This window comes from Populus alba, chromosome 1 (assembly GCF_005239225.2).
Source record: "Populus alba chromosome 1, ASM523922v2, whole genome shotgun sequence".
NCBI classification, from domain to species: Eukaryota; Viridiplantae; Streptophyta; class Magnoliopsida; order Malpighiales; family Salicaceae; genus Populus; species Populus alba.
Window position 1 is genome coordinate 17,779,795 of NC_133284.1, and position 63,016 is coordinate 17,842,810.

The 63,016-nt window shown below is 32.8% G+C and overlaps 1 protein-coding gene and 1 pseudogene across 1 annotated transcript; both read left to right on the forward strand.

The window, feature by feature from the left end:
• Positions 1–232: 232 nt before the first annotated feature.
• LOC118050684 (protein MLN51 homolog) lies at positions 233–18,620 on the forward strand (annotated as a pseudogene).
• Positions 18,621–55,048: 36,428 nt separating this feature from the next.
• On the forward strand, positions 55,049–62,637 carry LOC118050689 (uncharacterized). Its single transcript, XM_035061113.2, has 8 exons — positions 55,049–55,125; positions 55,389–56,113; positions 57,350–57,465; positions 57,587–57,734; positions 57,812–58,248; positions 58,535–58,631; positions 59,466–59,521; positions 62,500–62,637. The coding sequence occupies exons 1-8, from the start codon at positions 55,049–55,051 to the stop codon at positions 62,635–62,637; spliced, it is 1,794 nt and encodes a 597-aa protein (XP_034917004.2).
• Positions 62,638–63,016: the final 379 nt, after the last annotated feature.

Below are 63,016 nucleotides of genomic sequence, written 5' to 3' on the forward strand. Positions count from 1 at the left end.
CATTGATTGTTAACAAATTTGCTTTTGGTTCGCTTTATCGCCAGTTCTGGTTGACTTCTAATTTCTTTACTCGGCCTTTTGGTTTGTGAGGAAGTTTTTGATTGCGTGGAAGGATTATGTGTTTGCTTTGCGGCGTTTAGAAATTCGACTCGACTGGGAGTTTCTTATTGTTGTTGTCCTTTTGATTGACGGACTGCAACGTGAAAATTTGAAATTTTAGGGTTTTGTAATAATGGCTAGGGTTGGTGAAGCGGAGATTGAATATGAGAGTGATCCTGCGGAAAAGAAGTGGTTGCTTGGAAGGAGAAGGAGAGAAGTTGCGAATGACAACGAGGAGGGTGAAGGAGAAGCGAAGCCCATAATTGTTCAGAGGGCTCCAATTCACTCTGATGAATCTGACGACCAGGGTGGGGCTGCAGACTATGATGATGACAAAGTCGAAGAAGAAGACTCATTAAATGGAGAGGAAGATGAAGATGATGATGAAGAGGAAGAAGAAGAGGTTTATGAGGAAGAGGAGGGGGGAAAAGGAAATGAAAAGACTCATTAAATGGAGAGGAAGATGAAGATGATGATGAAGAGGAAGAAGAAGAGGTTTATGAGGAAGAGGAGGGGGGAAAAGGAAATGAAAAGGGAGTAGGAGGCAACGACAATGTTTGTGTTGAGGTTAGGGAAAAGGAGATTGAGGGGAGGAAAGCCGAGGAGATGGGAGAGGAGAAAGTGGAGGAAGGGGAAGAGGGGAAGAAGGAGAATGAGCCATTTGCCGTGCCTACTACTGGGGCATTTTACATCCATGATGATAGGTTTAGGGACAGTGCTGGTGGTCAGCACACACTACTAAAAAGAAGGGTAATTAGCAACGGATTTTAGCATCAAAATAATTTAGTTGTAATTTTAGTAACAGATTAGCAACGGATTAAATATATATTAATTTTTTAATATTAGCAACGGATTCAGCAACGAAAAATCAGATACTGAAAAATAAATTAATATATTAAGAATTAGCAACGAATTTGCCGTTGCTAATATGGTTGCTGATATAAAAAATTAAATTTTGACTTTTATAAAATAATAATAATTACGTGTCGCTTTTTTATTGGTATACACACACACACACACACACACCTTGAAAACAACAAAAGAAGAACCCCACAGCTGCAAACTTTATTCATTCTCCGAAAGAACCCAATCTTCTGTCCCTTTCTATAATTCTTCAAAAACCTAATTAACCCATATCTCTTCCTTTCTATTTCTTTTCCAGGAGCCAATCCCATGTCCCTTTCAATTCTACATATCCTTGTCATGCGTCCACAAACATAACTTGTTGTTTTGTTAACTTTTTCTCCAGTTACTTTACAGTTACTTTACGCTTCCAAAATTTCAATCTTGCAGGGAGCAAACATGGTGTGATAGCAAGTATAATAAAAAACCCATATTTAAAAAATTATGTTTGTAATTTAGAGAGAATATATATTTTTTATATTAACTAATTTTACAGAATAATTTTGTAGATCTATTGCAAATTATTTGTTAAATATGGAAGTAGTGAGACTTTTTATAGGGTTCTGGGTTTTTTGGTTTTACTGGGTGTATGTGTGTTGTTTTTTAAGGGAGAAATATGGAAAATGTGTCTTAGAAAGGATGATAGAGTTTGTGCAAAATTTATGGTAAAAACTATATATGACAGCAGGGAATATGTGTTAGCCGGCTTTCTAGCAAAGCTTCCCAACTTCTCCATACAAAGTTTGGGTAATGTGTCTTAGAAGGTTGGCTAGGCAGCAAAAATGTAAAAGAGGGCTGATTGGGGAAACGTGGGTTTGATTAATTTTGGGTTAATAAAAATATTAATATTTTTTTTATTTTACATTTAATTTTGGCTGAATCAATTTCAAGTTTTTGAAATTAAAAATGAACTGGATAATAGTTTTTTTGGATTTTATAATCAGTTAATTTGATTTTTTTATTTAATTAATTTTTGAAGGCTTTTTTGTATTATAATTATTTATACTGCATGCACACTTAATGAACTCAAACGTCTAAACATGCCGAGAGAGGAGAAATTTTAAAGTCTTTGGTTCAGGGAGAAGATTAATGACTCAAATATGTTAAAAAATTTACCTTCCGGCCGATATACTTTCCTGCTTTCTTCGATTTTGCAGAGGCAGCCCATCGCAATATAGAGTTCCTTCATTCTCCATATGGCTTTGGCTTTGTCTCCTTTAACCTCTGTTTTCTCCAACGTGCTACATTTTTCATTTATGTTGGCAGAGGACGACAACGTGCTACATTTTGTTTTTAACTAGTACGTAGTTATATTGATTTTCATTATTTGAAACCAATGGAGACTCATTATCTGAAACAAATGGAGACAAGAACGATGGATTTTAATTTTTTGTTTCTTCATGGTGCCATTATCTTAAGAAGTTAAAAACAAAACATGACCTGCAGGATGAATCCAGAATTATAAGTATGGATCCAGAATTCATGAATTAGTCTTTGAATATATTAGCTACTATGCAATTTCTTCATGTGTTGAAAGAGTCTGCTATGTTCAATTCAATTTGAATATTTTAACTAGAAAAAATTTTCATCCAGATGTCTTGTTTTCTGTCAGGATGCTCAATATAATATGGGTCAGCTGTCATCAATATCAGGTTATTTAGCCTGAGGTTGAGCGGAAAGGTGAGTTGAAATCTACTCCAATTTCGTTCCCCATATTGCCCGGATCTCCAACACAGATTCCTTAATCTTGCACAACTTTTTCCACCAACTAGGGCTACTACCGTTTGGGGCTCTAGTCTTCAATAAGGTGCCTCGTCTGTTATCTCATTTTTTTTTTTCTCGAAAGCTAATTATGATTTGTTGTTGGCTTTTAAGAGAGTTTGAAGAAAAAGCGCTGAAGATGTTAAAAAGGAAGCTTGAAATCATGGGCTGTCCAAGGATGGCCAGTGATTGTCAATTCTCTTTCCAGCCTTTTAAATGATTATTTTCTGACTTTATTTTTGGGTGGGCAAGGATATGGTAGTGTTGGGATTCTCTTTCCAGCCTGTTCAATGACTTTTATTTTATAAAGTCCTGATAAATCATAAATAAAATGGTTGGAAACATTATTCAATGCTATTCTTGCTCATTACATGCTAATTTACTTTTTTAATTTTCTAACACTATTATTCTTATTCTTATTTATTTTTATTTTTTTAATTTCAGATTGTATCATCATCATATTACTTATTTGCATTTGGAGTTGCCAAGTTTCTGGGTTGTGCATATTGGTCCTCCAGGTTTGTTAATGTAGCTTAAAACTTTTTATTAATTTTGGAAGATAACTTGATTTGTAGAAAAATTGCATTGTAATTAAATCTTAGCCTCTGTTTGCTAATAATGGTATAATTTGTCTCCAAAGTGTTTTTAGTTTGTTAGTATTTCTTTGTTTAATGTGACGATCTTAAGTAATAAATTATTGATGAAATAAATATTTAATAGTTGGTTAAAAAATAATAATTATGGCATATGTTTGCATGCAAACTTTATTTCTACAATATTACTTGACAATGAAAATGATTATATTTTTTTATAGAATAGTCTATATTACTAAAGTTGAAGAAAAAAAATGATGGTGATAAATAATAAACTGAGCAATTACTTGGTGTATCCTATTTAGCTAGCTATTTTGCCTATATCATTTTACTAATCCAATGGACAATCAAAACAACGTATTATATTTCCCTTTGATAATTTATAAGCTAGTTAGCAATGAAGTTATTTTGATAATTTATTATATAAAGTTTTAAATATAGATTAAGAAATATATAAATAATATTTTAATTCTTTTTTGGTTTAATTATGTTAATTAGATTAATATGGACGATCGATCATGGATGTATCGCCGCCGTAGGGATGGTCATATTTGTTCGTAATTTATTGCGGGTGTACGGAGATTTATCAATTTTGCATTTTCAATTGATGAAAATGTGTCTGGAGGTAAAATTAGATGTCCTTGTGTTAGGTGCAAAAATCAAAAGTTTGTAATGGAAGAAGATGTTTATAAGCACCTGTTTTCAAGAGGATTTTTACCTGAATATGAAAATTGGACTGTACATGGAGAGCCTTATGTTTCAGAACTGATAATAGCTGGACCTTCATCAGTTGGGTGTAGTCATGTTGTGAATGATGTTTTTAAAGAAAATTCATATAGGAATATGGTTCTGCATGCAATGGGGGTTGGTGATGCATTCTTTAATGATATGGTTTCTAGTCCTATGGTAGCAGAGGAACTTCCGAATCCAGAGGCAGATAAATTTTATAAATTACTTAAAGCTATAGAGGAGTCCTTATGGGATAGGTGTACCAAGCAATCTAAACTATCTGCTTGTGTACAATTGCTTAATATAAAGTCAACTCTAAATTTGACTCAAACTGCCTTCAACAAATTTACTGAATTTACAAAAAGTTGCATGCCTGATAATGAAAATTTGGTTTCAAATTTCTATGACGCCAAGAAATTTATGCGGCCACTTAGACTTGGTTATGATAAATATGATGTGTGTCCTAATTATTGCATGATGTACTATAGGGTAGATGCAATGAAAACAAGTTGTGATTTTTGTGGAAGTTTATGATACAAACCTAGAAATCCCACTAGTAAAGGTTCTAATAAGTTAGAGAAATAACTCCGATACTTTCCCTTGACACCAAGACTTCAGAGGCTAATCATATCTATATATCATGCCAAAGATATGACATGGCATCATTTTCATAGGTCAGATGATGGAGTTATGGTGCATCCATCTGACGGGGAAGCATGAAAGAAGTTTAATGAAGATCATCAAGACTTTGCATCCGATCCATAAAATATTCGATTAGGATTATGCATTGATGGTTTTAGTCCATTTGACATGTCTTCAAATGTCTACTCTTATTGGCCAGTAATTGTGACTGTTTATAATTTGCCTCCTTGGAAGTGTATGACCCGACCATTCATGTTTTTGTCAATGATTATTCCTAGGCTGAAGAATCCGGGGAAAAAGCTTGATGTTTTCCTACGACCGTTAATTGATGAGTTGAAAAAGTTATGGCTTGATGGTTTTAATACCTATGATATATATAGGAAGGAAAATTTTCAATTAAGGGCAGTTTTGATGTGGACCATTAGTGATTTTCCAGCTTATGGTATGTTATCGAGTTGGAGTACTCATGGGAAGTTGTCTTGTCCTTATTATATGAAGCATAGCAAAGCCTTTAGATTAAAGCATGGGGGAAAAATAACCTTTTTTGACTGTCATCAACGATTCCTACCTATGGATCACCCATATAGATATCAATCAGATAAGTTTTTGAAAGGAGTAACAGAATGGCTCCCTCCTTTACCCCGTCGATCTGGTTCAGAAATGTTATTTGAAGTGTCTAATTTGACGATGAGACATATTAGAAGTTCATCTCATAATGACAAAATTCCAGGCTTTGGTGTTAAGCATAATTGGGTGAAGAAAAACATTTTTTGGGAGCTTCCATATTGGCATACAAATCTAATTCGTTATAATCTTGATGTCATGCACATTGAAAAAAATTTATTTGACAATATTTTTTATACAGTAATGGATTGTCCTGATAGAAGCAAGGACAATTTGAAGGCTAGTTTGGATATTCAGTTGTATTGTAAAAAGCCAAACTTACATTTGCAATATGATACAAGTGGTCGGGTTTACAAACCTAAAGGCACTTATTATCTCTTCAAGAAACAACAACAAAAAGTGTTGTCATGGATGAAAGAATTGTCCTTTCCTGATGGTTATGCTTCAAACATCTCATGGTGTGTAAAAGAGGCACGGTGTAAGGTTTCAGGCATGAAAAGTCATGATTGTCATGTTTTTATGCAAAGACTTCTTCCAATTGCTTTTCGACCTTACCTGCCTAAGCCACTGTGGGAGTCATTAACTGAATTGTCAGTATTTTTTCGAGACATTAGTGCTACAAGTTTAAATGTCCAACACATGGAGTTGCTGCAAATGAATATCATTGAAATTATTTGCAAACTTGAAAGGATTTTTCCGCCATCTTTCTTTGACTCTATGGAACACTTGGCAATACATTTACCTTATGAGGCAAAAGTCGGAGGACCCGTTCAATATCGATGGATGTATCCATTTGAACGGTATGTTTTCATGTCATATTATTTTTTACTCTTTTTCATTTTTTTTCCTAAACTAATTGATATCAATGATATAAGTATATATTTTATTTGAAGAAAAAAGTGACAAATAAAGCTAAAGTTGAGGGTTCCATATGTGAAGCATATTTGATTGATGAAATTACCAATTTTGCATCTTATTATTTTGGAGATGACGTGCAAACAATATAAAATCGAGTTCCAAGAAATGATGATGGTGGCCTTAAAAGTCTTGACGGACAACTTTCAATTTTTTCTTACCCGGGGAAAAAATTGTCTAAAAGATCGTATAGAAGACATTTGTCACATGTTGAAATGAAAATTGCACATAACTATATTTGTTTCAACTGTGAAGAATTGAAGCCCTATTTAGAGTAAGTATGAAATATTTTTTTTTTATACTTTATTCTTAATAATTTAATTTTAAAAATAAACTAATTATAATTTAGGCAATGTCATCAAGAGCTAAAGTCACAACAACCACATGCGAGTGATGCTGAAATAGAAAAATTATGTGAGGAGATCTTTCCAATTTGGTTAAAAAATAATGTAAGTAGTTTTATATTATGGGTTTTTTAATGCAATTTTATTATTTTGACAAATTATTTTTTTTGGAAAAAAATATTTATGATGGTATTAAATGTTATGATAGGTTGAATATCAATCAAATAGAACTGGGAATCAAATCTTTGCACTTGCTATGGGCCCTTCAAATTTAGTTAAATGTTATAATGGGTATTATGTGAATGGTTTCAAATTTCACACTCAAAGTTATGGTCGATTTAAAAAGACGATGAATAGTGGGGTTTGTGTGAAAGGAAGTTGTTATGATGCCAATGAATGTGACTATTATGGAATGCTTGAAGAAGTTGTTCGGCTAAGTTATTTGGGGAGTAAGTGCAAAGTGTTCATGTTTAAATGTCATTGGTATGATACAAGAAGAGGAATTAGAATGCATCGTTTAAATGGTTTGGTAGAAATCAAGCATACTTCTCGACTATATGGAAATGAAGATTTTGTGCTAGCGTAACAATGTCAACAAGTCTACTATACATGTCCACCTGACAATAAATCTTCTGAATGGTGGCCAGTAGTTAAGACAATTGCTAGAAGTCGCTATAGCATTAACATGGGTGAATTTATTGAAGATGATAACAATACAAGATCATTTGATGTCGCTCAGTCAGATGAGATTTCTCAACCATGTCGTGTCCTTCCTACTCAAACACTTGATGATCCAAATATATTTGTTGAAGCATCATATTATACAGAAATCAACCATTGTGAATTGCTTCAATTACAGGCAAATTTAGTAGAAGTTGAAAGGGTTTCAGATGAAGAATTTGATGATGATGTTAATGGTGATTACAATGACGATGATGATGATGATGATGTGGTTATGAGTGATGATAATGATGAGCAGCATGATGATGATATACTGTAAAATTTATTTTTTATGTATTGGATTTGGACTTATTTTTAAGTGATGTAAGTTATGTTTGTATTAATGGTATTAATTAAAAATAATTATTTTGTTCATTTTATTTTCTTATTGTATTAATTAGTTCATATTCAATAATTACAAATAATTCAGTTATATTTATTCTATAATGTTGTTTATTGATGCTAATTTTTTATTCTATTTCAGGTATCTAGCATGCCTCGACGTGGTTCTATATTAGGTTCCAGGAGTAATAGGGCCACTTCATCTAGATCAAATGGCCCTTCATCTGGGCCGAATAGCCAAACATCCATTTCTCATCAACCTATCCATCATGAGTTGCATGATTGCTATAATCCTACTTGGAATGCACATCATACATAGCAAGATTATAGGAAGAGGGATGATTATCAATCGTACGAGGGTTTTTGCTTTCAAGATTTACTTCAAACTCAAGAAGGTTTCCCTCAAGATCACCCATATACTTTTGAAGGATATAATGCTGATGGGGGTTATTATGATTGGAGGGGCAAGGATGTTAGGAGAGGTGAGAGAGTTGAGGAAGATAGAGGAGAACAATATGAGAGAGTAGATAGTGATAATGATGAAGATGAAGATGAGGGAGATGATGTTAATGCAAGAGGATTAGGTGATGAGGGAGATGATTGTAATGTTAGAGATTCAGAGGATCGAGATGACATCCCATCAATCCATGGTTCAACATCTTCTCCATTGCATCATGAGCAACGGGTTCAAAAGCAGGGTTTTGACACACATAAAGATCCAATTACAAAAAAAAAAAGAGCTTCATTTATATGGAACAATAGAGTAAGTTGAAATTTATAAGGTTATTGAGTTTTATAATTATTTTTTTTAAGCTTTATTATTTTAATGAATCTTTGTTATTTTTTTAAAGCTTTAATAACTCATCGTGTGGGCGTGAGATCGGACTTATTTTGAGGTCAAATTTTAAAGGACCATGGCACAATTGGGAAAAAGTTGATTCAACTTATAAGGATGAACTCTTTAAGGAGTTTAATGTATGACATTATACAGTTTTAAATTGATGAACTTATAGTGATGAAATTGATTATCTTTCAAATTGTTTTAGTAATACTTTTATGTTGACTTATTAATTGACATTGTGAGACTTGAATATATTGATAAGTATAATTTAGTGTTCAGAGATTGTTTGATGAATGAGATGTGATCCAGGATGATTGGATCAAGATGGAAGTTGTAATGACATATAATATAAGTATTGTCGATAACTTGGTACCAACAAAAATAGAGGAAACTCTGCTGAATTTTTTTTTTTAAAATCCATAATCTTAGATATATTATTCAATACTTGACATTAGTAATGATATTTGAGATTTCATGACATTATATTTGAGGGTGTTACATTCTTTTTTTCTATGCACACCATATCTTAGATGCAAGGAATATTAATATAGTAAAAATAGTCTTTTATGGAAGTGAAGACCAAAATGAAGTCCGAACCTCTTAGATACAATTAAAAGAATTTCTAGCGAAGGCATTAAGTTTGTTTGACCATTTCATTGATTGAAAGTATAAATTAATATATAATTGTTTTTGCATCTCTAACGACATTAATTAGGTTAGAACATGTAAATTAATTATATTTTAGGAATATATTAAGAAATGGTAAGGTATATACCAAAAAAATATGTTCATCTTTTTTACTACTGATTGTGTGATTGTAATTATATAGGCTAGTTAACAACTATGTTGAGCTTTGTTTTTGTTTTTTTTTTTAATAGAAAAAATATATATTTTCTGAGGATGATGAACCAATTGTTCGAAATATTTGGGAGGATAAGACAAGAATTGCTTTGAATCAACAGTTGACACGAGCTCGTAAGAGAGCTATGTCGGACAGAAATACCACAAATATTATGGATTACATTAATAAAGGTCCGATTTGGATAAACAATGATGATTGGAATCAAATGATTAAAGAAATTTGGTCCACCCCTGAATTTCAAAGGAGATCAAAATCTGCAAGAAATAATCGGCTAATTGAAACAGATGGTAAATTAAGCACTCATTCTGGAGGTACGGTATCATTTGCATCATATCGAGTTAGCATGGTGAGGATTGTTTATATTTGTTATGTTGGACTTCAAATTTTCATATTTATATTGTCTAATATTTTTTATTTGTTAATAGCAAGAAAAAGCAAGTGGAAAAGAACCTCTATGAGATGATGTGTTTTCAGTGTTGCATCAGAGTGCCAAGAAGCCTGAAACCTTCATAGATAACAAGTCTAAAAAAGTTGTAAGTATTTTTTTATGTAATTTAATTATTATTTAAAATTAAAATGAATTTATTATTATATTTAATTTTATTGTAGGAGAATTACAAAAAAGAGATGATTTCAAGATATGGAACTGATCGGGAAAATCATCCTTCATTTGATGGAGCAGCTTGGTGTGCGGCTATAGGAGGAGTTACAAAGGGTAGAATATATGGTGCAACTGGTATGCCAAAATCCATGGTTAGTACGAGTGCTTTATCACAATCCTATATGATGGAGTCAACACCTCCTAGCTCATCAATTCAGGCATTGAAAGAGCAAATAAAGGAAAGAGATAGTCATATTTTATCACTACAACAGGAGATGACTTCAATCAAAAACTTTCTTAGTAATATGGGATACCAAGCTTAGGCATCAAATATGGACCAAGGTATGTCGACACCTATGGCTTCATCTATGCCGTCACATATGGCTCCACAGATGTATCCCTTGTCTAATCCAGTATATCGACCGAGGCCTCGACCACAGTATACCGGTCCCAACTCATGATGGTCAGCATTGTTTTGGTTCGTTTCCACCACCACCTTTATGATAAAACATATTTATTAAATTGTGACTTATCTATTTTGATGTAAGTTTGACGAGATTTAAAAATTTATTGTGAAATTTATTTTATTTGACTTATTATTTTTGATAAAATAATTTCTAGTATTAATTTATGTTCTTTGTATATTTATCTATAATTTTTGAAATAGCCACAAATAATTAAAAAAAATTCAATAAATGAAAAAAATAATTTAAAAAATTCATGTTAAATCAGCAACAGATTAGCAACAAAATTTTCGATTGCTAATCAGATAACAACGGATATCAGCAACGGAATATCTGTTGCTGATTTACATATTCAACAACTGATAATCCGTTGCTAAAAAATTAGCATATATTATTTGCATCTAAAGTTTTCTGTTGCTAATTTCGTTGTTGAATTTTATCAGCAACGAATTTTAATGTTATCTGCAATGGAATGGTTAGTTGCTAATAGGCTCATTTTTTAGTAGTGACATGTATGATTGTGCCATCGGTGTGGTTTTAGGATAGAAGAAATTTGTTTTAGTGTAGAGTTTGTTCATAGTATATTATATACTGAAGTTTAGTAGTACACTTAAATGCAAAAGCCTATAAACTTTAATAGTCATTTTTAATTTTTGTGGTTTTTTATTTTATGCATAAACACATATGTTTATATTTCCTTTAACCAGGGATCCATGGTTCTGATATCTTGGTGTACTACTCCCTTAGCTTTACGATTCTAGACTTAACTATTGTTCGAGTAGATAATTTGTCTTACCTGGGCTTATATAGAAAAACCTGGACTTTCTGTTTTACCTTTTACTTTTTTCGCTTTTGATATTCATAGTCAGAACTTCCTATACATATTGTTACCATGTAGTTCTGAATGATGTGTACCATCTCCTTTCACTTGTTATAGCTTAAATAAGTGATTCTAAGTTTAACTTGTACTTGGTTTAGGCGAACCTTAGGTCGAAGGAAGTTGTGGAGTCCAAAGACAATAAGAAATAGGGGCATGACAAGTTTGAAGAGATGACTTTGCAGGAAAGGCATTATGAACAGGTGATAATTTCATACAAAACTTTATTTGATGTGAGAGTCCATTTTCTTTGTTTTCCTTTCTGTTGTTTCTTACTGAAACTTTCCTCATAATAATTCAGGGAAGAAGGAATGCTAAAGGTAATTTTCATGCCCGTAGGGGTAAAAATCGAGGTCCAGAACAAGGATATGCCAGACGGAACAGGTCTCAATTTTTTAGTGATGGTAACAATCAGAACCAGGCACCAAAAGCTGTGAGAGGTAGAGGACCCAGAAAGGGTGAATCTACTTTCAAGAGCCATAGAGAGACACCTCCAGTGCAAAGCAAACAGCCTGGGAAGCCCCTTGAAAAAAAATTGCTTGGCAGTTCAGGGAAAGTTTTGATATCAACATCAAATACAGAATCTGATCAAGTGCCCACCGCTCAAAAAAACTCAAACTTGAGTTCTGCTTCTCCTCCTTTTTATCCTACTGGATCTTCAAGTAAAGACATCACCTTAGGTCAGAAAAGGGATGTACACGGTGCAAGCACAAGCAAGAATCATCGCACTCCTGTTATAGATGAGAATTTTCCTATGCAGCAAACCAGTGCATTGGTGAGGGGGAAGAATATAGCTGACTCTGTTACAATTGACAAGCTTTATATTGATGATTCCATCACTCCAGCAGGGAAGCCTTCTGTGGTCAGCACTATCAAATCTTCGCAATCCAGGGCTCAAGGAAGGGGTGTAGCTATGTCAAGCCAGATGAGTTATCAGGGGACTCCACAGAACAACCAAATCAACAGAACCTCGCCCACCGCACCGCTGCACTCTCGTCAGCGAAGTCCTGCTCAAAACCGCATTCAACCAACCCCTGCTCAGCCGTTAGTCCAACATCATGGTAGTGGCTCTCAAGCCTCTTCTCCACCAAAAACTGCTTTGTCACTAAATTCTTATGAAGCTGGTGAAGCAGAGACTGCAGTGGAAGCAAGTAAATCCAGAACTGCATTGGTTGGAAAGGGAAAAGGCATTATTCAAGGAAATGGAAGGGGATCTTTTCTCTATGGTGGGGCAGAGGTTGTGGGAGCCACAAGGAATATGGGTGTTGGGCATGGTGATCAGAACCTCCCCGGAACACCAACGTTTTTGCCAGGTATAGTTTTTTATTTTTTTGGACTGCATTGTTTATCATCTAAAAGGAAAAAGAAGAAGAAGAAGAATTGCAATATTAGGAGCCTTCATTATGCAAGTGTGATAGGCGCTCATGCTAATGCTTTATCCTTATTATTATTATTTTCAAATGATGGACATGGTCTTCATATTGTTCTCTTTTCTGTGTGTTTGGTATCTTCAAGGTATCCTTTGTAGCAATAGCTTTCTTATCATGAGCTGTTTTAGTGGTCTTGTCCGTGCATTTCCTGGATACGTTGCTTAGCCTCAACTTGGTTTAGGGAATTCTGAAATGACATGGTATACTTAATCTGTCACAGAACTGCAATATAACTGACAGGGTTTTGGTTTTACCTCGGGTCTTGTATGGTCAAGGGAGGTGCTGTCTATGTCCCATCAATTGGCAAATTGCACTGGTGGATTCAGATTATTATGATTCAGCTATAAAAAAACAGAACAAAAGTAAAGAAAATAAACTGATTGCCAACTGTGTTCTGTTAGAAACACAATGGTGTTTTTTCTGTCATGCAATGGTTTTCTATATATCTTGAAGCAAATCTGTGTCAGATGATGTTTATAGTAGGAATTACTGCCCTGTTCATTCCATTATGTGGTCTTTCTCTTTTGGTTTCTTTTCTTTATATCGTAAAAGGTGAATAATAAATTTTTATAATGATGTTCAGGTTACCAGTTCTGACTGGTGCTGCAGGAGCTTTAGGGGCTACTTATTGTTCGCCTTATCTTACAGTTGATGGTGCTTATTATGCTACTTATTGTTTAGGCAAGCATCTTGCTTGGGTTCTTCAAGGTTTGTTAGCAAATTATCATTGTCTTGGATGTCCAAATGTTTTGTTGAATTTCTTCATTGGGTCCTTTTATCCATGTTTTTTAATTTTTGCATAAAAATCTCTGCTAAACAACAGCTTTTTATTCCATGTGCTATTTGTAATTAAAAAAAAAAAAAGAAGAAGACATGAACAGAAGACCCCATTGAGAAATGGGCAAAACATTGGGGACCTAATTGATAAATTTGTTTTATGTTGGGACTCAATTGATAATGGCTATACAGGTTATGGATTAAACTTAGGAGTGACCTATATTCTAGTTGGCAACGCCAAACCTTTTCCGAGTTAGGCATTGTGATCTGGATGTAAATTTTTTTGGGTGTTTTTTTTTTTCATTTAAAAAACATCTTTTTACCTGGAAAGAGAATTAGTAGATTGCTTAAGTTTAAGAACTTTAGTCATGCCTGCATGCTTCTTTTACTTCTGTTTGTCAAAACAGTGATTGAAGATGCTAGAGCTTAGGCTATGTATTTTTTCCTAGAAAGGTTTCTAAAAAACCACTTTCCAAACTTTCTTTGTTTGCCATTTTGGTCAACGTAAAACACTTTCCCAATCAAAGAAAAATTTAGTTTGGTTTCCAAAGTTTTCAAAATGGAAAATTTGGACGGAAAACACTTTCCTGAAGTTTTGAAAAATTTATAAATGTCATATTATTTGCTGATTATATCAAATTTGATCTTCAAACTTTTGATTCCTATATATTATATATATATATATATATATATATATATATATTTTGTTTTGAATATTTATTTTTCAATTTCATCTTTTAAAATTTAATTTTTATATTAACTTTGGTCCTCATTTTTATTTGTTTTTCCCTTATCATTTTTTATTGAAATTTTTTATCTATCAAATTTGATCCTCATTCTTTTGATTGTTACTTATTTTATTTGAAATAATTTATGAAATGTTAATTATTATTATTTTAATTTCTTCATCTTTTTTTTTTTTAGATTTGATCTCTATTATTTTGATTATTATTATTTTTTTAGATAATTTATGGAATTATATTTTTTTTCATTTTCATTCAACTTTTTAATTTGTAAGATTTGTTCCTTATTATTGTAATAAACTTGAGAAAAATAAAACATTAATAAGTAGGGGTGAGCAAAAAAAACCGATAAACCAAGAAAACCGGAAAAAAAATAACCAAAAAAACCGAACCGAAAAAAAAAAACCAAATTAACCGATTAAAAAATCACGAAAAAATTCCGGTTCGGTTCGGTTTCAGTTTCTAAAGTCTGAAACCGATTGAACCGAACCGAACTGGTTCAATCAACCAACACTTAAAAAAAAAAAAATATAAATAGAAACATTTCCTAACCCTAGCCACCCCCCTTGTCCATTGTCTCTCACTTTACTGCACCCTCTCCCTTCTCTGTCTCTCACTTTACCCTCTGCCTCCCTGCCCCCTACCCTCTCCCTCCTCTCTCACTTTACCCCCCCACGCTCTCCTCTCTGCATCTCTCTCACTTTACCCTCTGCCTTTGATTTTCCTCCCCTCCCTTATGGATTTGGTTCCTTTGGGTTTTAATTTTCTTGTTGAGTTTGTGCCACAAATGGAATTGGAATAGTAGATCCATTCATTTTCTTTTGTTTTTCATATCTGTGGATTTTGTTGCGATGTCGTGGTTGCACAAATTAATTACCCTAGCAAGATATACAGAGCAAGCAAGGGGTCGATCCACGAGGAAGATTTATTTCAGATTTTTATGCTATACGTTATGCAATTTGGGGGGGGGGTTTGGATGTTATATAGGCTAAAGAAAAATAAAACAGAAAACTATCAAACAAAATTAATAAAATCAGAAAATTATCAAGAGAAACAAACCTTGGTCGCCAATCACACATCCACCTATAGAAATCAGAATTGATCCTTGAAACAAAATTCCAGTTTATATTCTGAATTTTTATCTTTTCTTAACGTTGGTTAATTAACGGATCCGCCATATAACTAACCCTAACCAACAAATAATCATAGTGTCCGCACTAATGATTTAATCCAATGGCAGCCTTAAGATCTAGATAAATTCATTATCTTAACAACTAAGTTGTCTGCTTATGTTGTTTTGATCGAATGTTCTCCCTAAGATTAATAACGTAGATCGCTACAATTATTAAAACTCAGTTGCTTCACAAGTCAATATACCACAATTCCGGTCTTGATATCAAATTTAGCAATAAATTGTCTATAATAATAACTTAGAATCCGCTCTAGCAATTAAAATAAACAATCATAGGAAAAATAAGCATAGGAGAACAAACATATTCATCATATAAACTGAAAAGAAAAGGTAAAATAGATCTCACAGTTCTTGAAATCCGAAGGTTTCCGTGTCCTTGCAACCAAGAAAATGAGTTTAGCCTTGCATGTTTGTTGAACAACTAATCAAAAAGATGGAAGAATGCATGATTTAGGGTTTCTTAGAGTAGGGGGGCGTTTTTCTCCTCTTGGGTGGCTGCCTCCCTTCTCTTCTCTTATTCTTTTTATATGCTAGGAAACCCTAATCTCTATTTTACAAAATAGTCCTCCCTTAAGTAGACAATTTACATTTAAGTAGTTTAATAACTATTTTCCTAAAAAAGAAGAAATAGCTTTACATGAAATCTTCAAGCTTTGACTTAGAGGAGCTACATTGCTGAAATAAAAACTTGGATGTCGGTTTAGATGCTTCGGAACGTAATCTGGACTCGTTTCTTCACGAAACCTGTTTGCTGGCAGAATTCAGTTGTCATATTTGAAAAATCATAACTCCCTCATATGACATCTTTTTTAGCTGAAATTTGGAGAGTTTATAGGCCTTTGAGTCAGGAATCCAAAACAATTGAGTTTGCATCAATTGGACTTTTGTAGCTCTAGATATTCAAGTCGGAATGACCGAAGGTCAACATTGGCAGATTGCGAGATTTGACTTTGAAAGCTGCGATTTCCATGCTCTTCCTTATTTTATTGTCTTGCCTTAGATGTCCAGAAAGGTATGGATGTTAGCTTTTTAATGCCACTGGAATCACTTCATTTCGACCTTTAGAGCTCACGTTCTGCACAAAACATCGACTGAACGTCAAATCTGCCAATTACCTTCAATTTACTCTTTTTTGCATCTTTCATCCAAAAGTGCCTTCAAAACATAAAACAAAGAATATCAAGGCATTTTATATATAAAACATAGGCAAAACACTAGTTAAATGTGGGTGAAACTATCGAATAATATGGTTGCATCAGATTTCTACAACCCCCCTGCCATTTGATTAATTACAATGTTTGGGTCTTGGGTTTTTTGCCCGATTTGTAGGGTTGAGTTTTGTTTAGATCACCTCAATCAACGCTATGTGTAGATGGACGTTGTTGCGGTCAAGGTTGTAGGAGAAGTAGAGAGGAACATTTGGTTTGAACTGGTTTGGAAGAGAAAAAACCGAACCGAACCGAAATTAATCGGTTTGAACCGGTTTTCGGTTCGGTTCGGTTCAAAAAATTAAAAAAATAATTCGGTTTGGTTGTTTATTTTGGTTTAAAACCGGACCGAACCGGAAATGCTCAGCCCTATTAATAAGTTATTTTCCAACTTATTTTCTATGACATAACAAAACACTGGAAAATGTTTTCCAGCTTATTTTCTATTACACTACCAAACATAAGAAAATAATTCACTTTCTCGAAATTCACTTTCCAAAAAGAAACTACTTTTCAGCAAACAAACAGGGTCTTAGTTTTGTTTTGTCTTGTCAATTTATTTGGAACTTTTTTTATATAGATCATTCACTTTTGCAATTTTGAAATCTAATTGGAAATCGGTAGTTTGCTGGTTGATTTATAATTTTTGCTACTATTTAAAGTATTTGACTGGATAGTTACTGTTTTTAATGTTAGATGATAACAATATTTCTCGTTGTATTTTCAATTATATGTTGCACTTCGCTTTAGAACTTTTGTTTTTTTTTTTTCCTTGTGCTGAGTTGCTCCATCTTCATTGACTTAAATGGCATTATTCTGTTGACACGTAGTCAGAGCAGTTTTGATGGTTTGTTTTCCTTTGCAGTGAAGAAAGTAGTTCCAATGTACCCGATAATGAATGGAAGCCTACTCAGAGACCTGGTAAGGAACAATCTTAATCTTTCAGTTGCTATGCTTAGATTCTGTTGACTTGATTTTGAGCAGACCTTGTCATTGATTGTCATTGTTATGTTTCTATGAAACTAACTGTCCCGCAGAACTTACATTGCCTTCTGTTACCCCACTGCTACCCTCTAGGTTCCTTAATAAGGTAGCTGACTTATTTCTGTCTTTGTAGATACTCGGAGATGGATTTTAAGCAGCCAAGTACAAGCACTTCAGATGAAATGGAGCGTGTTTTAATAAGCAGATAAAGGTCTGTTCAGTCAACTTTGTATTTTGTTTACGTTATGAAATTCAAGCGTGTTTAAGAGTGTGGTTGCTTTGTTTTTTTCACTCAGAAAAGTATGTTAATAATATTTTTTTATTTTTTAAAAATTATTTTTGAAATTAGTACTTCAAAATAATTTGAAAAAATAAAAAACATATTAATTTAAAATAAAAAAAATTATGAATTTTTTTGAAAAGCATTTTTCCACCACAATGCCAAACACTTTTTTAGATGCGATTATGTGTTGATGCAGGTCTTCATTCAAGCCCTTTGTGATCTCCAGCTTTTATTCTGGAGGGCTTTGGGCCACAGTATGTCCCAGGATATTTTAGGTAACTACATTTTTAGCCTCTGGTTATTTTTTCTGTTTCATGCTTTCATCTTCTGAACAAAAGCACAAGCACCTTACAATTATGCAAGTTAAATCATTTTTCTCTACTGAAAATGCTTTTTATTTACTCTTGATTCTTATTACCTCACAATTGCAGTTATGTAACCAACGCCTGCTCATGCTGCAGTCAATTGGAGAACATAATTGTGGCTTGACGGGTGGCATTTTCTTGTTTAAACTTGCAGTATGAATGCATTAGAGAAGATCCTGTTGGTATGTTGGTTTCTTAATGTTTGGTGGACAAGACTTTTGTTTATTGTGTTTTTTGGTGTTTTCAGGTTTTCTTGTGGCTTGGTTTCTTAATGAAGCTCGTGAGAATTGCATGCGGGCTTCTCAAAAAACTATATACTAAAAAAGTGCAAAAAAAAAAAAAAAAGATAAGAATTATTGTGCTGAAGGTACGCTTGCTCGGTGGTGACGTGAGTTTTCCTTTTACACAGTAGCTGGTATATGAGTTTTTTTTATACCTGACTTGCATGACCCTCGTCGGTCGGTCAAGTCTGGTTTTGAGGGTACCTTTTTCCATCTGAAATAGTGCAGGTAGACATTTACTTGTTCAGTGGACTCGTACTGTGAGAACAAGTGCTTCTCTCAGCTGTGGAATGTGGCGTGTTTTTTTTTTTTTTTTTTTTAATTTATTTTTTAAAACCTGCTATGATTTAAAATATTCTGTCCTTTTATCATGACAATAAAATTTATGTGCTATATCTTTCATTTATTTAATCAAGTTGTGTCTCTATGCCATGTTTGGGTTTGGATAGAAGGCTAAAATAGTAAAACTCATTCGTTAGGGCCTCCTGGTCTCAAGAAAGGTTGATGCTAACAGAACACAAGATCGGATCCAATACCGTGAGTGAGTTGGAGCTGCCGAGTGCAACAAGCACTTGAGAATCTTTGAAATATCATGTCCGACTAGATGCACGGAGGAAGAGAACGAACTTGTGTTCAATTTGCCTAGGAGAAGAGAAGGAACCTAGACCGGAACCTTCTTTAGATTCTAGAAAGTTGAAGACAGGGACAGGCTGGCCCTCTTCATCGTCTACAAGGCTAGTATAGATAGAAGATAGGATAGTGATCTTCAATTTGAGGGTCTAGTCAGTGGAACCGATGAACCATGCGAGGTGGTTAGATGTTCGGGGGCAGACGGCTCATATATATATAGTACAGGGGAAAGAACTAGAAAGAAAGAAAAAACATTGTGAGTAAGCTAAACGCAACTTCCAACGAAGACCATACCTGGAGTTTCAAACATGAAAACGTACTATCCTGGTCGGGGAGGGATTTTCTCTAACTCCACTCCTTGTTATGCTTAAAACACAAGCCATGAAAGTGATTTTTTGGATTATAAAACATCGCTCGGGGACCATTCCGAGGTCGGGTGAGGTCGAGATAGATTCACATGGATAGAAAGCCCAGAGACATGAGTTTGGAAGAAAATATCCTTTTTTTTTCGGAGAAGACAATGAAAAATGAACCACTGTTTTAAAAGTACCAATACCACAAGCAGATTAAACTTCTACTTATTATAGATTCTATATGTTTTAAAAGTACTCTATGGAAGTCCTCTCTCACTTGAAGCTAAATGAAGATAAGAAGTGCCTAAAATCAATGCATTCCTTTCTTAGCGAAGGTTCCTTCCATCTAATACCTCGAAGTCGCTCACCTACCTTCAAAGAGTGATTGGTATATTTGACGAAGCGTAGGCGTAAGGCCCCCTACACACTGTGTTACATGTTGTAGTTTGAGATCTTTTCATGGGTTAATGAATGTTTGTAGGATACTTTGAGGAACTCTAGGCCTCCTTAGATTGGTTTGGTTTGAGATAATCATGTGATACTTTTATTCATGACCTCAAGCTATTTAAATAGTCGAACCTCTTGATGTAATTTAGATTTTGGGGGTAACTCCAATTTATATGCCACAATGCCAATCTTAAATGGGATTTTAAATGGTAAAAAAAAATCAGGGAGTAAGTTTTAGGTGACTTATTGTACCTAAGATTGAAAAATAATGCAAATTCAAGATTAAATTAAATAATTATCAGACATTCACATAAAAATTAATTTGAGGACTTAAATAGGTTTTCAATATGTCAATTTGATTTAATCATGGATCCAATTATATATTTAATTAAATTCTAGAGTTAATTTGGGTCAAATTAAAAGAATTAATTCAGTGCAAGCACTTAATTAAGCTTTTAATGGGTCAAATTAATTTTATTAGGGATTTAATTGGTGAAAAATTAGTTCAAAAGTTTCATTTTGACTTAATTAAGAAGTTTGGAATCTTAAATGATCATATTTAATTTTTTTCAAACTCAATTGGATGAAATTGCAAGAAAATCAAAGTTTTAAAGTTAATTATGGGCCATATTGAAGAAATTCAAGACCAATTACCTTTTTACAAAAAGAGTGTTAATTCAAAGACCTGATTAGGTGTAATTAGGGATAAAATTAAAGAAATTAGAAGATTGAGAGTTAACCAGGGATGAAATTGAAAATATTCAAGACCATGGACCAAGTTGAAAAAAGCGCGAAACTCTGAGGGTGATTTTAAAAATTGATAGGGATGAAATTGAATTGATTCTTATAATCAAAATTCAATTGAGGACTTAATTAAATAAATCAGAAGGTTGAGGGATGAAATGGAAACATGAGTTTTAAACCTAAATTAACCTTAAACACCAAAATGATGTATCATTTAAATGAAACAATGTGTTTTTGTATTGTTTTGAAAAAAAAAAAAAAAAAAACATATGTATTTTGAATCAAAATAACTTTGTTTTGGTCAACAAAGGTAAAAAAAAAAAAAAACAAAAATAGTGCAGGTGATGCATTGTCTAGAAAGGTGCCCAAATGACTACTTTTTAAAGACATTTAATGCCTCATCTTTCCATCAAACAGGACAAACAAGGAATCACTATCATGGACCAACATTGTGCTACACCCTAAAGTGATTTTCGTAGGGTGGTAACCTCTGCAATCGCTACATTGTTGCCGCAAAGATACCAACCCAGTTAGCCTATAAAACCCAATTTCACAGCTTATGATAGTGATTTTTAGCAAACGATTGGGATCCTTCATATTTGAATCAAATATCAAGATTCATGTCAGATAAACATTTCATACCCCTCTTTCAACACTTATAAATAATGGTGAAATACATTAAAAAAAAAAAAAAAAAAGGAGGGAGAGAACCCAAAAGTAAACCCTTGCACTATTTTTCCTATAAAAAAAAAAAAAAAAAGAAAGAAGGAACAAACCCACCTTCCCTATTTTAGCTTCAAATCGTGACCCTTTCCTTTCCTTCCCTACAATGGAAGCCAAACAACACCATTTTTAACCTCCAGCAGTTTCACCACAAAAAACCAACCTCTCATTTCCCTCTCATCTACTATAAAAAATATATTCACACAACACCCCAGCATAACAACTTCTACTCCCTTGGCGACACCACCCCAACTCATCACTACCATCAACCTCATTTGTACCACCACCAACCTCAATTAGGACCACCACGCCATGACAAACTCCATTGTTCAAAGTAGCTTTTAGCAACACCCATAGTAGCTTAGCTTCCTCAACAAGAAGACCATTATATTCTCCACTATTCAGCAATTCTAGCAAGTTGCACCTCCAGTAAGCGACCTTCTCTCCTCACCGTGACCAGCCTTGCACCAGCCTCTACTCAAGACCAACCCCACTAGCAAAACCTTTAACCTAAGAAACACAATAAGCCTCCATCTTGTTCCTTCAGTCATGCCAACATTTATAGTTGTAGCTCCTTCCTCCAGCGCCACCAGCAGTGACAACACACTTGACCATGTAACTTTATCTTCTTCTTCTTTTTAGCAAGCTTTTGTTGCATGTAGGAAATGAATTAATTCACGTTCAACAATTACTATTTTTTTTACCAGCAAAGGATAAGATAAGTTGGACCCTCAACCCATTCTATATTGCTGGGCTGGGTCCAACTCATCTTTATATATATATATATATATATATATATATATAAAGGAAGAAATGTTTGGGCCTTCATTCAGCCCAACTTAGATGGGTTAGGCTTGGACCTCAAGCCCAAACAACCTAGGCCCCAGGTCTAAGGATGTGTTTGCCAAACATAGCCTAATGCATTTCCCTTAGTTTTTAGCTTGTTTTTATTTAATATTTAGTCAAACAAAGCTTTAAAATCTTCAAAAAAATCTAAAAAATTCAGGGACTATTTAAAAGATATTTTTAGGACTCTCGTGCATTTTCCGAGCAATTTTGTTTAATATTGGGCCGTAGACTTACATTGTAAGATAGAAATCAAATATTAAAAATACCCAACTTTCTTCAAAAACTTTGAAAAAATCCAAAACAAATCCAAAACATTCCCTCATTTCAAAAACAAAAAAAATATATATGCTTCTTCTTCTTTTTTCCATGCATGCGGACAAATTCTAAAGATTTTTTTATACATATTTTCTAAAAAAAAACAAATAAAAATTATATTTTTATCATGTTTTTAAAATACAAAAGGGATACTGTAACCAATTTAGAATTTGGTCAAAATATCAAAAATACTACAACAAATATTTTGTTTAATTGATATTCGGCGTATTAGGATTTAGTTATATACTTTAATATGTGAGGGTATAAAATTGCACTGTAAAATATATCTTCAAGTATTAAAAATATAAAGTAGAAAATAAATGTAATGCTAAAATTAAGACCTTATAACGATTAAAATTTAACCTGAAAGGTAGAGAATTTTTCATGAAAAGAGATCCATTTCAAACCTTAGAAAAGACCAGTTGATAAAAACATGATTTAAAATAACAATCAATCAACAATGCAACTTATCCTAGGTATGTTACACTGAGGTGACACATCTTCCACTCGCACAACTAGTCTTCTTATCCAGACTCTCGCAAACTATAGGATTCCTAGTGATGATGATACTAGGTGACGACTCTCTCAAATCACAACTACTTTATGATTAAACCCTAAAACCCTCCATTCCAGGAGGCAACTTAACCATTCAACATAGTGCACGTTACGACATGAGTCATACTACGTATTCTTTAAGCTTAGAACTCATAAAACATTGTAAGTGTATCTCCAACATCTTGTTTACCACCTCACTTTCACCATCGGTTTGTGAGCGATAAGCTTAACTAAAATCAAATTTAGTTCCATTTAACAAGAATAAATTCTTCTATAAAGAACTTGTGAACAACAAGGTAACAATTACAAACAATAAACACGGGTATGCCATAAAGCTTGAATATGTGGGAAAAAGATGTTTGAGCAACCATGGTGGCCATGTAAAGGTGTTTAATGGGAAAAAATAACTAAATTTGGATAATCAGTTAACTACCATAACAATGGTATAATTACCTCTAGATGTTGGCAAGCCATTCATAAAGTCCATGTAGATATCTGTCTACATATAATACAGAATTGGAAGAGGGCTAAGTAAACTAATGAGTTTAACTTGGTCCACCTTATTTCCTTAACAAACATCTCATTCTTGGATAAATTTTTGTAAACCCCCTTCATACCTTTCCAATAGAAAACTAATTTGATTTTGTGGAGAGATTTATGGAGCTTTTCATGAGTGTTGGAATGAAATTCATTGATTATAGGAATAATCAATTCGGGTGTAGGAAATAGGTAAATATGATCTTAATAGAAATTAATTATCTCTTAAATAACCATAGTCCCAATGATTCTCATTCTTTGATTTTCACCACCAAATCTTACAAGTACGGGTTAGAAAAAGTTTTGGATTTCATAGGACCCACCCAACTAGGAATAAGAGAAGATAACACATGCTTGAATTTTTAATTTTTAAGAAAGAGCATCTGCAACTAAATTTTCCTTATCTTTTTTGTAGTGAATTTGAGAATAAAACCTTAAGAGCTTCACTAATTATATTTTTAGCAACCATAGTAATTATTTATCCTAACAAAAATTGCAAACTCTTTTGGTATGTTCGAACAATAAATTAGGCCAACATTTCCTTATTTTATATGGACAAGTCAAGATTTTTTCCATGTAGAGCATGGCTAAAAAAGGAAATTGGCCAATCTTTTTACATGAGCACTGCACCTAAACCCACACGAGATGCATCACATTATATAATGAATGTTTGTGAAAAATCTAGAAAAGCTAACATGAGTCTGAATGTTATGGACCTTTTTAATTCTTTAAAAGCTTATTCTTTTTCAAGAGTCCACCTTAAGGAATCCTTCTTGAGCATATAGGTCAATGGTTGAGCAATGATTCATGATTAGTACTTAAAAGTGTATTTTCATCAAGGTTTTATATCATCATTTTGCACTTGAAGTATCAATAACTCCTTAACGAAAGCATGTTTTATAATAACAAGTCTGATACTATAAGATACCTTAAATTTATGGTAAATATTCATCTTAAATGAAGACCTATCACATAAATCAAATGATTGATTGATAAGTTTAACTACTGAAATTGAAAAGACAAAGAAAAGGCTAAATTTAGAAAAGAGATGCTAGTTTAGTCGAAACTGGAACACTGTTTGGTCATTGGGTCATATCTGGAGCTATAAATCTTGGATTTAGGTTTAATTTTTATGGATGGGAAGCTAAGACATAGGCCTAAAACTTTTATGAGGAGTCCAAGATTTAAAAAGGTCATTTTCAAGTTCAAATTATAGCAACAACGGAGAAGTCCAAATTTGTCCTGCAGCCTAGACACTGTTTAGTGTTCAGCCCATATCTCGAGTTCTAGAAGTCCAAATGACTTTTTTTTTTTTTTGGAAAGCTGAGACAATTTCCTAGAACTTTCATAAGTTAAGTCTGTTCCAATTCTAACGTTATCAGTGATATTTTGTTCAAACAAGAAGATACGAATTGTAACCAAGTCAAGATGTGGCCACCCACTCAACAATTAGTCATCAAATTAATAGTTTTAAATTTTGGCCTATGAAAGGAGGCATTTGCCATGTATTTAGGCATTTTGGTTGTTCAGATCAAGATCATGCTCTTTATTTCTTTCTTTATATTTTTGTAATGTTTAAGTTTTATTTCATGTTATATTTTCCTTACTCTCTTGTTTATGCTTTTCATTTCCTTTATTATACTTATGTTCTTATGTTGTTTATTTATGTTTAGCTAAGTTCATTATGTCAAGGTGAAAAGGTTTCACTAATGGAGTTAGAATAGGTATAATATAAACTCAACATGAATGATTAGTACTTAAAAGTGTATTTTTATCAAGGTTTTATATCATCATTTTACACTTGAAGTATCGATAACTCCTTAACTAAAGCATGTTTTATAATAACATATCAAATAATATAAGATACCTTTAATTTATGGTAAATGTTCATCTTAAATACAGGCCTGTCACATAAATGAAAGGATTGATTGATGAGTTTAAGTACTGAAATTAAAAGGACAAAGAGAGGGCCAAACTTAGAAAAGAAATGCTGGTTCAGTCGAAACTAGAATATTGTTTGGTAATTGGATCATATCTGGAGCTGTAGATCTCAGATTTAGGTCTATTTTATATCGATGAAAAGATAAGACATAGGCCTAAAACTTTCATGTGGAGTTCAAGATTTAAAAAGGTCGTTTTCAAGTCCAAATTATAGCAACAACATAGAAGTTTGAATTTGTCCTGTAGCCCAGACACTGTTTAGTGTTCACCCCATATCTCGAGTTCTAGAAGTCCAAATGACCTCAATGTTTTTACCTGGAAAGCTGAGACAATTTTGTAGAACTTTCATGAGTTAAGTTTGTTCCAATTCTAACATTATCATTGATGTTTTGTTTATAAAAGAAAATAAGAATTGTTACCAAGTCAAGATATGGCCACCCACTCAACAATTAGTCATCAAATCAATAGTTTCAAATTTTAGCCTATAAAATGAGGCATTTACCATACATCTTGGTTGTTTAGATCAAGATCATGCTCTTTATTTCTTTCTTTATCTTTTTGTAATGTTTAAGTTTTATTTCATGTTATATTTTTCTTAATCTCTTGTTTATGCTTTTCATTTCCTTTACTATACTTATGTTATTATGTTGTTTATTTATGTTTCTCTTCTTCATTATGTTTAGCTAAGTTTATTATGTCAAGGTGAAAAGGTTTCACTAATGGTGTTAGAATAGGTATAATATAAACTCAACATGGATGATTAGTACTTAAAAGTGCATTTTTATCAAGGTTTTATATCATCATTTTACACTTGAAGTATCAATAACTCCTTAACTAAAGCATGTTTTATAACAACATATTTAATAATATAAGATACCTTTAATTTATGGTAAATGTTCATCTTAAATGCATGCCTATCACATAAATGGAAGGATTGATTGATGAGTTTAAGTACTGAAATTGAAAGGACAAAGAGATGGTCAAACTTAGAAAAGAAATGTAGGTTTAGTCAAAACTACAATATTGTTCAGTAATTGGGTCATATCTGGAGCTGTAGATCTTGTAGTTAGGTTTGCTTTTATATGGATGGAAAGATAAGACATAGGCCTAAAACTTTCATCCGAAGTCCAAGATTTAAAAAGACTGTTTTCAAGTCCAAATTATAGCAACAACGGAGAAGTCTAAATCTGTCCTGCAGCCCAGACACTGTTCAGTGTTCAGCCCATATCTCGAGTTCTAAAAGTCCAAATGACCTCAATTTTTCCCCCCTAAAAGATGAGACAATTTCTTAAAACTTTCATGAGTACAGGTGGTTCAAATTCTGACATTATCAATGACGTTTTGTTCAGATAAGAAAATAAGGACTGTCACCAAGTCAAGATGTGGCCACCTACTCAATAATTAGTCATCAAATCAATAGTTCCAATTTTTGGCCTATAAAAGGAGGCTTTAGCCATGCTTTTAGGCATATTGGTTGTTCAAATCAAGATCATGCTCTTTATTTCTTTCTTTATATTTTTGTAATGTTTAAGTTTTATTGCATGTTATATTTTCCTTACTCTCTTGTTTATGCTTTTCATTTCCTTTACTATACTTATGCTCTTATGTTGTTTATTTATGCTTATCTTCTTCATCATGTTTAGCTAAGTTTATTATGTCAAGGTGAAAAGGTTTAACTAATGGTGTTAGAATAGTTATAATATGAACTCAACATGGACTTCAATGTTTATATCCAAAAAAGTTTGTTATTAACTTATCTTATCTTTTTATCTTACTAACTCTTAATTCATTGCTTGTTAAATGGCTAATTTAGATTTGTGTTGTATAACACTTGATACAACAAATGTTTGGTACTTTTATAGCTCAACCGTATGGTATAACCTATACATGTGCTATGAAAGAAACTTGATTTGTTGTTAAGATAAGTTAGCATCATAAATTTATGACAATATTTAAAAGGATTGTGTTACTTAAATAAGATAATTAATATGATCATGCTAAAAATTTATAATGAACTATTAAGGATACATCATCTTATTGAATCTCCTTTGTGTGTGGTTTCCAATTGATTAATAAAAAGAGTTTTATACTATACTTATTTCTAATACTATTAGTGAATTCTTTAACCTTGACATTTTTATCATTGCTGAATCCTCACATTAATCTTACATTCAAAGTTCTCTTTAACTTATTATTATTATTATTATTATTATTTATAATTTATATAATTAACCTCCTTGTGGTTTGACCCCGATCTTACCGGGTTATTTATTGCGTTGACACTCCTGCACTTAGGATAAGACATCAATTTTTTAGTCGTGTTAATGGACTTCAATGTTTATATCTAAGAAAGTTTGTTATTAACATGTCTTATCTTTTTATCTTATTAATTCTTAATACCTTGCTTGTTAAATGATTAATCTAGATTTGTGTTGTATAACACTTGGTACAACAAATACTTGGCACTTTATAAGTTGATTTGTTGTTAATATAACCTTATGGTATTGATAGTGCCTCCAAATTAAAAGGAATCATATTGATAGTGCCTCCAAGTTCTAAGAGCAAATACTAATAGCAACAGCGGAGTCGTTTCTAAGTTTACTCTTTTTTTTTTTGTGTTTACATTCTCCCCTCCTAATATAAATTTCATCGTCAAAATTAAAGGGACTCATATTGATAGTGCCTCCAGGTTTTTAGAGCAAATACCACAGTAACTAACTCCAAATCATGTATCGAGTAATTCTCTTACGTGGCTCTTTAACTGTCTTGACGCATAAGCTATCACTTCACCATATTGCATCAAATCACACCCAAGTCCTTTCTTCGAGAGTTCACTATGAACTACTAGACCTTTAGTATTTTGGAACATAATAGTTCTAGTATAGCAGTCTATCTAGCCTTGTACTTAATAAGCTAATCATGACTAGGTTTATATCGAAATCATATAATTCAAAGGGAATCAAGTCAACTTATGTTTCATACCCAGCTAGACTAACCCCCACTCCCATATACATAGTATTTGTTTGAACCATGTTACCCATCAGAGTTCTAGTTACAAAACCCTTTTCTAGTACTTCCACTCCTTTCCTTAATTTGGTGACAATTCTCCTAGCAATAAATGAGTGGGTGGCACTTGGATCAAACAACACGTGCACATTAAGGGTATTCATTAGTAGCGTACCTGACACCACATTCGATGCAGCCCTAACCTCTTCCTGTGTCAGGTGGAAGACCCTACCTGGGGTCCTATCATTTTGTGCCTCTAGCCTCCCTCTGTTGGGGTTTGCTCTTGATTGGAAAGACCTCACCGGCCTATTCACAATGATGGACTGTTGGTAACTTTAAGTTGGTTGCCGCATAATCTTTGCTTTCCCAATGTTTCTGTTAGGGCATTCCTTTTTAAAATGGTCTTTTTCACCGCATTAATGATATCCTTGCCCCAAATACTTATAATTTCTCCATCTCTTACTAGTTGACATTGGTTGGTGTGAGACAATAAATCCATTACTATAGATAGCCAGAAGCTACAAGCTAATGGTCTCGGACTAGTCAATGAACAAGACAAATTTCTGTATTTCTCCTACTGGAATCCAAGGAAAGATCAATGTTTTTTTTTTGAAGTACAATTATGTGTTAAGTACTAGAGATAGTAAGGGAGAAATGGACATGCATGTGATTCTGATTATCCACCCAGATTTTTCCATTTGGGACAAGTAGGGAAGTCATGCCCGTTGTGTTAATTAGTCTCTTTCTAGAGTTATATATATATATATATATATATATATGGGGTATAACATTTGGGTAAAAAATTTCAGGTACCATAAATGAAAAAAATAGATTTGCTGCAGACAACACAATTCAGCATTGAAAATTGATTCGTTGTAGACAACATAATTCAGCAGTGAAAACTGATTCGTTGCTGAAACCATAATTTGGCAGCGAAAACTGATTCACTGTAAACACCATAATTTGGCAGTAAAAACTGATTCGTTGCTGACAATACAATTCAGCAGCAAAAAACAGATTCACTGCAGACAACTCAATTTAGCAGCGAAAAACAGATTACCTCATATAATTTTCTTCCCTATATATAATTTCTGTGTGCAGATAGGTAATAATATTATTGAAAACCATCTTTTGATTTACTTATTATCAACACCATTTTTCTCATACCTAACCTTAATGACGCGCAAATTAATCAATAAATATTAAATAAAGTTATGATTTTATATTAGAACAAAATCAACTGATATAATTTTTTATCCACCACATCATTGAAAGATAATGGCGGAGGTTTAATTTTGTAAAGTAATATAACCCAGTCATTGCCTAAAAGAATAAAAACTCGCGATGTATAACTCAACATTAGAAAAAAAAAAAAAAAAAAAAAACAAGTATCCACGGTGTTTTGCTTCTTTTTTTTTTGTTTTTTTTTTTTAATTTTTGCTATGATTTTTTTTATCGATTTTATCTTTTGAAATTGAGGTTATTGAGAATTTAGCTTTGTAATTTGCTTCCTTTTATTTTTATTTTTATATGAGGTTAGCGTGGTATACAGGTTTCCCAAGGTAACCCAAGTTGCCCCAGTTTACGAGTTTGGTTGGTTGTCTTCTTTTTTTTTTTTAATTGAACTTAACATTTTTATAGTCTATTTTTTTCTTATATAGTCTTAAAAAAATATTTTTGGAGAAAATTCACGTTATTAAACTTTATAAAGTAACAAAAATTAAAGGGTATAAGGAAACCATTGTTCACCAACACACATTGTACTATAAATGAAAATAGTAATCCACAGTGTTTTGCTTTCTTTCTTTCTTTCTTTCTTTCTTTATTTTTTTAATTTTCTTATGATTTTGTTTTACATATTTGTTTTGTGGATTTCATCTTTTAATATTGAAATGGTTGAGAATTTGGTTTCATAATTTGTTTCTTTTTATTTTATCTTTCTATGAGATTAGCATGGTTTTGCCGGTTTGTTAAGGTAAGTCATGTGGCAATGGTTAAGAGTTTGGTGGGGTGTCTGTTTTAATGGATTTCATGGGTTTTTTTTAATTGATCTTGGCTTTTTTATAGTCTATTTTTTTCTCATATAGTTTTTAAAAAATAGTTTTAGAGATAAACTATTTTATTAAACTTTATGAAGTAACAAATATTAAAGGATGTGGGGGAAGTCATTGTTCACCAAACACTCATTGAACTGTAGATTACAATAGTAATGCACAATGTTTTGCTTTCTTTTTTCGTTTTTTTTTTATTATTATTATTTATATGATTTTTTTTTTTTGTTGATTTCATCTTTTGAAATTGAGATTATTGAGAATTTAGCTTTGTAATTTGCTTCTTTTTATTTTACCTTTATATGAGATTAGTGTGGTTTACAGGTTTCCCAAGGTAACCCAAGTTGCCCCAGTTTACGAGTTTGGTGGGTTGTTTTTTTTTTAATTGAACTTGATATTTTTATAGTCTATTTTTTTCTCATATAGTTTAAAAAATATATTTTTAGAGAAAAGTCTCGTTATTAAACTTATAAAGTAACAAAAATTAAAGGGTATAAGGAAACCATTGTTCACCAACACACATTGTACTATAAATGAGAATAGTAATCCGTAGTGTTTTACTTTCTTTCTTTATTTGTTTGTTTTTTTTTTTGAATTTTTGTCGTGATTTTGTTTTTACATATTTGTTTTTGTGGATTTCATCTTCTAATATTGGAATGGTTGAGAATTTAGCTTTATAATTTTATTTTTTTTATTTTACCTTTCTATAAGGTTATCATGGTTTTGTCAAGGTAAGTCGTGTGACAATGGTTAAGAGATTGGTGGGATGTTTGTTTTAATGGATTTCATGGGTTTTTTTTAATTGATCTTGACTTTTTTATAATCTATTTTTTTCTCATATAGTTTTTAAAAAATAGTTTTAAAGACAACCATTTTATTAAACTTTATGAAGTAACAAAAATTAAAGGATGTGGGGGAAATCAATGTTCACAAAACACCCATTACACCGTGGGTTATAATAGTAATCCACGATGTTTTGCTTTTTTAAAAAAAAATTGTTATAATTATTTTTTTTTATTTTATCTTTTAAAATTGAGATTGTTGAGAATTTAACATTTTAATTTGCTTCTTTTTATTATTATTTTTATCAGAATATAAATATATATAAAGATCAAAAGTAATTCTGCTATAAACTAGCAAATCCACACACACACACAAAATAAAGAGAAGACAAAAAGGAAACAGTAACTAGATATAGCCAAGCCATAATAAAATAGGCCGATTAACCAGGAAAGCAGAGGGAGATAAATATCCAGACAAAATCCAAGAAAAGGGAACAAGATCCCTACAAAAACAGGCCATGCAAGACCAGGAAATAAATAGTAACATGGGTTAAGGAAGAAACCAATCTGAATTTGGTGGTGTCTAAGCTAACCCGACTGTCCAGCAAACTGTTTATCCAGCCAGACAAAGAGAAGAGAAGAAAGCACACATCCACTGGAGTCGTGGTAGCACAGCCATCAACAGAAACAGGAAGATAAGCTGCAGTGCAAGGAACATTTACCATAATATAGCCAGTACAAGACTTGCAACAGAGCAAAACAGAATCCAAAATGTAGGAGATCAGAGACTGCTATAGGACCACTAGCAACAGCAGTCGCCTTGGAGGCCAGAACAAGAGCAGAAATGGAGCCTTGAATCAAAATAACCCACAAAAACCATCACATAGCACATCCAAATTTGAAGCATCCCCAGCATAGACTAATACACCAAAACACACTGATACATTAATATCCTCTAGGAAGAAGAAATAGTACAATTACAACAACTCAGCATGACCGCCAGCAGAATTGGCAATAAAAAACATTATGTTTATAGATAATCCCACCAATGGAAGATAACTCTATCAAACCAACAGAAAGATCAACACATACAAACACAACCCAAGAGCATCTCCATCTTTCCAATCCCCTCCATTCAAAGTGGAATACAGGACTTCTGAATAAGGGACCACAATGACAAGTATATACACAAAAACCATCGACATCAGCCAAATCACCAATAAGAAGACACCAGTTGAAGATAATGCCAGCTTAGCCATGAAAACTTATCCTGCTCAGATCACCACCATCCCCATCACACACAACATACAGGTGACTGATATATCTCACCGATAACCAACAGACAGAGAGAAATAAAACATTGGCTGCACTGTAAAACAAAGTCTGCCAAGCCAATAAATTTCCCAAGCCAACAGACCCAGCGAACAACCCAAGCCCATAGCCTTCATTCAACATTGAATATAAGGTGGTTTTTCTCGTGAAAATGTAAGATCATATAGAATAACACTTGAGATTTACGGAATATAAGGTCCACCAAATTACTAGTGTTATAAAAAATCCTTCTATTTCTTTCTTTCCATATCAAATGGACAGTAATACTTAGAGAAACTCTTCTCATCCACGCTACTAGATTCTTCTTCCTGGAATTTAATCCACTAGTTGCTTTGTTCAGTGTAGCCAAACACCTATTTATTCTTAACCATGACCTTATCTTCCTCCACAAAAGAGAGGTCCAATTGCAGGCAAAAAACAAATGGCTATGATTCTCCTCATGATCCCAGCAGAGAACACATGAAGTTTTTGTCTCAATGAATCTTAACCGATCCCTTGTTCTTAGTCTCCCCAACATAGCCAACCATAAGATGAAGTTGTGCCTTACTACATTTTCCCAGGACACAGGACCACCTTTAACTTTGAGGTATTTGTAAGCATTTGAAGAGAAGGACCCATCACAATTTTCCCAACTTCTCATCATGCAAATTGCCTTTATATGAGGTTAGCATGGTATACGAGTTTGCTAAGATAACCCCAGTTGATCCGGTTTAAGGGTTTGTTAAGGTAACCCCAGTTGCCCTGGTTTACGAGTTTGGTGAGTTGCCTTTTTTTTTTTTAATTGAACTTGATTTTTTTTATAGTTTATTTTTTTCTCATGTAGTTTTAAAAAATATTTTTTAGAGAAAAGTCATGTTATTAAACTTTATAAAGTAACAACAATTAAAGGATATAAGGAAATCATTGTTCACCAACACACATTGTACTATAAATGAAAATAGTAATCCACAGTGTTTTGATTTCTTTGTTTCTTTGTTTCTTTTTTTTTTTTGAATTTTTGTTATGATTTTGTTTTACATATTTGTTTTTGTGAATTTCATCTTTTAATATTGGGATAGTTAAGAATTTAGCTTTATAATTTGTTTTTTTTTTATTTTATCTTTCTATGAGGTTATCATGGTTTTGCAGGTTCGTCAAGGTTAGTCGTGTGGCGATGGTTTATGAGTTTGGTGGGGTGTCTGTTTTTGTTGTTACTCATTTTTTAACCCCATGTTTGTTGAAAGATTGGCAAAAGCAGAGAAATAAATATTTTTTTCGAAACCTTGTTTGAGTTGTTTTTTGCTCTTTTTATCCTTCCCCTTTGCTGTCAAAATCATCAGGTTTTCTTAGATTGATCAGGAATCTTCATAATGCTAAATTCATTCCTTCTTCTAGTCTTTAAGGTTGGATAAATCCATCAGAATTTGCACTAAAAAATGGTTCTGCTGCTGTCAAAATTTTTTTTGTTCCATCTTAGGCTCTAATTTTGACTTGGTTTCGTACGATATCTAACCATCCTAGTTATATCCTGTCACTCATGACATGTTGAAAAATTAACCTACACCTTTATTAGGTTCTAGGAATCACTATTCTTAGGGCAGACTCTCAATCAAATTTGGATGTTTGGCATCATCAAATCAAGAAAACCTTTTTGACCAGCCAGATCCCTGCCAAATTCTGTTATCTAAAATGATTTTATCTCACTTTGAATTCTTCATCAAATTTATAGTCCGAGACATGTAGATGAATTTGAGCTTTTGAATTGCTTGATTTTGATATGAGAAGCTCAAGATTTTCTATTTGAAATCTAACGTGAAAACATAGAATCCTGCCGCGAGAAGGTTTCCAGTCGAGTTTGGTTGCAATTTTGTTATTCAAATTGAATTTATCTCACTTCGAATCCTTCATTAAAGTTGTAGTCCGGGACACGTAGATGAATTTGGGATTTTGAATAGCTTGATTTCAATATTAGAAGCTCAAGATATTCTCATTTGAATATCTAGTGTGAAAGCAAGGATTCCTGCCGCGAGAAGGATTTTTGCCTAAGTTTTTAGGCCTGATTCGAGGGATTTTTTCTGGACCAAGGACTGAATTGAAAAGTGCTAAAGTGAGGGATTTAATTGAAGAAGGTTATTGGAAGCTGGAGAGGGGGCTGGATCATCATAAATGACAGGACTTCTACCACATTGATAAGGAAAATCACTTGTTTGTGTAGTTGTAATTCATAGGAAACAACAGCTTTTGACAGCTACAAAATACCATAAAGAGAAGAACCTCACCATCATCTAATGGCTGGAATTTTTTTCCCTAACATAGATGGCTGGGATGATGTGTTAATGTTGGAAAGAAATCACTAGAATCAGCACATAATCAATGACGATATTGTAGTTTCCTCATTTTAATTATTTGGCTGCAAATCAGCTGGGATTTGCATCTTAGATTAATACATTGAATCTTTTCTAATAAGAGTCGTGTATAGACTATATATACGCTGACTCTGTTGACCTAAAGGAGGAGAAAAAAACAGAAGAAAAAAAGGAGACGGAGGCAAAACAAAGAGAAAGAAAGAAGGCTTTTCTTTTATATTAAAAAGCCTTCACTGGAACGTGAAAGAGGGAGCAGCAGGAAAAAAAAATGAAAAGAGAACAATATAAAACACAGAGAACATAGGGAGTTTCTTTCCTTCCCTTCGTTACTGTGAAAACCATAAGGAACAGGGAGAGAGCAGAAAAACAAAAAAGAAGAGAAGGAGAGAGGAGATAGCTGCAGAAACGAGGGAGAGCTGCAGGTATAAGTCTTAACTTTCTCCTCCTTTATTGCCTTTAAATATGTTGTTTTTGATGTTTTAAAAAACCTGTTTAGTCTTTGCTTTGCACATTCGTTTTCAATTTTAGACTATACAATGAACGCTTGCCTTTTGTTCCTGCTGTGGCTTTGAGTTTTAGATGGGTGATTATGTTAAGAGTTGGCGGGTTCTTTTGCTGTTGTTTCTTCATCATTAGCTCTTTTTTCTGTTCGTGTTTTCCTCCCTGCTCTTTGAGATGAAATAGCCGGCCATGACTTTGTCTTTTTGTTTGTAATAAAGCATGCTTTCCCAGTTTCTCTCTTATTTCTCTCTGTTGGCATTGTAAAAGAATAAGGTTGTTTGTTTTTTTTAAAGTGAGGAAATAGTGGGGTTTGTGAGGCACGGACATAGGGGTTTGATTTCAAAATTCTGGTTTCATATTTTTGGCTCCCTCGTGCACATGTTTTACTTCTCTCATGTTTCTTATTTATACGGGAATAGAGCATGCTTCTAGTTTTTTTTTCCTTGTTATCTGTGTGGAATGAGTAAAGCGGGATTTAATTTTATCAAAGAATGGGTTTATGGGTATGAACATTGTCACTAGAATGGGTTGATGGGGTATGAACATTGTCACTAAATTCTAGTTTCATGATCTTGGCTCCCTTATACACATGTTTTATTTCTCTCCAGTTATAATTTTTTTGCTTTAAGCTTCTTATAAATTTTAGAATATATGTGATTGATTGATTAACTTTTATTGTGATTTTTGTATTTAATTGTGATGCTTGTGTTTTTTTTAAAATATTTTCTTGTGTATTGCATACGGCCAATACCCTAACATATTTTGAATTTCCTCCTTAAAAAAAAACAAATATTTGAAGTTTCAAAAATGTGTTTTCGCATGCATTTCTTAAACACAACAAAAGTTATTTTCTTGCATTTCTGGATTTTACAACATGTTTGTAAAACTCCAAAGGATATTGGTCAATATTCCAAAAAAATAAAAAAAATCTTATTTTGGGGGGAATTCATCTATTATTCATCGTTAATGTTTGGATAAAGAAATTCCAAAGGGATGAATATCCAAAATATTAATGGGAATAACTTGTTATTATTCACTGTTAATATTTGGATAAAGAAACCCTAAGTGGTAAATATCCAAAATAATTTTTTAAGGATAATAAGTCATCACACATCCTTGAAAGAAGCCTTGATTATAATAGAGGACATTTCAATTTTTTTTACTCCACAGTTTACGAGACGTGAGAGTATAAAACACTAAGGCAAAAATAAACTTTTAAAGCGCCCTAAATTTCTAAATTTTTGTCCCTCCTTGCAATTTACGAGTCGTAAACTCTTGAAATACTAAGGGAAAAATGAGCTTTTAAAGCGCATGGAATCTCCTTGGATTTCTATCTTATGCTGTGTTTGTTTCCAGGAAAACCAATTCCTGGAATCCATTTTCCTTAGTTTCCCATGTTTGGCACCAATATGGAAAACAAGTCAACGGAAACTTAATTCCGGTCAAAACTGAAAATGGAGCCTTAGCAGAGGAAAGTGTTTTCCTTTTGATAAACAAAGGAAAACACTTTCCTTTCTTTCTCATTACACACATTTTTCTTAAAAAAAATCTACAAGAAGCACGCGTGCTGATGAGAAGCAAACGTTCCATCATTTCTAAAAAAAAAAAAACAGAAGTAGAGAGGAGACAAACGACCGAGAGAAGAAGAAGCAGAGGGCAGGAAAGCAAAAGGTCAAAGCTGATGATGATGTTGGTTCTCCCCGATGATTTTGGTTCTGGGTCCTTCTTCTTTTCTGCTATCTTTCCGTTTTCTTGCCTTCTTGTTGCTGCCTCCGGTTCTGGGTTCTTTGTGCGCTTTTTTTTCTATTGCTGGGGTCTTTCTATGATTTTTTTTTGTTTCATTTCTGGTGTTTTGCTCTGTTTCATCCCCTGGTTCCGCTCTGTTCTGCCTTTATTTCTAGGTTTATTTCTCTGTTGTGCTTGCGTCCCATCTGGGTTTTTTCTGGTTTTTTGGGTTGATTTTCCCCCGTCTCTCCCCCACTCCTTTTTTTTGGGTTTTCTTCTTCCTTTTATAGCCAAGCAAACCCTCTCCTCCGTCCTATCTTTGCAGGACTGTCTTTGGAATTCACGAACGAGTTTATCGGCAAAAGACTTGGGCCAAGATCAGATTTGTTGCAGATTATCAGCTCCCCTGATGAATCGGAAGCTCTCCTGTAGAATCGGGAGGGAGAAGAACGCACGGTTGTTCCTTAGCAACGGTGCCGTTTTGGCTGGAAAACGAGAGTTTTTAATTTGACCCCTGAACTTTGGAAATTATGCAACTAGACCCCTAAGCAAATAAAAATTTCTTTTAATTTTGCCCTTTTTTGGATAAATTTCAATTAAGTCCCTGAATTTATTTCATTAATTAAATCAAAGTTTAATTAAGTTCACAAACTTATTAATTCTTCAATTTCTGATCAATTTATTCTCAAATCTAATTATTTTATCCCTGAACTTTGAATTTGTGTTATTTTAAATCCATTCTCAAATATATTTTTAATCATTGATTTTGTATTTTTTATTCAAAAATTGGGTTATGACACTATTAATAAGGGGAATTGATAGAATCAAATATGAAAACGTTGATTGATTTTGCTGCCACAAAAAAAAAAAAAAAAAAAAAAAAAAAAAAAAACTATGGAGATTGCACATAATAGTTATATTTTATAAAATAAGCTATATATGAATATAGCATATAATAAAAAAAATTCATTATTATACTTTTTAGATTTTATTTTTTTATTGTAAGTGATTAAATATTTTATATATATTAGATAAACCTGAAAAAAAAAATTAATTTATTAATAAATTATTTTCCAGTTCATTTTCCATAACACAAACAAACACTGTAAAGTTTTTTCCAGTTCATTTTCCATAACACTGCCAAACATTGGAAAATACTTTCCCGGAATTCACTTTCCAGGTATTCACTTTCCCCGGAATTCACTTTCCAAAAGGAAACAACTTTCCTGCAAACAAACGGAGCCTTAATAAATTTAGTTTGAATCAAGCCTAGGAAAACTGATGGAATTAGAAAACACCAATACCATAGCAATTATAAGGCAAACCAAACACCAAATAGCTCACCTTAGGTAGGGCGTACTAGGGATGCTAATTCCTTCCCTTTACGCAACCAGTCCCTTGCCTTAGAATTACTGAAAGACCAGTTAGGTTTCCTAGTGACCGTAATACTAGGTGGCGACTCTCATATTCATAAAAACAAATAACCCGAAATCAACCGAGGGTCGCCGCGACATTGCGCTCTGCCGCAAGAGTGCGACAGTTTTAATGGATTTTGTTGGTTTTTTTAATTGATCTTGGCTTCTTTATAGTCTATTTTTTATATATATAATTAAAAAAATAGTTTTAAAGACAAACAATTTTATTAAACTTTATGAAGTCACAAAAATTAAAGGATATGGGGGAAACCACTATTCACCAAACACTCATTGCACAATGAATTACAATAGTAATCCATAGTGTTATGCTTTCTTTCTTTTTTTAATTTTTGTTATGATTTTTTTATTTTTTTCAATTTCATCTTTTAAAATTTAGTTTTGTAATTTGCTTTTTTTTTTTAATCTTTATATGAGGTTTGCGTGGTTTACGATTTACCAAGGTAACCCAAGTTGCCCGGGGTAAACAACGTGAGTAACTATGATTCTCTTAAGGTAGCCAAATGCCTTGTCATCTAATTAGTGACGTGCATGAATGGATTAATGAGATTTCCATCGTCCCTGTCTATTATCCAGCAAAACCACAACCAAGGGAATGGGCTGCTATCGCATTATGGTGTCATCAACGAATCAGTTTTCGCTGCTGAATTAAATTGTCTATAGTGAATTCGTTTTCACTGTTGAATTATGTGGTTGGAAGTGAATCAGTTTTTGCTATTGAATTGTGTTGTCGGTGGCAATTCAGTTTTCGCTGACAAATTATGTTGTCTACAGGGAATCAGTTTTTGCTGCCAAATTGTGGTGTCTTCAGCGAATCAGTTTTCGCTGCTGAATTAAGTTGTCTACAATTAATCCATTTTCACTACTGAATTGTGTGGTTGGAAGTGAATCAGTTTTTGCTGTTGAATTGTGTTGTCGGTGGCAATTCAGTTTTCGCTGACAAATTGTGTTATCTGCAGTGAATCAGTTTTCGCTGCCAAATTATGGTGTCTTCAGCAAATCAGTTTTTGTTGTTGAATTACAATTTCAGCAGTGAATCAATTTTCACTACTAAATTTTGTTGTCTGTAGTGAATTAGTTTTTTATGCCGAATTGTGTTTCTATAGTGAATCTATTTCACAGCCGAATTATGGTGTCGATAGCGGATCAGTTTTTGCCGTCGAATTGTGTTATCTGTAGCGAATCAGTTTTTGCCACTGAATTGTGGTGTTGGGGTCGAATTAGTTTTCGATGTTGAATTCTGTTGTCCGCATCAAATTAATTTTCATAGTCCAATTACATGGTGGGTAGGGAATCAGTTTTCGCTGCCTAATTGTGTTGTCTGCAACGGATCAGTTTATGCTGCCAAATTATGGTTTCAGCAGCGAATCAGTTTTCACTGCCCAATTCTGGTTTCAACAGCGAATCAATTTTTGTTGCTGAATTGTGTTGTCTGCAGCGACTAAGTTTTCATTGTCAAATTTTGGTTTCAGCAGCAAATGAGTTTTCGCTTCTAAATTGTGTTGTATGCAGCGAATAAGTTTTTGCTCCCAATTGAGTTGTTTTTGCTGTCAAATTGTATTGTCTACAGAGAATCAGTTTTTGTTGCCGAATTATGTTGAAGGCAACGAATCAATTTCACGACTGAATTGTGTTGTCGGCAGCGAATCAATTTTCATTGTCGAATTGTGTTGTTGGCAGCAAATCAGTTTTCATTGCCAAATTCTGGTTTCAACAGCAAATCAATTTTCACTCCCAATTGCGTTGTGTGCAGCAAAGCTGTTTTTGATGCCAAATTATGTCGATGGCAGAGGATTAAGTTGTGCTGCTAAATTGTGTTATCTGTGGAGAATCCATTATTGCTGCCGAATTAACGTGTCTCCAGCGAATCAGTTTTCACTGCCAAATTATCGTGACAACAGCGAATTAGTTTTCACTTCTGAACTTTTGTGTCTACAGCAAATTAGTTTCCGCTCCCGAATTGTGTTCGCTGCCCAATTGTGTTGTCTTTAGCGAATCAATTTTCTCTCTCAGTTGTGTTATTTGCATTCGAATCCGTTTTTGCTGCTGAATAATGTTGTCAGTAACAATTTTTGTGCCGAATTTTGTTTTCTGCAGCCAATCACTTTTCTTTGCCAAATTGAGTTGTTTGCAGCAAATCCGTTTTCGCTGCCTAATTATGTCGGTGGCAGAGAATCAATTTTTGTTCCTGAATTATGTTGTCTACCGCAAATCCCTTTTCTCTTCTGAATTGAGTTGTCTGCAGCGAATCCGTTATCCCTGTCGAATTAAGGTGTTTCTAGCAAATCAGTTTTTGCTGCCGAATTGTGATGACAACATCAAATTAGTTTTCACTTCTGAATTTTTGTGTCTCTAGCAAATCTATTTTCGCTACCGAATTATGTTGTCTTTAGCGAATCAATTTTCACTGTCGAATTGTGTTATCTACAGTCGAATACTTGTGTTAGCAGCAAATTAGTTTTTGTTGTTGAATTGTGTTGTCCGCAACGAATCCGTTTTCACTGTCGAATTATGGTGTCATCAGGGAATCAGTTTTCGCTGCTGAATTGAGTTGTCTCCAGTGAATCTATTTTTGTTGTTGAATTGTATGGTGGGTAATGAATCATTTTTAGCTGCCGAATTGTGTTGTCAACGACGAATCAATTTTCACTGATTAATTGTGTTGTCTCCAGTGAATCAGTTTTCGCTGCCAAATTATGGTGTCTATAATGAATAAGTTTTCGCTTTCGAATTATGGTGTCTATAATGAATCAGTTTTCACTGCCGAATTATGGTTTCATCAGCGAATCGGTTTTCATTGTCGAATTGTGTTGTTTGCAGCGAATCAGTTTTCAATGCTGAATTGTGTTATCTGCAGCGAATCTATTTCGCTGTCGAATTATGGTGTCAACAGCGAATCAGTTTTCGCTGCCCCATTATGGTTTCAGTAGCAAATCAATTTTTGCTGTCGAATTGTGTTATCTATGACGAATCAGTTTTCGCTTCCGAATTGTTTTCCTTAGTTCAAGCTTCCACTTATACCGTTATCTTTTCTGTTTAGGATGGGATGACAATCACATTTATTAAATCTGATTTAGTGTAGCGGGTTAACTTGAAAATTACCTACATCAGCCTTTAGTTCAAGCTAGGTTTCAAATAAAATTCAATGTAAAGATAATTCAAATATAATTTGCTACCGAATTATGATGTCTGTAGCGAATCAATTTTCGCTATTGAATTGTGTTGTCTGCAGCCAAATACTTGTGTCAGCAGTGAATTAGTTTTTGCTGTTGAATTGTGTTGTCTGTAATGAATCCATTTTCGCTGTCAAATTATGGTGTCATCAAAGAATCAATTTTCGCTGCTAAATTGAGTTGTCTGTAGTGAATCTGTTTTTGCTGCTAATTGTATGGTGGGTAGTGAATCAGTTTTTTGCTGCTGAATTGTATTATCGGCAACGAATCAGTTTTTGCTGCCAAATTGTGGTGTCTACAGTGAATCAGTTTTCGCTGCCCAATTATGGTTTCAGCAGCGAATCAGTTTTCACTGCTGAATTGTGTTGTCTACAGCGAATCAGTTTTCACTGCTGAATTGTGTTGTCTGCAGCAAATCTATTTTTTTCATTTATGGTACCTGAAATTTTTTACCCAAATGTTATACCCCATTATATATATATATATATATATAACTCTAAAAGAGACTAATTAACACAATGGGCATGACTTCCCTACTTGTCCCAAATGGAAAAATCTGGGTGGATAATCAGAATCACGTGCATGTCCATTTCTCCCTTACTATCTCTAGTACTTAACACATAATTGTACTTCAAAAAAAAACATTGATCTTTCCTTGGATTCCAGTAGGAGAAATACAGAAATTTGTCTTGTTCATTGACTAGTCCGAGACCATTAGCTTGTAGCTTCTGGCTATCTATAGTAATGGATTTATTGTCTCACACCAACCAATGTCAACTAGTAAGAGATGGAGAAATTGTAAGTAATTAGGGCAGGATATCATTAATGCGGTGAAAAAGGCCATTTTAAGAAGGAATGCCCTAACAGAAACATTGGGAAAGCAAAGATTATGCGGCAACCAACTTAAAGTTACCAACAGTCCATCATTGTGAATAGGCCGGTGAGGTCTTTCCAATCAAGAGCAAACCCCAACAGAGGGAGGCTAGAGGCACAAAATGATAGGACCCCAGGTAGGGTCTTCCACCTGACTCGGGAAGAGGTTAGGGCTGCATCGGATGTGGTGTCAAGTACGCTACTAATGAATACCCTTAATGTGCACGTGTTGTTTGATCCAAGTGCCACCCACTCATTTATTGCTAGGAGAATTGTCACCAAATTAAGGAAAGGAGTGGAAGTACTAGAAAAGGGGTTTGTAACTAGAACTCTGATGGGTAACATGGTTCAAACAAATACTATGTATATGGGAGTAGGGGTTAGTATAGCTGGGTATGAAACATAAATAGACTTGATTCCCTTTGAATTACATGATTTCGATATAAACCTAGTCATGATTAGCTTATTAAGTACAAGGCTAGATAGACTGCTATACTAGAACTATTACGTTCCAAAATACTAAAGGTCTAATAGTTCATAGTGAACTCTCAAAGAAAGGACTTGGGTGTGATTTAATGCAATATGATGAAGTGATAGCTTATGCGTCAAGACAGTTAAAGAGCCACGTAAGTGAATTACCCGATACATGATCTAGAGTTAGTTACTGTGATATTTGCTCTAAGAACCTGGAGGCACTATCAATATGAGTCCCTTTAATTTTGACGATGAAATTTATATTAGGAGGGGAGAATGTAAACACAAAAAAAAAAAAAAGAGTAAACTTAGAAACGACTCTGTTGTTGCTATTAGTATTTGCTCTTAGAACTTGGAGGCACTATCAACCTTATGGTATAACCTATACTTGTGCTATGAAAGGAACTTGATTTGTTGTTAATATAAGTTAGCATCATGAATTCCTAACAATATTTAAAAATAAGGTGTTACTTAAATAAGATAATTAATATGATCATGTTAAAAATTTATAATGAACTATTAAGGATAAATCATCCGATTGGAACCTCCTTTGTGTGTGGTTTCCAGTTAATTAATAAAAAGAGTTTATACTATACTTATTTCTAATAATATTAATGGATACTCTAACCTTGACAATTGTTTTATCATTGTTTAATCCTTACATCAATATCCCATAAAATTCTCATAAACTCTTTGTTTTATTAAAATATATATATTATTTGTAATTTATATAGTTCACCTCCCTATGTTTCGACCTCGGTTTTGTCGGGTTATTTATTACTTCGACACTCATCCACTTGGAAAAAAACATTAATCTTTTGGTCATGCAATAATGGTGGATGAATTTTCAGTAATAAACAAAGATGCCCAAAAACCCTTTTAAGCATTTCATTGTGGTTAGCATGGGCCTTGTCACCATGAACGATATTTTTTTAGAATATATGGCTACTCTGTGATAAGAAATAAAATGCCCCAAGTAGCCAACTTCTTCTTATCTAAATTGGCATTATTCTCACTTAACAAAAAGTTGGTTAGCTTGTATGTGTAGCATATATTACACAAGTAATAATTGCCAATTCCATTACTTGCTAAAATTAAAAATATTATCAAAAAAATACCAAGATGAAATTAAAAAGAAATGGCTTGAATACCTCTTTCACCATGCTTTGAAAAGTTACATGTGTATTTTATAAGGTCAAATATCATAACCATAAATTCATAATGGCTTTGGTGTATGTGAAAACCTATTTTTTCTTTATCTTTAGGGTGCATACAAATTTGATGGTGTTTTGATCATAAATTAGAATTTGTAAAACATCATGCCCTGTGTAATTCATCTAATAACTCGTCGATGATAGGTATCATGAATTTATCATTGACTGTAATGTTGTTGATTACTTAATAATCAACATATAGTTGTTATAAGTTGTGTTTTTTCTTTTAATTAATAATACAAGAGAGGAATAAAGACTCGTGCTTCGACGCGTCATACCAGATGATAATAACCTCTTCACCATGTTTTTAATTTCATTTTTTTGGTAATGTGGATACCTATAAAGCTTAACTAAAATTAGATTAGCTCCATGTAGCAATGAAATCTTATGATCTTGAGAGCGATGAGGTGCCAAGCCTTAAACTCTTGGAAATGGCTAAATAGTGATTTAAGATGGTCACCAAATATGGATTTAATTGACTAATTGTAGCTCCTTGTTCCCATCTTAAATTTAAGGAATTTAATTGTAATACAAATCTCATTTTTCATTTTCTCAACTACTCTTCCAAGTCATGACCTCCTAGACCTTTTCATCCCATACAACTTCATTATTTTTTCCATACCACTAAAACCACATCCATATCTCATTGGATTCCCAAATAATTGAACCCAATATTTTAGCTATTAAGTTCAAAAAATAACATCATATCCTTCAATGAGTAAAAAAAAAAACCCATGTGGAACTAAACCTTTTGAGCTGAAATATGGATAAATTATCTAATCTTCATTTTATTTCCATCCGTCACTTATACTGAAACCTCTTTGTATTTTTGTGGGATAAATTCTCATTTTGGTAGATAACTTTGAATTCAAAAAGTTATAGGTGCTACAAGAATCCACCAATAATGTAACCATAAAATTTGTAATTTCTAAAAAAATACATGTCTAAGGTTTCATATTTCCCAAAATAGCATGAAAAATAATTTCAGGAATCTCCTTTCTCTTTTTTGTTTCTCTTTTATATCAATTTCATCAAATGTTTCATTAATAGAAGAAAAGGTTCCTTCTATTAAAAGTAGCTTCTTACAATGATGGTATATGGAAAAATTTTCATCATAGATGAAGCACAACCCACCTCATTTCTTATAACTTGACCAAGATCTTTTATTTTAATGGTGAGGGTATAGGCACGAGTAAGAGATGTTGAGGGTAAGGGTGGTTATCCTATGACTAATGAGGTCTTTCAAGGTTCCATATACCTTCTTCTTTTTTCCATACATATAAGAATCATAAAGTCGTGCAATACTAATAACAATAGACAATAAAACTATATTACATATTTTCATGTCAGCTCATATTACCTCCTTTAACATACTCATAAAACACCTAATTTGTTATTTTTATATAAATGGACAGCTCGATGTTACAAACAATTAAACTCCATTTGCTAATCACATATGCTTTTATTTGTTTAAGCTTAATGAGATCCCTAAAAAAGTTTTGGTATTTTGAAGTTCTATAACATAAATGCATCTTGTACTTGAAAACCTCCCAATTTATACCTTCTAATCGATGTTTGAAAAAGCATTAATACCATAATTAAACATCACCATCTAAGTGGTAACCGATCATTAGAAGTTTCTTCACCTCTTTTATGTATTGGAACTCAGAAAATCGCTTTGCCTGATAAATCTACCTAGTTGGATCTTCCAATTCATCATAGTGTGGAAAGTCCAACTTTGTGATTTTAGGCGCAAGAGAGCCTCCACCTAAAAGGATTCGATGATGCCATAAAAAGGCTTAACATTGTTGTCATATCCTCTATTGTGCATAAAAAAAAAAAAAGCAAACATGTTCTCTATATGCTTCAAAAGGTTCCCTTTACTGGCCTTCATGGATTTTTATAGTTTTTTTGGCCCACAACTAATGAGCCAAACTTGCTCTCCACTTATTTAAGGTGGTGGTCGATTATGTCAGGCTTTAATACCAAGTTGTTACATGTTGTAGTTTGAGATCTCGTGATGGGTTTATAAATGGGTAGAGAACAAGAATCGTCCTTGTATTTTTTACCTTTGGTGGTAAGTTTATAGGATACTTTTTAGATTAGTTTAATTTAAGAAAAACTACAACTCCAAGTTAACTTCAGGTTAAGAGTAATAACTATATGATAATTTTATTCATGGCCTCGAGCTATTTAAATAGCCAAATGACTTTTGATGTAATAGACAATAACCTATTATTAGGGAAAGAAAAATTACATTGCATAATTCTCGCACAAACTTATTAAAAGGAAATAACATTGATTTTAATTGTTTAATTGTAAGCATAAATCGCTCCCATCTTATATTGTTTGGTCCCTAGCACTTTGTTTTTCCCTAATCTATACAAGGTACATGTCTTAATCTTGCTTAATGATGCCTATTTTTATGATTGTTAACTTGTCATTGATTTTATGTTTGAGTTAGAGATCCTTCTTCAGATATGTTGAGAAAAGTAATTTGTTAGCAAAACCTTTTTTCATCATTTATCCCATGCCATACTTTTTATAAATAAAGTATGACATTTTATGAAAAATATATGTTATGAGATTGCGTCTTTTTCGAAGGTTTTATTATTGACCACCTATATTGATAGATATTCTAATAGCTTTTCTAACCTAGATACTAAAAAGTTTCACATGTTTGATTTTATTATGGCTCTGGTAACTTTTGAAAAAATAAAAAAAACCATGATGTATTTTAGCATGCTTGAACATGCCTTATACAGCTTAAAAAAAAAAATTAATTATGATAATTTAGATATTAGGTAGTTTTGGATAGAGTCTCACTCATAAATAGAAAAAATAGTATGCATGCTATAAGTAATTGATTAGATCACATATCATTTTAGGTAATCAATAAAATATCAAGTTTTGATAATAATTAAAAAAAAAAAAACCTTAGAGGGATGACCATGTGGCATAAAACATTAGTTTTCTAAATTAATATACAATCTTTTTGTATAATGAGTTTGTTCTCATTTCCAAATTTCTGCTTTATTAGTCCCACTACTCAATAGAAATAGTGGAATGTGGGGAGGAAACAATCTCATTCAATTATTTTTTAGGTTGGGTGTTCATCATTTCAATATAATATAGATTAAAAGTTAAGATACAATAACTATCCATTTCTTATAGTCTTGGTTAGTGGTATAAAGAAGATAGATGAAAGACAAAGATGGATGACCTTATTAAATTAAATCGGTTACTCAAACATCCTAAACACTAATATAGAAGTATTCATACACAATATCTGGAATTATGAGCTTCAATAGCATGATCTAAACCCTTTTTAAGAAGCTAGAAAAACATTTTATGGAAAACCAAAAATTAAAGATCTAGATACAAAGTGGAAAAAGGTAGGGTGTTTCAGTTTGAAAATTAACAACTCAAAAAACTTGACTTGTGACATTGCACAAAACAAATAAAAATAGAAGAGAATGGTAAAAAATCAATATTAACACCGTTTCATTTCTTGAAAAAAGCTATTAAAAGAATTTTGTAAGATATAATTACACTATTGATCTCTCAAAGCTTGAATCACAAGAATTATATTATGAACATTTCTAGAATGCACAATATGAGATTGTATTTTATTTCATAATAAAACTTTGCGTGGGCACCTTTTGATCAAAATTAAATCTCTTAAGTTTGCTAAACTTAGTATTAAAGGTTGGATTAGAAGCCTTTCGAGTATGATTTCTATAATGAATAGATAAAAGAGAAAGACTACCCATGCCTTCACAACTAGCTATATCCTAATTCAAGTGTAAATTTGCTTGAGTGCTTTCTTTGCATCTACTCACTTTCTCAATTTGATCTTTATTGATGTGATCATTTTTTATATATAGTTTTATATATTGGGGAATAAATATATAAAATTATCCTTACTAAAATAACTATTACATATTAAATGGGAAATAGTTAGGAGATATGTGTTAATAGTGAGCTAACTCATTAGATGCTTATTGAGATTCCATTATCCAATATTAAAATTAAAAAATGTAGGTTAGAGATAACTATAATAGATTCTTTCAATCAAGTACCAATAACTATCCAATTTGTTAATTAATGGCTAATGTTTGATTATATAGGTGGTAAATGCCCACCTAACCAATTTAAAGCCCTTATATGTTTTATTCAATCAAGTCTCATATAATGAGCAACTATGCTAACCAAATAGTTGGAGATGACCACTTAACCAATCTAAAGCCACCAAATAGGGGACCTTTCTTATTGGAGACATCATGCCATAATGAAAGGATAATCTCTTATAGGGGTGATCATTTTTGGTTTGGTTATATTTTTACCTATAAAATACAACCAAATCGGTTTTTTTGAAAAACAAACACCAAAACTGGGTCAAACTAACCAGTTTTGGTTCGGTTCGGTTCGGTTCAGTTCTTGATTTAAAAAAACCGAGAGACCCGATATACTTTTTTCCCCTTCCTAATATTTTTTTCTGTTTTGTTTGAGTGCGCAGGACTCCTACTAAGTGACCATCTTCTTTAAACCCATAGGAAGCCACCTCTTTTACATAATAACGAATTGGAAAAGCAAGTTGCTAATTCAAAATGGCTTGACTTCCATACAACTGCATAAACCTAAAATTCACAAAATCATTATTAATGAATACAAAATCCCAGTAATCAAATGAAGAACCCCCGCACCTCTCTTTATAAAAATTGATAATAATTCCAAAATTATATCCATAAAGAAACCCACATGATATTTGGAATTTCCTATAAAAATAATCTCAACCAACATATAATTTCATTCTCAATAGAAAAATAATTATAGGAAAATAAAAGGCATCACATTAACCCAAAGAAATCCCTAGTATTCCTTCCTGTCCACTAAAACAAAAAATAATGAAAAAAAAAAACAAAGTAAATGGATTCAGAATTTGTTTAACTTTGCTCATTAACATGTCGAACATCAAAGAGAAATCGGATTCTAGTGTCAAGAAAAGAATGGATGACTGGAAAGGAGGTAAATGATCTGGAATAGAGAGAAGATAAGCAAAACTTGTTTGGATCTGGATACGAGGCGTTAACTGAAAGCCATGATTTCTTCTTCTTCTTCTTCTTCTTCTTCTTCTTCCTTTTTTGTTTTTTCAAATCGAAGGAGTAGGATTATTTGGCTTTTTGTTTTTTTATGATCGCTGAAATCCAACCTGAGCGGGCCTATTTCTTTGTGTTTCTAAGTGATGATGGAAACACAAACTGTTTTGGATCTTTGTGTTTATATTTTCTAAGTCTAAAGAGAGGGAGAGGCGAAAAGACAAGAGGGGGCAGGTACTCTGGTAATGGCAGTTAGGGTTAGCATATCTTCATTTTCTATTTATAGTATCCCTTTTTTTAACCAGTTTGGTTCGATTCGAGTTAACCGGTTTCTGCATTACAATACCAAAACCGAATCGAACTGAACCGGGTTTTTTCTAAATATTCTGATTGGTTTAATCGGTTTTGTTTTTTCAGTTAATTTTTTTGGTTTTCTCGGTTTATCAGTTTTTTTTATCACCCCTAATCTCTTATATGTTCTATTATATTTGAAAGGGGAAAAAAAAAAAAAAAGGACCCCTCTATTATGGTAAGGGTGGTGTTACAAGCCATTTTGAATGTTTAGTTTATAAGCAATTCTTTAATGATTGTACTAAAAGGTATATATAATATAGGTTGGTTAAAGATGATGCTAGCAATGTTTAGAAAGAATATTAAGAAAGGCTAATAGAGTTAGATGTTATCTCTCTTCTAAGAAAGATTAAAAGGGGTAACTTAGCTTTCCTAACCCATTTAGACAAAGACACTTATTGAATGCAGAAATGTATTCCTAAAAGGAATTATAAAATAGATCCTATTGACTTGGCTTGTAACCATTAACGTATTCTCTAGACAAAAGGAACCATATAAAAGTATGTTTTAGGCTAAGTCCTTGCAATCCTACCACCTCTTCACAAAGTTGATAGGTAAGCCTCTTTTTTTTTTATCACAATGGTATGGGGCGTTAGAGGTTGTTGCCTCGCAATCGAATCCCTCCCTCTATATTTTCTTATTTTTCTAAACTTCCCTTAATTAATTTCAAAACTAACAAGCCCATAAAAGCTTTAAAGTGATCTTCTAATGCTAATTTGAGATCTCAATTCGTTATGATCTCTACACCAGGTTAGTAAAATAATTGGATTTAATGTTTGAGAAATTTCCTTGGCTTATTTAGAACTCTCTGCCTGTTTTGACTCTTTGTTTCCATTCTTATTTTTATAATCTCAAATATCCATTCAACAAGAGCTATTTTAAACTATAATTAACAAAAACTAAAAGAGGTGGTGCTTTTACCATCCACCACCTCACAAAATACTATTCATTGCAATATTTTTTTTTTATTATTATATATATATATATATTCTTTCATCATTTAACATTAAGTTGATTGAGAATTAGGATTTATAATTTGTATTGATTTACTTTTTATGAGGTTATCCTAATTTCATTAGCCATGTCATTAGTCTGGTTGGTTAACTCGGGAAATTTGTTTTGGATTTTTTTAGCTATTTTTTTAATTTTATCTTTTAACATTGGGTTGATTTTGAATTGGGCTTATTAATTTATTTTCGATATGCTTTATATGAGATTATCATAATCTCGTGACTCAGATCGTATAATTAACGGGTTAAGCCAAGTTAAATTGGGTTGATCCAATATGATATCGTCTCAATATTAAAAAAAAATATATCATCTTAAATTTTTTTAAGTCAAATTATGTTTTTACTAGGAATGCAAGTTATCTTTGGACTTGCCAATAAATCATGTCATATCGAGTTAATCTCCACATGATTTTTTTCTACTAGAAAAAACCCCATCAACGAATGTTTCTTTTTACATTATTTTTCTAATAGAAAAATGTTAGCAGTGTCCGAGTTTATTTTTATCCTTTAGAAAGCATGTGGTTCACATCGATCATCGTTGGCAGCCTTTATAAATCTATCTTGTTGAGTTCTTTTCAATAGCTTTAAGAATGTCATCATTGGAGTTTAGATGTGACTCTAATATCTTTTACTTTTTTTTCCTTTTCATTTTATCTTTTTATTTTTATTTTTATTTTTTTATCTCTCGTATCTCCCGTCTTATATTTGTTGTTCGTGGAAACTAAAATATCATAGTTTCTAATTGAGATATTTTAAAACTGCCTCTTTTTTTTTTTAATCATATGTGCTAATTTGTTTAAAAAATTTAATGTGTTAATTTAAAAAAAAATCAGAGAAAAAGCTATCCAAAGTGAAAAATTATCATTGCCTAGTAGCTCTTATTAGCAAGCCAACGACCATGTTAACAAGTTTCGAGAAATTACTCAACTAAATTTTTTCCATGCGGATCCCATCTCTTCTTCTTTTTTACCCGTACTTGGGGGTTACAATGTATATCTATAAGTTGAGTTTTGTATTATTCATATCCGAATTTAAATCCAAAATAACTATTCGAGCCCAAACTGAATAAATATAGAATGTAGATACCCATTTTAGGTTTCGAGTACTTTTCCATGACCTGAACTCAATCTGAAAATCTGAACCTAAATACTGTAATTTATAACTATTTAATTTTTTAATTAGCTTGATATATATATATATATATATATATGTAATTTTTTTAAAAACTTTAAATTTATTTATTTATCTTAGATGGATAGGGTTTGGGTTCAGGTAAAGTAAAAACTAATATTCACACCCACCCAGTTCAAAACCAAATTGTTTACCTTTAAATTTTACTCGAAACCTGTGTCCTGATGGGGTCTAAAATTTTGATATCCAATTGGGTTGATTCCACCTGTATTCATTGATTTGGAGTGAAATTGTCATCTCTGTACTTTCGCTCTTCTTCTTCTTCTTTTTTCTTTCCTCCTTGTCCTACAGTTTTATTGTGCTATGTGGAGTGGGAGCCCTCCTTCATTACTCTACCTTGACCTGCCTCTGTCATTTTCCTTATATAAAACAAAATGATGCCATTTCCAAGGCTCGGATGAGTTAATTAAGAAACAGTGGCATTTAATTATTTAAATTAGAGCTCATCTTACAATGATTCCTTCCCTTTCTCAGTAGTCGTTGAATAAAAGCATTGATGCCTTTCCATTACATTAAACAATAATATCATACCAGTGTTTAAATTAAATTTATTAAACTTTAAATTTATTTTTTAAAAAATTATTAGTTAAAATTTTACAAACATAATGAAAATTTTACATAATCATTAATTTCAAGATCCCATAAGAATTAATCAAAGTATGTGCAAACTAATTTTTCACACACATTAATAAAATAACAAAAACAATATATATATATATATATAAACAAATCTACAATAAAAGCAATAAGATTAAACAACTATCCATATTCATTTTGATCGTAATTTAGTTACTAATAATTTCATAATTACAGAAGTGAAAAAATGGTGGAGTATAATTACTAACACCACCTGTTATTTTAAAGAGAAAAACAAATCATTTCATAAAAAAAGCCATTTTAAGTAACTATGAAGTATTAATTTTCTTTTTTGAGAAAATTATGAAGTGCAATTATATTGTCATATTGTATAGTTTTTACTTGTTTTTAACTAGTTATTTTGAAATTTTACTAATTACAAATAGTAGATAACTCAGACTAGATAAATTATAAATTTTATTTAAAAAACTTGAAAATACTATAATTGTAGTTTTATTGTTATCATACAATTATAGTATATTTATATAGCAATAAATAATTTTACATATCAAAAATACTTCTCAATCTAAAAATTTAAATTATTATGTGAGATCTCAATATATAATTTTATATTACTCTCTAACATGGATTCTCAAGTAAAAGCATTTTAAGTTTAAAAATATTTATAGGTTCACATTACCTAGTATTATTAATTAAATTTAATTAAAAAAATAATAAAAATAAAAAATTTAAACTCATGATCGTTTGATTATTAAATCTTTTGATACTGCATTAATAAAACTATCTTAATTTAAAAAGTTAAGTTATTACGAGATGTTTAAAATATAATTTTATATAACAAAGTGTAAATGGTTTTATTATAAAAAAATAAAACTTTAAAAAATTATCTTTAATACTCTATTTTTATATTTTATCTTTATGATTTTTATTAAGAAATGTTTTTTTTTATTTAATTTTATTAGTTTGAGTGTTATATATCAATTAATCATTAGTTGAATCATTAAAAACACACTAGAATAGAAAATAAATGTATTCTCTAAAATTATCATAACGTAACCCATAAAAAAACAATTCAATTTTTTCTTGAACTTCTACTTCTCCTTCTCCTTCTGTTTTTTTATTAAAATTTATTTTCTAAAATTTCATTTGTTATTTTGTTTAGTGGTTCAACAACGAAATGATACCATTCTTTAACAGAATAAAAATCATTAAAAAAGAGAGAGAAAGAATACGATGGCTGTCCAGTGCCATTAACCACCGACAGCACAACGGGACACATGATAAGCTTCTGTACGCACTCATCCGTCCGATCTTATTCTGCTACAAAAATAGTAGCAGAGAGGACTTCTATCTGTAAGTCACCTTGTACCTTATGACTGCCCACTCCCCAAATCACACGTGCTAAGCAGCACGCGCAATCCGTTTTTCGACAAAAGTTGAGTCCAGACACCCCCTTCCCCTCCCTCTCAGATCAGTCAGCTGTCCTTCTCGCTAACTCAACTACTGCCGGCTAATCATTAGCTCTCCCTTCCCTTCCCTCTGAAAACACACACACACTCTCTCTCTAAAAACTCTGTATCAGCGACGTAGAGGATCTTCAAGCTCTCTCTTTAAAAGATCGAAAGTAATTTCTTCTCTCTTTCTCTAGATTAATTTATATACTTCAATGCATGATAAGTTGCAGATGATGTGTTTTGGTTACTTTAAGTTGTGTTTGGTTGCTGAGAAAATAAATGAAAGCTTATTTACTTGTACCTACACTAGTATCATTCTGTTTTAGAAGATTTTGATTGCTGCTGTGCTGAAGTGTACCGCTTTATGTTCATGGTTCTCAATTCGTAGCTTGCTGTTGTGTTTTATGTTTGGTTGCCGAGTAAGAATGTAAAATCAATGGAAAGAAAATAAAACGTGCAATTGTTGTCATATCAATCTAGCTTGTGGCTGCACAAGTAAGGAATTTAAGTTTGCTGTTACTTGTGGAAAGAAAAAAAAAACCGAAAAACTCTTGGAATCTTAATTACCTTTTAATTTTATTTAGAACACTGCTTGGGTTGTTGAATAAAAATCCTCTATTTTTTTCTTTAATTTATTTATGAAAGAGAAATTATTATTATTATTATTATTAAAATCCTCCGTTTTCCTCAGAAAGCAACGAGCAACTCTTCTCTTTTGGTTTCAACTTTCAAGAGAAGTTTGAGAGCTGAAAGAACGTGGGCAATGGATGTAACTGAAGAAACGTGGATTAAGATTTTTGCTGTTTGTAATATAGTTGAAGAAGAAACTAATGGAGGAAGGCAAGAGTAGAGGAGATTTACATGTTAATGTACTTAAGCAAAACACCTTTAAGACAAGGTGGAAGTTTCAAGTCCACCACATTGTCAGGAGGTCAACACCTCGGAACTCTCCTACTCATCGGTTACTACATTCCAGTCGAAACTCCAAGAAGAGAGGGTAGAGGTAGTGGAGGGATACAGTGGTTTCGAAGCAAAATCGATTAAATATACTGGTTACTTCTCATTACTCTATGGACTTACCTTGGGTTTTACGTCCAGTCCAGATGGGCTCATGGTGATAACAAGGATGAATTTCTGGGGTTTGGAGGTAAATCCAGCAATGGACTTTTAGATACTGAACAGCATACACGGCGAGATTTGCTTGCCAATGATAGTTTGGTAGTTGTAACTAATGGGACCAATAAAATTCCGGTGAGAAATGCTAAAAAGATAGATGTTGTTTTGGCCAAGAAGGGGAATGGAGTTTCATCTAATCGAAGAGCAACTCCTAAGAAGAAGAGCAAGAGAGGAGGACGCAGGTCACGTGCCAAAGCACATGATAAACAAAAGGCAACAGTAGTGGTTGAAAGCGATGATGTAGAGGTTGCAGAACCTGATGTTCCTAAAAATAATGCTTCTTATGGTTTACTTGTTGGCCCATTTGGGCCAATAGAGGATAGAATTTTGGAATGGAGCCCTGAGAAACGATCAGGAACATGTGATAGGAAGGGGGCCTTTGCACGTCTTGTATGGTCTAGGAAATTTGTGTTAATATTCCATGAACTCTCGATGACTGGAGCTCCACTTTCAATGTTGGAGTTGGCAACAGAGTTTTTGAGCTGTGGAGCCACAGTTTCTGCTGTAGTTCTCAGCAAGAAGGGTGGCTTGATGCCAGAGCTTGCTAGGAGAAGGATCAAAGTGCTTGAAGACAGAGCAGATCTCAGCTTCAAAACAGCCATGAAAGCAGATCTTGTCATTGCAGGATCAGCTGTCTGTACCTCATGGATAGGTATGAACCATGTGACAACCATTTATTCATGTTTGTTTATATAATAAACTAACTATGCTGATACAAAGTTTTCTTCTTGTTCTGGCTTTTGATTTGTAAAACTTCAATCTATGACCTAAGGCACTTTTAATAGCTCGAAAACTTGATGCTAAAAAGATTTCAGGGTATGCAACAAAATGCACAAACATCATTATGAATTAAATGTATGCATTATCTTCTTTAGTATTCTTGTTTATAAATGTATTGCTACGAGCAATCAGATGCATGATACAGAATATTTCCTCTTCATGTGCACATGCCCTTTTCAGCAGTTTCTTGTTGCACTTGGAGTTCAGATTGTCTGTTCCAAACGTATATGCCTATAGTGGGGCAATCACTATGTCTGCTAACTTTTAAGAGACTTTCATAATCGATGTGCATGCACATGTATCATCTATGATGATGATCAAAATTAATTTCAGTAATTTCAAATGCATTGGGATGGAATTTTATTCAGTAAAATTATGTGTCCTTTCTGCACCTGCTTCATGATGTTTGGAAAAGGATTGGCTTGGCTATCATCATAATTTTATGCATGCTATCCTCCACGTGGAAGGGTGATTATGATGATAAGTCTGGTAGCATTATATACTGATAAACTCATATGTATGTATCCTCTATATGGTAGGAATCTCTGTAAAATATTTTCTAATTCATCTAACTTATAAAGAGTTAAATAGATATCAGGCTCTTTTGTGGCTTTGATTGGATCATTGACTGATCTGTTATTAGATATGAAACATTGAGTGGGCAGCTGTATAACATGAAAGTATGTTAATCAGTTGACACAATCTTTGAGTGATGGCTTGTGTCAAACCTCTTCTGCTACTCAGAGTTAATGACAAGTGTTCAAACTTTTCTTTGAACTTACTTTGGAAAATGTGGGGGGAGCTTGGAATCTCATGTTATGAGCTCATGCATCTTATGTTGAATGTGATTTTGTTTTCATGCGTTTGCCTTCTACATTGTTATTTGGTGTGCAATATCTTTAAAAGGTCAAAAGATTGTAAAAGTTTCTATCTTCTCTGTTCACAATTTATATTTAGCACATGAACTGATAGGAAAGAGAATACAATTGCTTTTACCATATGTGAGCACGCTTTGAAACTAAGCTATTATTGTTATTCTAGTTGGCAACAAAATAGTTTGAAAAGATGAAAAATTCTATACCATTGAATTCTTTATTTTTGGTTTCAGATCAATACATTGCCCGTTTTCCAGCTGGAGGTAGTCAAGTTGTTTGGTGGATTATGGAAAATCGACGAGAATACTTTGATCGGTCAAAAATTATCCTTAATCGAGTGAAAATGCTGGTCTTTCTCTCTGAAAGTCAGATGAAACAATGGCAAACTTGGTGTGAGGAAGAAAATATTAGGCTGAGATCTCCACCAGCAGTGGTTCAACTTTCTGTTAATGATGAGCTAGCTTTTGTAGCCGGCATTTGCTTGTTCACTAAATACTCCAACTTCTAGCTCTGAAAAGATGTTGGAGAAAAGACAGTTGCTACGGAAATCTGTTAGAAAAGAGATGGGATTGACTGATAATGATATGCTTGTGATGTCTCTCAGCAGCATAAATGCTGGTAAGGTCAGCTCTTGCTTCTTGAATCAGCAAACCTGGTGATTGAACCAGATCCTTCGCCTAAAATAACAAATTCAGTGGATAAGGGTAACCAATCTACCTTGGCTGCAAAGCATCATTTAAGAGCTCTGTTGGAGAAACCAGAAAATCCTGTCAGATTTTCAAATGAATTTAGCCGCTACAGTGAGTCTTCTACCAGATTGGCTGAACCTAACAAGATGAATTCACAACTTACCAGTGTCTCTAACTCCATTGATTACAACGTTGCAGGGAACCTTGACAGAAGTCACAGAAAAAGGAAGTTGTTGGCTGACAGTGAAGGAACACATGAACAAGCTCTTAAAGTTCTTATTGGTTCTGTTGGATCTAAAAGCAATAAGGTGCCTTATGTCAAAGAGATTCTGAGGTTCATATCCCAACATTCAAATTTGTCAAAGTCATTGTTATGGACTCCAGCAACTACACGTGTTGCCTCGCTTTACTCTGCGGCAGATGTTTATATTATAAACTCCCAGGTAATCCTCATCTTCACGGTTTACTGATTTATCTGTATGGGTGCCTTTTTGTTTTGGTAGGCTCTAAGTTAAATTTTTGGATTTACATCACAAATTTGAAGTTTCAGGTTATGGTATTAAATTATCATATCTGCATCTCATGATAGAAGTGAAATTTTGTTGACAAAAATAGCCCATCCTTTCCCTTTTGTCATCTGAAGAGTCTTTTTCTAAACTTGCAGATTGAATTAGTAATCCTCCATTATGTTATTTGGCAACAGTTTCTGTGTCCATGTTTGAACTTCAGTCATGTCAAGTTTCCTTCACCTTTTCCTCAAATTTGAAGTGTCCAAGGGTCATAGACCCTTATTTGAGTGTCCAGTATCTGAAACTTGTACTGCAGGGTAAAAGGATCACATTCAGAAATTTGAATGCTGTTATGCTTATCCATTTGCTTTACTTATACATTAGAACACGGAAGTAGTTTGCTGTATGGAATTACATTTCAAAATTCACAAAAACTCTTTCAACTATGCAATCTATGTACACAGTGAAATTTGCTGCAGAAATATGGTAGTGTATAAAATGGGATGTGGGCAATGGCATTGAGGTGCCCTAACCAGCCCCTTGTATTAGTGATACAGAAATTTAAGTCTTGATTCTAAGGAGCCTGCTCCCTGCCAAATGTGCAATGCCTTGCACCATTTTCCATTGAGTTATATGGCTATGTTCCAAGATCTTGATCATTCAGTTGTCCTGTTACAACAGAAACTCATTTAGTAGAGCTCAAGCAGTGTCACTTACCAACCTACATACAAACTGAATGATTGACAAGAACTAGTCCCATTCTCATGCTGAGCTCATTTATTACTGGAATAATTTAAATGTTGCCTGTTATTGTGGTTCCTCAGCCATTCACCCACGAGCTATAGAGGGTGAACATGTGTTCTGGTGTAGAGTCGATAACCAAGGAAGAGTTTGGTAAGAATGTCTGCCAGCATTTCTAAAGTTGATTACATGATAATGGGATACTGCATCAAGTGTAATCGGTTTGTAACTATGTATCTGATGTTGACAACAATGTAATATGCATCATCATAAACTAGCATTTGTGTTTCAATTGAACTCTTTTTACAGGTGTAGTTTACTCATTGTGATAAACAAATGTCAACTCTTACTTATGAGACCTATTCTGTATTAATATGAAAGCGTATGGAAATTTCTGGATTGGTTTTCAGGGCCTGGAGAGACATTTGGAAGAGTTACCATAGAAGCCATGGCGTTTGGTCTTCCGGTAAGGCAACCAATACCTTCCTTTTTGTAAGGCTGGCATGGATAGTATATGTTGATTGCTCATCCTGCTAACTTATCATTCGTGGAACTTGAATTAGTAAATAGCTGGCCTGTCATGGTCTCGTGTCAACTTCTTCTGGGGAAAAAAATATGATATCATGCTCTTCTTGAGCTAATAGGACCATTATTATCAAACCTTAGTTTTTGAATACAACTGGTAAAATATATTTTTATTTTTCCTGACGGGAATAAACTGCAAAGCATGTCACCATCGGTATTCAGTGTTCTTCATTAGCTTTGTTTAACTCTTTTCTCTTAGTCTGCCTTATTAACTAGGAAACCCTCATTCTTAATTCAAAATATTCTTTTACCAATTCCATTCTAAGTAGATGAAATTTCTGCAAATCACTTTCAGAAAGATAGGTCTTTAGCCAGCTGTAAAAGATCACACATTTTGTTTGAATTTGCTAGGTGCATCTCATTTGACTTATTTCATGCTTTCACCTAGTCTCTGTTTTAGTAGAGCATGTAGAAAGCACAACTCTTACACCTATCCCGCTCCCACATTTAGTGAGCTTGGTCTATTCTTAATGGACACACATTTTAGTGAGCTCATAGCTCAACTAGAACCCCTATCCCGCTCCCACCAAGAGGTCTCGTTTGTAGAAAACAAAAAAGAAGAAAAAAGAAAAGGAAAACAAACAGCCATCTTAAATTTACCCTTTGCTCCAATGGTGTATATGAACACTACTTGTGCTTCGAGGTAAACCAATCTTCATATCACTACAGCTGGACTTAATTCCGTCACTTAAGACATCTATCCAGGAGTTTCTTTTTCTTTTCTTTGTTAACTTCTGCTGCATGGATTCCAGAGTGCAACGAACAAGCTTCCAGATTTATTTTCTTTACCATTTTATCAGGTCCTTGGAACAGATGCAGGAGGCACACACGAAAATTGTTGAGCACAACATAACAGGGTTTCTTCATCCCGTGGGACGTCCAGGATCGCGTGTTCTTGCTCAAAATATCGAACTCTTACTAAAAATCCGTCTGTGAGGAGCAAATGGGGATCAAAGGGAGGAAAAAGGTGGAGAAAATGTACTTGAAGCGGCACATGTATAAAAAGATTTGGGAGTTCTATACAAGTGCATGAGAGAGTCAAATGACATCTGCCAATGCACAGACTGATTCTTTGATTGGTTTTGAATTTGAAAAGAAATTGATGAGCATCGACGCAGATTGTATTACCCAACACAACTGATTTGTAAGTTTTTCAAATTTAGCAAATTGTGTCTGGATTATTTGGAAGCTGTAGCTGTTTGATTTGATTTCGAGCTTGAAAGTTCTTTCTCCACCAGCATGTTCTCTTGTTTTCTTGCATTCCACGAGTCAAAAGGCATGCGAAGAAACATGAAAAAAAACTTCGATGCTGGCAAAAAAAGGTCCTTACAGAGTGGGTTTTTACTTTTTAGTTCTCACTGATAGGTCCAAAAAAGGTCCTTACCGAGAGCAGCATTAAATACAGTTATCGTCATTGTTAGCAGGATTTACACTGGATCCACAATTAATTGGAGGTATTAAAGAGAATTGTTTCCGTTGTATGTGTTCAGAAAACCAACTTTTAATGAGATCTAAAAACTGTCAATTTCTGTGTCTAAAAAGTATGTATTAAAAAAATTAAATTTTTTTAATTTTTTTATTTATTTCAAATTAATATGTTTTTAGTATTTTTAAATTATTTTGATGTGCTGATATCAAAAATAATTTTTATAAAATAATAAAAAATATCATTAATATGTATTTTAACATGAAAAGTTATTTAAAAAGTAACCATAACTTTTAAAGTTAGCTTTCTTGTTTTGGAAATTTAGCATATGTTTTGAAAAAATGGTTTTTTATTAAATTTTAAAATATTTTTTATATTAAATTAATTTTTTTTGATGTTTTTATTATTATTTTGATATGTTAATATTAAAAATAAAATTAAAAAACTAAAATAAAATATTACTTTAATATATTTACAAGTAAAAATTACAGCTTTAAAAAATAAAACTTTTTTATCTTTGTCCTTGTCTTGTATATTTTACCAAATCTCTACTCTTCAATCTATTATTACAATTTCAATTCATCTCAATTTATAAAAAAAAAAATGCTTATTTTAACATCCAATTTTGTATTGTTTTCATACATTTAAAAATTTTAAAACAAAATTAATATGAAAAAGAAACAACATAGAATAGAATCAGCGTTTGAAAAGAAAGAAGAAATATATATATATATATATATATATATATATATATATATATATATATATGAAAAGGTCACTTTTTATTAGTTATTTAATAGTGAAGGAAAAAAGGGAACATTTTTAAAAACAATAGAGATAATATTGGATTTTTTTTTTAATTAAGTGGGTAAAAGTAGAACGTCCATAGTTAGGAATATAATTATCCAAAAAACGGATTTATATTTAATAATCATAAAGGTAAAAAAAGGAAAAGATACATACTTGTCTCACCATGTCAAACAAAAACACTTGGAGCAAGTTATTATTTAATCCCCGTGTTTTTTATAAGATAATTACTTAATCCCTTTTTTGTTTTTTTGTGTTTTTTTTTAATGATTAAGTTCTAATATTTTCATATTTGATTCCATCTTGGTCCTTAAATTGTTTTTTTTTCTTATCACAATTAAATAGTTTTTTAGCCTAAATAGCCTTCATTTGTAATCAAAATCCCCAATTTTATTTACAACAGATAAAATTAAAAAGGACCAACTTACAAAATCATAAAAAAATAAGAGACTAAATCATAATTTGCTCAAAAACTTAATTATGAGTGTTTCTACTGTTGAATCAAACAGTGTTTATCATGAGAAATTTTGCTCAATCTCGTGAGGACTTTAGTGCAATTTCTTCTCATGCTTTGTGAATTAACAAGACATTTTTGTTCTCATTCTTTCGTTTTTTTTGTGAACAAGGGCGAGAGAGGAGAGATGAAAGAACAAAATAGACAAGAGAAGAAGTTGAGAAGGAAGGCGCCTCAGAGAAGGAAGATCTACAGAGAGGAGGCCTTGCTTTTGCGTCACTGGCTGAGACAGACGAAGGATTTGGATTGAACGCCGCCAATTCTGCTGTTTGGCAATATAACGCAAAACCACTATCAATAACTGTAACGACTCCATTGTTTTTTATTTAAAAAAAAAAACAAATTTAACAGTTTTTTTTTATATTATTTATATTAAACTATTGACTCAATAATTTTCACAAAACCTTTATTCAATAATCTCAATAGTTTTCCTATTAAAATTATCAACTCAATAATTTCTCCTTTTCCATTCCCCCTCCCTCACCAAACCCTAACCACCAGCTATTATCATAACAACTAGCATAGTCACTACCCTTCACCTCCTCCTCCACCAAACAACCCAGCTCCCCCCACAAAATTATCCCCTTCCTTCACCCTCCACGTCATAGACAACCCCACCATTAAAACAC

Coding starts and splice junctions, on each gene's coding strand:
- LOC118050689 (XM_035061113.2), top strand. CDS start 55,049: ATGGATGTAACTGAAGAAACGTGGATTAAGATTTTTGCTGTTTGTAAT. Junction 57,466..57,586: donor TTAATCGAGTGAAAATGCTG/GTCTTTCTCTCT, acceptor TAGCTTTTGTAG/CCGGCATTTGCTTGTTCACT. Junction 58,249..58,534: donor TTTATATTATAAACTCCCAG/GTAATCCTCATC, acceptor TTTGAACTTCAG/TCATGTCAAGTTTCCTTCAC.